The 67,678-nt window shown below is 43.2% G+C and overlaps 2 protein-coding genes across 4 annotated transcripts; one reads left to right on the top strand and one right to left on the bottom strand.

Moving 5' to 3' along the window:
* Positions 1-11,610: 11,610 nt before the first annotated feature.
* Positions 11,611-33,425, bottom strand: LOC106605449 (ankyrin repeat domain-containing protein 34A-like). The gene is made up of 2 exons (XM_014201119.1): positions 33,147-33,425; positions 11,611-15,001 (listed from the first exon to the last, which is right to left on the bottom strand). The coding sequence occupies exon 2, from the start codon at positions 14,905-14,907 to the stop codon at positions 13,309-13,311; it is 1,599 nt and encodes a 532-aa protein (XP_014056594.1). The 5' UTR covers positions 14,908-15,001; positions 33,147-33,425; the 3' UTR covers positions 11,611-13,308.
* A 5,180-nt stretch (positions 33,426-38,605) lies between these two features.
* Positions 38,606-48,438, top strand: polr3gl (polymerase (RNA) III (DNA directed) polypeptide G like). 3 transcript variants are annotated; one of them, XM_014200932.3, is made up of 8 exons: positions 38,606-38,964; positions 44,849-45,010; positions 45,311-45,440; positions 45,797-45,865; positions 46,323-46,379; positions 46,940-47,028; positions 47,262-47,378; positions 47,741-48,435. In XM_014200932.3, exons 2-8 carry the CDS (start codon positions 44,885-44,887, stop codon positions 47,825-47,827), a joined length of 675 nt encoding a protein of 224 aa, XP_014056407.1. In that variant the 5' UTR covers positions 38,606-38,964; positions 44,849-44,884; the 3' UTR covers positions 47,828-48,435. The 3 variants fall into 3 exon arrangements, with proteins under 3 accessions (XP_014056407.1, NP_001133073.1, XP_014056406.1); NM_001139601.1 differs by having other exon boundaries at positions 38,648-38,964; positions 46,940-47,037; positions 47,741-48,438; XM_014200931.3 differs by having other exon boundaries at positions 38,831-39,103; positions 46,940-47,037.
* The last annotated feature ends 19,240 nt before the right edge of the window (positions 48,439-67,678 follow it).

The following is a 67,678-nucleotide window of genomic DNA, read 5'->3' on the forward strand; positions in this document are numbered from 1 at the left end:
AATTGCCCATTAAAGTCTAATAGCGTTTTTGTCATTCTCTTACAGACAATACTGCTTGGTGACCTATAGATTATTTTGGGAATTTGTTCTAGGTGTGTCACAACTGTCGTCATGGAGAGAAGAAGTGGACCAAAATGCAGCAGAGTTAGTGTTCAGCATCATTTAATTTAAAAAAAAGATCACTGGAACACTACAAAACAAGAAAATACCGACAGCTCAACAGTACTGACAGCATAACACACTGAACAGAAACAATTACCCACAACCCCAAAGAAAAACACACACTCCTATATAGGACTCCCAATCAAAGGCAACTCAACACACCTGCCTTCAATTGGGAGTCCTAATCACCAACACAACCATTCACACACACAAAAACCCTGCCACATCCTGACCAAAACTAATCCAATTGCTCCCTCTGCTGGTCAGGATGTGACAGTACCCCCCCCTCAAGGTGCAGACCCCGTAATGCACCTTACAAAAAGAAAACACAACAAAAAATCCCCAACACCCCAACAAAACCAATAAACAATAACCCCTAAACAATAAGGGAGGGAAGGGAGGGTGGCTGCCGTCAACGACGGCACTGTGCTACACCCTCCCTCCCCAACCCACCTATCCTGGAGGTGGCTCAGGTGCGGGACGTGGACCTCTCTCCACCTTCGGCGTCGCCCACTTCGGTGGTGCCGATAGCTGCGCCGGGCAGACGGGCCACTCGGGCTGACCCTGGCAGACGGACCACTCAGGCTGGGCCGGAGGACAGGCGGGCCACTCGGGCTGGGCCGGAGGACAGGCGGGCCACTCGGGCTGGGCCGGAGGACAGGCGGGCCACTCGGGCTGGGCCGGAGGACAGGCGGGCCACTCGGGCTGGGCCGGAGGACAGGCGGGCCACTCGGGCTGGGCCGGAGGGCAGGCGGGCCACTCTGGTAGACCCGGAGGGCAGGCGGGCCACTCTGGTAGACCCGGAGGGCAGGCGGGCCACTCTGGTAGACCCGGAGGGCAGGCGGGCCACTCTGGTAGACCCGGAGGGCAGGCGGGCCACTCTGGTAGACCCGGAGGGCAGTCGGGCCACTCTGGTAGACCCGGAGGGCAGTCGGGCCACTCTGGCAGACCCGGAGGGCAGTCGGGCCACTCTGGCAGACCCGGAGGGCAGTCGGGCCGCTCTGGCAGACCCGGAGGGCAGTCGGGCCGCTCTGGCAGACCCGGAGGGCAGTCGGGCCGCTCTGGCAGACCCGGAGGGCAGTCGGGCCGCTCTGGCAGACCCGGGCAGTCGGGCCGCTCTGGCAGACCCGGGCAGTCGGGCCGCTCTGGCTGATCCGGGCAGTCGGGCCGCTCTGGCTGATCCGGGCAGTCGGGCCGCTCTGGCGACTCCAGGCAGTCGGGCAGCTCTGGCGAGTCCTGACTGGCAGGCAGCTCTGGCGACTCCTGACTGGCAGGCAGCTCTGGCGACTCCTGACTGGCAGGCAGCTCTGGCGACTCCTGACTGGCAGGCAGCTCTGGCGACTCCTGACTGGCAAGGCTGGGCTGACACACTAGACGCCTGATGCGTGGGGCTGGTACTGGACGTGCCAGCCTGGAGACACGCACCTCCGTGCTAGTGCGGGGAGCTGGCCTGGGGCTCCATTCTTGCCCCGCAAAACTGCCCTTGTGCCCCCCCCAAAAAAAATACTTGGGGCTGCCTCTCGAGTTTACTAAACTCTTCCATCGCCCTGGAAACGCTCCTCCTTAGCTCTGCCCACGTCCATCCTTCCTCCTCGTTCCTCTGCTGCTTGGTCCTGGTTTGGTGGGTAATTCTGTCACAACTGTCATCATGGAGAGAAGAAGTGGACCAAAATGCAGCAGAGTTAGTGGGAGTCCTAATCACCAACACAACCATTCACACACACAAAAACCCTGCCACATCCTGACCAAAACTAATCCAATTGCCCCCTCTGCTGGTCAGGATGTGACAAGGTGGGGAGAAGCTAGGCACAGGACACTGAATTCCCCTTGCCTGTGTGTTATGGCCATTCAAGAAGTTTATCCCTCACACGATGTTGGATATAAATAAGTTTATGTGAAAGGTCCATAACAATCTCCCCTTGTATCAAAGTGACTCTGAACACCTCACTGCACCCACCAAACACTCCCTTTCTAGAACTGTAGTATTTATTATAGACGTCAGTAATATAGCTGTCTACTGCATATGTCATACATTGCCATAACTGTCTGTTGCCAGTTCGTCTTGTTTGTCAAGTCAACCAGCGTGTTTTTCCGTGCTCCTGCTTTTTCTCATCACTGTTTTTGCTAGTCCTTCTGGTTTTGACCCTTGCCTGCCTTGACTCAACCCGCTTGCCTGACCATACTGCCTGCCCTGACCTCGTGCCTGCCTGCCACTCTGTGCCTCCTGGACTCTGACATTGGTCATGGACAGGCAAAATATCAATCATTCTCTTGCCTGCCCCTTGGATTATAATAAATATCAGAGACTCAAACAATCTGACTCCCGTGTCTGCATCTGGGTCTCACTCTGTGCCCTTATAGCATGGGACTGACTGCATGGGGCTGGCAAGAGCCAAAGTTTGAGTCCAAGGTCATGGAGCTCATGAAGTTCTGCCAGACCAGCTGCCATTGCCCAACACAAGACAAGATTCACCAGCAGAAGAACATTCTGGACCTTGCCTGGAACTTTCAGCCAACACAACATCCATATTCAGTTAGACCAGTGCTTGACTTGGACTGAAGTAGGCGCCGGAAATGTTTATATTTAGGCACAGGAGCTTCACAATAAAAGGTGCATGAATTCAAGCAGTAAAACATGGGAGGTGCCGGTACTCAGCTCTAGTGCGCTCCTACCCAAGTCAAGCACTGAGTTAGACTGATTTAGTATAATATAGAACGCATAATATGCTCACAACTGCATTGTAGTATAGATATTGCTAGCTCTTGTACATATGTATATAATGGGATTACAAGTGTACTGAATGATTCCAGCTGCATCAGAAACCAATAAATTGTTGACTTCAACTTCTGGATCAATTGATTGTGATATTCATGAAATGTATTTGGAAGGATCGAGCTAAAATCATACTGCTAAAACAAATGATGCAGGGAGTTGGTTATCATTTGAACTTGGCAAGTAAACATGTTTCTGTAAAACAGATTAGACTGTCAATGTAGACATGGATTGTATACAAGACTACGTTTATTTGTTCTGGAGACCAAGGTGAGTTTACACAGCATTATGCAGAGAACACCTGGAGGTGGGTGGAGACAATCACAAAGACAGGTAAAACAGATCAGGGCGTGACAGTACCCCCCCCTCCCCCCGGGACGCCACCTGGCGTCCTACCTGGCAGACAGGGGTGTTCGGAGATGAAGGCCGGGTCCAAGATGTCTTTAGCAGGAACCCAGCACCTCTCCTCCGGGCCATAACCCTCCCAAAAGTCTAATGCAGACACTTCGAATGCAGCAAGGGTACATAGGAAAACTATTTAACATAGAAATCACCACCTTACTGTCAATGTTGGTTGCAATTACACAACATACAGATGTAGGATCTTAATTTGAGCCACTTTGCTACAGCAGGAAAATAATCCTGCAGCAACAGAAAATGTAAACTATTATGTGGTTTATAATTAATGGACATTTTTGTCTGGGTTCATACATTTTTATTAGGGCAAATCAAGTCTGAAATGTCAAAATGGAAATGACAAACTTTAAAAGCCTTTTTAAAACTCCAAAACACCCCCAGAGCTAGCTAGCTTAAAAATTGCTTTCAAAATAACTTTACCTAATCGCTGCCTAGCCTTAAAAGAAAGACATTTAAACTTACCCGCCATGACAGCTAACAGCTGGGCTTGTGCAATCAGTCTCAGTGGTAGCCTGGTAACGCACGTAGTGATTGACAGGTGGTTGCGCCAGATAATACCAAGTGTGCTGGTCTATGAAAACCTCACCTGGTTGGTTAGAAGAAACAGGCCCCTCCTCCCAGAGCTCGTGCTCTCTCTCGCTCTTGCTCTCTCTCGCTCTCTCTCTCTCTCGCTCTCTCTCTCTATCGCTATAGCTCAGTGCTCTCTCTCCTTGTTTGCAAATTGCTGTTTGCACATCTACAAATTTTTATGTCACGGTAACGCACTAAAGCATTGCCAAAAGTCTGAGTTCGCTAAATTGACATGCGCAGGTGTACAGATGCAATTATTTCTGGCAAATATTAAGTTACAAGTTTGCAAATGCGATTACAACTCCAAATTAGTTTTTTTCATGTTCACAACTCATCAGTTACATGTTTGAGAATGTGTTTACAACTACAATTCAATTTTACACATTCAAATCATTATGTCAATGATTTACCTCCATAAAGTTACTTTTCAATGTGTTCACGAAAACCTGAAGTCGCCATCCACAAGTAAAAAGTAAGAAGGGGTGCGGATTGCACATGAAGCATCCAGGTAAAACAACAGAAGGCAACACCATGCTTGCTAACTTGAAGAGCATTTGGGTTCATTGGGCATCATTGAGTGGCAAGGTACAGGGAGTGTGACGTGTACTAGTATGCGCTTCTTGATACTACGGAAGAGAGAACGGTGGAGAGACCAGCTCTCAAACTCTACTCCCACCTGTTTCCAAATTTATACCGCCATTTATGGACAGTTGTGTACAGTATTACCAAGAACATTTTTAGATATAAACATATTGTAAATGTGTATTATTGTAGCATCATCGTTTGTATTGCAAAAATAAATACAAATACACTCAATTTGACAGAGGTAATGAACTGTCCATTGTTCAGCACAGAAATGTATAAAACAGGACCATGTTTGAAAAACAATTGTTTCTGATCTTATGTCAAAATTACACAGGCAAGCTAACGGTTATAGAAATCAGGAATGCAGACAGGCTCTATAGACCTCTATATCTACTGTGGCAAGAAAAAGTATGCAAACCCTTTGGAATACCTGGGTTTCTGCATAAATTTGTCATCAAATTTGATCTGATCTTCATCTAAGTCACAACAATAGGCAAACAGTGTGCTTAAACTAATAACACAGAAATTATGTTATGTCTATATTGAATACATCATTTAAACATTCACAGTGTAGGTTGGAAAAGTATGTGAACCCCTAGACTCCTATTGGAGTCAGGAGTCAGCGAACCTGGAGTCCAATCAATGAGACGAGATTGGAGATGTTGGTTAGAGCTGTCTTGCCCTATAAAAAACACTCACAAAATTTGAGTTTGCTATACACAAGAAGCATTGCCTGACGTGAACCATGCCTTGAACAAAAGAGATCTCAGAAGACCTAAGATGAAGAATTGTTGACTTGCATAAAGCTGGAAAGGGTTACAAAAGTATTACTAAAAGACTTGATGTTCATCAGTCCACGGTAAGACAAATTGTCTATAAATGGAGAAAGTTCAGCACTGTTGCTACTCTCCCTAGGAGTGGCCGTCCTGCAAAGATGACTGTAAGAGCACAGCGCAGAATGCTCAATGAGGTTAAGAAGAATCCTAGTGTCAGCTAAAGACTTACAGCAATCTCTGGAACATGCTAACATCTCTGTTGACGAGTCTACTATATGTAAAATACTAAACAAGAATGGTGTTCATGGGAGGACACCACGGAAGAAGCCACTGCTGTCCAAAAAAACATTGCTGCAGGTCTGAAGTTTGCGGAAGTGCACCTGGATGTTCCACAGCGCTACTGGCAGAACATTCTGTGGACAGATGAAACTACAGTTGAGTTGTTTGGAAGGAACACACAACACTATGTGTGGAGAAAAAAAGGCTCAGCACACCAACATCAAAACCTCATCCCAACTGTAAAGTATGGTGGAGGGAGCATCATGGTTTTGGGCTGCTTTGCTGCCTCAGGGCCTGGACAGCTTGCTATCATCGACGGAAAAATGAATTCCCAAGTTTACCAAGATATTTTGCAGGAGAATGTTAGGCTATCTGTCCGCCAATTGAAGCTCAACAGAAGTTGGGTGATGCAACAGGACAACGACCCCAAACACAGAAGTAAATCAACAACAGAATGGCTTCAACAAAAGAAAATACGCCTTCTGGAGTGGCCCAGTCAGTGTCCTGACTTCAACCCGATTGAGATGCTGTGACATGACCTCAAGAGAGCAGTTCACACCAGACATCCCAAGAATATTGCTGAACTTAAACAGTTTTGTTAAGAGGAATGGTCCAAAATTCCTCCTGACCGTTGTGCAGGTCTGATCCGCAAGTACAAAAAACCTTTGAATGAGGGTCAACCAGTTATTAAATCCAAGGGTTCACATACTTTTCCCACCCTGCACTGTGAATGTTTACACGGTGTGTTCAATTAAGACATGAAAATGTATAATTGTTTGTGTTATTAGTTTAAGCGGACTGTGTTTGTCTATTGTTGTGACCAAATTGAATGACCAATTTATGCAGGAATCCAGGTATTTCCAAAGGGTTCACATACTTTTTCTTGCCACTGTATATGAGTGACTGAGTCGAACACACCACCTCCTGTTGCTATGTTGGTATCTACTCAACAAAAAATAGGTGAGGTGAGGACGGCTCATAATAATGGCTGAAACAGAGCGAATGGAATGGCATCAAACACCTGGAAACCATGTGTTTGATGTAGTTGATACCATTCCACTGATTCTGCTCCAGCCATTACCACGAGCCCGTCCTCCCCAATTAAGGTGCCACCAACCTCCTGTGTTTGAATCCTAAGCAATCTGCCTACACATTGTTGGAGGTACAATAAACCAACATAGATATTGTAGTAGTTTAAAGCTGTGTGCTGGAAAACCTTGGTAGAGCATGGCTGAAGTATGCACTGTGGTGCTCATGTGAATTTCCTTAATTTTTTCATCTTAAGACCAATGCCTACTTCTCACGCACCCTCCAGTTTCACCGGAAGTTCACCCGCTAGCGGACACCGATCCTTAAGAAGTTTTAAAACATTGTTTTTTGTTTTTAATATCAATATGACAAAGGCCTGTTCTATATGTGCTCTGTGACACACAACAAGAAGTGCACTCAAATAGGCTACAAACCGTATTATGTGAGATCCACAACTATTGAACAGCCCATGGGAGCCTCAGCTTGCTATAGTATTTTCTGTATACAGAAGCAGTAAATGTACTTTGGCTGCAGCACACAGCCCCTTTGTATCAGCATTCAGCAGTCAGGTCGCTCCCTGGAGCTCACGCCACAATCAAAGAAATGCAGGGGTCACACCGTCTGGTTTCAAATGAAACTGGGATGAGCTGGCCTCTACACTGATAGAATTCCTAATGGGATTTTCCTGAGATGAATGCAGTCTATGGACACATGCCACATGGTCAGTTGTACAGTGGAAAAACTTAAATTATTACAATTTCTTTGTCTTTGTTATGTTTGAATGTCACTAAAAATAACAGAAAGGCTGTTTATGTCACCCTGATTTACATACATAGAGGTTTGTGACAGTGAAAAAAATTATGATTAAAAAAAGCATTGCAGCTTTGCACTGTCAGTGTAAATTTGGAAATAATAACCAACGGGAAAGCCCTATTCCCTCGTCTGTCTCCTTTGGCAGATTATTGCATTCTATGGTGTCACAGTGCAAATTGCTGCCCAATTGATTTTCATCATAACACTTATTCATCAGGGCTGCAAGGAGTATTCTCAGTCCCAAAGGCAATGCATAGAGTAGAGTGTAAATGAGTGTTACACTGCAATGCCAGGGAAAACGTATACTACCATGATGGGATACATACTTTCACGTACGCTATATAGGCATATAAACAGCAGATCCTTATACAGGGCGGGAGTAATGTAGGGGCTTACAGGGGCTGCATAATAATACATATATGAAATATACAGTTGCAAAAAAAACTATGTGAACCCTTTGGAATTACCTGGATTTCTACATAAATTGGTCAAAAAATGTGATCTGATCTTCCTCTAAGTCACAACAATAGACAAATACAGTGTGCTTAAACTAATAACACACAAATTATCGTATTTTCTTGTCTATATTGAAAACATAATTTAAACATTCACAGTGTAGGTTGGAAAAAGTATGTGAACCTCTAGGCTAATGACTTCTCCAAAAGATCATTGGAGTCAGGAGTCAACTAACCTGGAGTCCAATCAATGAGACGAGATTGGAGATGTTGGTTAGAGCTGCCCTGCAATATAAAAAACACTCACAAAATGTGAGTTTGCTATTCACAAGATGCATTGCCTGATGTGAACCATGCCTCGAACAAAAGAGATCTCAGAAGACCTAAGATTAAGAATTGTTGACTTGCATAAAGCTGGAAAGGGTTTTAGAAGTATCTCTAAAAGCCTTGATGTTCATCAGTCCACGGTAAGACAAATTGTCTATAAATGGAGAAAGTTCAGCACTGTTGCTACTCCCCCTAGGAGTGGCCGTCCTGCAAAGATGACTGCAAGAGCACAGCGCAGAATGCTCAATGAGGTTAAGAAGAATCTTAGACTGAATCTTAGCTAACAAATATTTGGGGCGGCAGGATAGCCTAGTGGTTAGAGTGTTGGGCTAGTAACTGAAAGGTTGCAAGTTTGAATCCCCAAGCTGACAAAGTACAAATCTGTTGTTCTGCTCCTGAACAAGACAGTTAACCCACTGTTCCTAGGCTGTCCAAAAAAAACATTGCTACATGTCTAAAGTTTGCAAAAGAGCACCTGAATTTTATGTGGACAGATTAAACTACAGTTGAGTTGTTTGGAAGGAACACACAACACTATGTGTGGAGAAAAAAAGCACACCAACATCAAAACCTCATCCCAACTATAAAGTATGGTGGAGGGAGCATCATGGTTTGTGCTGCTTTGCTGCCTCAGGGCCTGGACAGCTTGCTATCATCAACGGAAAAATGAATTCCCATGTTTATCAAGACATTTTGCAGGAGAATGTAAGGCTATCTGTCAGCCAAATGAAGCCCAAAACACAGTAGTAAATCAACAACAGAATGGCTTCAACAAAAGAAAATACACCTTCTGGAGTGGCCCAGTCAGAGTCCTGACCTCAACCCGATTGAGATGCTTTGGCATGACCTCGAGAGCAGTTCACACCAGACATCCCAAGAATATTGTTGAACAGAAACAGTTTTGTAAAGAGGAATGGTCCAAAATTCTTTCTGACCATTGTGCAGGTCTGATCCGCAACTACAGAAAACATTTGGTTGAGGTTATTGCTGCCAAAGGAGCGTCAACCAGTTTTTAAATCCAAGGGTTCACATACTTTTCCCACTCTGCACTGTGTGTCACGCCCTGACCTGAGAGAGCCGTTTTTCTCTGTTTGGTTAGGTCAGGGTGTGACATGGGGTGGGCATTCTATGTGTTGTATGTCTATGTTGGTTGTTTTCTTTGATTGGCCGAGTATGGTTTCCAATCAGAGGCAGCTGTCATTCGTTGCCTCTGATTGGGAATCATACTTAAGCAGCCCTTTTTCCCACAGTCAGGTGTGGGATCTTGTCTTTGTGTTGCATGTGTTTGCACGCCTAGCTTTTCGGTCATTGTATTGTTTTTGCTGGTTCACATTGAAAATAAAATATGATGAACCCAACCCACGCTGCGCCTTGGTCTCCTCCTAACGACGAACGTCACACTGTGAATGTTTACACGGTGTGTTCAATAAAGACATAAAAATGTATAATTGTTTGTGTGTTATTAGATTAAGCAGACTGTGTTTATGTATTGTTGCGACTTAGATGAAGATCAGATAAAATGTTATGGCCAATTTATGCAGAATCCCAGGTAATTCCAAAGGGTTCACATTTTTTCTTGCAACTGTATATTAAATATGTATTATGTTTTTTATTGTTTTACTGCAACCTTCAACCACAGAAGGATTCAGGAGCCCACTCTCAACGAGTGTAGACAGCCTGCTGCTGCCTGCTGCCGCTCTGCTAATCGTCAGATGGAGGAGGAGAGGTGGTAGGGAGCCCACGTGGGTAAGTGATTGCTTGGGATTAATAAAATAAAAGGCATAATTAATACATGTGGCCGGTCAATTCTGTGAGTCAGGGGCTGGGCCCAAGAGGGAAAAAAATATATATATTTTTTTGTATTTTATAAATGTAAAAAAAATATCCTACCACAGGAGCCTGCTCTCAATGTTCAAAATACACTAGAGAGCACAATTAACCAAAAAGGATCAATAGTAAAAAAACATTTAATCACAAGCACATACAGGTAGCTTCCAAAATAAAGAAAACACCAACATATAGTGTCTTAAGTCTCAATAGGGTGTTGGGCCACCACGAGCTGCCAGAGCAATGCGCCTTGGCATAGATTCTACAAGTGGACTTAAACCATGCCAGGAAAATGCACCCCACACCATAACATCAACTTTGTATCCCTCATTTACTCAAGTGTTTCCTTTATTTTGGCAGTTACTGGTTGCCTACAGTCGGGAAGGCTGCAATTTGGGCAGCATGTGCACCAAATAAACTATGATTTCTTAATCCGGCCATGTCCTTAAAGATGCAGCCTGATAAATAGTGATGTTGTTTGAATAAGTCCCGAATTGTTATTTATTTATATCAAACTCACATCCCTGATCTATGTGTATGTGGGCTAGTCTAGTCATATACTATGGTGTCCAAAATGATTGGATCCCTTGATAAAGATTAGCATATAAGACTTGGTGAACACATTGGGAGGGATCATAGACCATTCCTCCATACAGAATCCTTACAGATCCCTGATATCCTTTGTCTGCACATATGGACTAACCTCTTCAATTCAAACCACAGGTTTTCAATGGGATTCAAGTCCGGAGACAGAGATGGCCAAAACAGGGGATCCAAAAATGTTGACCACTTTCTTTTTAGATTTTTTTAAATTACTTGTTAAACAAAATCGCTTTCTTTCTCTGAGCAATTGTATTAGTATAAAATAATATACTTTTGCCATTTATATGAGCATACAATATAACTCAGTATTGTATTATTATTATTTTTGTATTTTTTTGCTATTCTTTATCAAGGGATCCATTGACTTTGGACCCCACTGTAGTAGAACGTTTGTCACTTTCACAAAACATACTTTATTAATCTATTAACCATGTCCAAAGTTATGCTTTTATGGAGATTAAGTCTACCTCACCAAATGACTCCTTCTTTATCCATTGCAGTGTTAGTGTATGTTATCTCATGCTTAGCCTATGATGACGCAATCTAAAGTCCCTTCTCCAAGCCTTTGCCAAAGAAGACATCTTCCACCTGTGCTGCATCTTGTTTAACAGATGAATGTGTGGTGGTCCCTTCTGGCTAAAATAAATACTTTGTCTTCCCGCAATAGGCAGCAGAGTCAGGCAGGCTTCTAATCAATATTGGTCGTGGTGGATATTTTACTAAATTAAGAGATGATTTTGTCATTCAGGCTGGCTAATAATCTCAAACCTGTACTGAACACCCAATACCTAAGACTAGTATGGAAAATATGTTGCACCCTGTGGTTCTTGCCATCACAGAAAATTAAGCATATCATTTTTTTGAACAAATATGCAAATTAATGGAGATTGGTTGATTCTTGATACTGAAAGTACAGTATTATCAATTTTATGAATACATTTCTTATATCAAATTGACATGACAAATCTCATATTAAAGACACATGACAAATAAAGGTTGTTATAATTCACTTACGAACATTTAACAAATATTTATTTCACAATCAAATTACAATCCAGTTCAAACGTGAAAATAGATTACATATTAGAATTGACTTTGCTATTTCCTAACAGGCATACAAAAATATGTATTTTTTGTTTGTATTTCTCTTAAACTTCAAGTAACCTACATACAGTTCAATCAACAGGAGGTCAATATTAAACCTTGTAGCACATAAACATTATTTCTTTAAAGACAGAAATATTTCAAATGGAAGCGGGACAAGCGGTCACATTGTAAGCTTGGTAAACATTTTTTTCTCTTAAATCTCACAATATACAAATGGGAATTATTTATAAGTGACAATCTAAATGTGTAAGTAACTGTAAATGTTAGTTCTGTGAGCGTTAAAGTCTCCCTTTCGGCAAATCTGTGTACAGTAAATGTTAAGAAGTGCTTCAGATTGCTTTCAATGTACAATTTGTAAAGACAACTTCACATCCACCATAGATGAAGGAAATCCATTGACATTACAGTACAACATATTTCACATGGACATATTTCATAAGCAAATTAGGTTTGTCTTATCTTTACATTATTTACAGTTAATATGTGCTAGGAGCTCTTTCCATATGGAAAGGCATAGCACCAATGTACAATTATTTTAGGTTAATTCTTCTAAAAGCCATCTTACAGTATTCACACACTCTAATGTAAACAAACATGCATTCATGGGATTTCTTTGGAATTTTGTATGAAATTAATTGCACTTCAATTGACTTTTTTTTAAATCAATTGATAATAACATTATTACAGTGTGATACTCATAAAGGGTCCCACATGTTGATAGTTGTCAGGGTAAGTCAGGCGTGTGGTTAGACCATATAGCCAAATAGCTCTCGAAAACACAAAATCTCAAGTGATTAAAAGGTAAAGGCAAATAAATACAGTGAAAGTAGATAACAGCAACAATACAATGACAGTGAAATCTTCAAGAAATATGTCTTGAAAGCTATTTCATGGAATGCAGCATCATTCTCCCCCAAACAAACCCATCAACATGAGAGCATTTTAGGGTTGAAGTTTGACGTTTTAAAGCAGCTAACGCAATAATTGAAAATCGGGAAGACAGGGCATTCAGAATGACAATTCAGGGTAAGCTGTTGCTAGCATCTCTACTGTAAGTCGCTCTGGATAAGAGCGTCTGCTAAATGACTTAAATGTAATGTAAATGTACTGTTGATTTCTTCTTTCGACTTAAAGTGTCATAGATAGATAGGGTGACTGATTTCAGAGGGGACAAAAATGTATTCAGCACACTTAACAATAGTCATGACATTGGTGCACATTTTGCAGTGTGTAAACATCTAAAAACACAGAAACACGTTTCTATTTCTGTTGACTGCAAATAGTATATTAATAAATCATTTGAGGAGAAATGAAAAGAACATCTGCTGTAAACCATATTACTCAATCAACCAGCTTTCTGTGACAGCACAGAAAGGAAACAACAAATTAAAATAGGTCACCTAAAAATAAAAATAACCATCTGCACTCGACACAGAACAAGGATGGGACTGAGGTCTCACTCTGAATGAGCCAAATTCCTGTTAGTAGTCCTGGTTTAAGCACTGGTTGAGGATAATGATGGACTAATTAGATAGATGTGATCCACCACTGTACCCCAACTTGCCCTCATATGTCCTTTTAAGTCTCAGTCCCCATTGGACTCAATGACCTTCTCTGTCAGGATCTCCTGGAAGGTGGAGAGCTGCTTCATCTGTTCCGTCTGCATGGAGTGCCTCCTCATCAGTTTCTTCTTCATCTTGAAGTCTGGGCCTCTCTTGGGTGAGGCAGGGGCAACTGGAACCAGGATCTTGGGACCAGAGTGGACAGGGGAAGTGGGCTTGCCATTGGCCCGGATATCTGGGATGGGCCGGTGGGGGTTGACATTGAGTGGGGGCAAGAACCCGGGGCGGGTGTGGGAGATGTGGTCCAAGAGGAGGGTGCCTGAGCCTCTGCGCTCCAGGAGGCCGGGGGGCCGTCTGCGCATGGTGATGGGGGAGACAGAATTGGGGATGCTCTCAAGGGACTCCCGGGAGGAGGTGGTGAGCAGAGAGAGGGGCGAGGCGTTGTACTTCCTCCGCTCCACCGACATGCGCCCCGAGTCTGGAGATCCAGGGATGGACTCAGGACACAGGTGTGTGTCTGACTCATAGTGCTCCATACGTGTAAGTTTGGGGTGAGCCAGGGTGTGTGAAGCCACCGCCCCTGGTCCGCCTGTATTTTCCTGAGACTCCGGCGCGGTGTTCCTGCGGTACAGGATCTGGTGCTGTTGGACCTTGTCGGCCCAGGAGGAGCTACAAAGGGCTGCGCAGTCCTCTGAGCAGGATCGGTCAATGAGTTTGGGCGAGCAGGGGTCATGTGTTTCGATGCTGTGCCGACGAGACAGGAGAGGCCTGCCAGGACCCGAGATTGACAGACCATTCATCTCAGTGATGATCCTACCCCCACCTTCCTCTTCCAGTCCACCATCAACCCCCTCCTGTGGGACCCTGCTGAGCACTGAGGGTGCTACCAGCCCCCAAGGCTCAGAGTTGAGCCTCTTCAGGAGTTTGCGGGGAGGCGGCCTTTTCTCCCCTAGGGTTCTAGTGGAGGGTAGGGGTAAGGCTGATGTCAGCGCAAAGCTGAAGATACTGTCCTCCTCCTCAACCTTCTCTGCTGCTGGGGAATTGGAGGTCCGGATTGCCACCTCTGAGGGCGACATGCAGGCCACGGGCGAGAGCTTGTCCACCACCCCTGGTGATGGGGGGGAGTTGAGGTACTGCTTGGTCTTCTTGGTGCCCGAGGGTGACGTGTCGGTGGTGATGATGATCACCTCCTTGCCCTTGGCCTTGCAGGCATCCAGCAGGACCTGGAGGGTGTCTCGGTCACCTCTGTTGATGGCATGGACCAGGGCGGAGGAGCCTGTGTAGTCCTTGAGGCTGGGGTCAGCTCCATTCTCTAGGAGCAGGGACACCACCTCTTTGCCCGCCTGCTCGAGACAGGCATGCATCAGGGCGGTCCGCCCAGACTTGTCTGGGATGTTGGGATCGGCTCCTTTCTCCAGGAGGTAGCGCACCATCCTCTGGCGGCTCTGGGGGTCCTCGTAGCCAGCCAGGCAGGCAGCAGAGATGGGGGTCTCGCCCCGCTCGTTGCCTTCGTTGATGTAGGCACCCCCTTCCAGGAGGAGCCGGGTCAGTCGCAGCTTGCCCTGGAAGACGGCTTTGAGGAGGGCGTTCCCCTCCGTATGGAGGGCTCCTCCATCTCCCATGGTGCCTCTGGCACCTCTTCCTCCAGTCAAATCTGGTACACCCAGCTAGTTAGCTTAGCGCTGACTGGCCATCTTGAAGAGGAAGCTGGTGAACCTGTGATGAAAAAGAAAGTGATGTCATAGAATTCTAAACGTACAGTACAGACAGGCAGTGCTAAAAGGTGGTTAAGATGGTTAGTTTGGTTGGTCTACGCATCTAATGCCTAGTATGCAGCGGTACAACAGTTATACTGCATTACCAATGCAATCTCAGAGTGACTGCAATTGAAGCCTTTGATATGAAGTGTGGCTGTAAGAGCAAGACAGGGAGTGTCTGGATAGCCATCTCATGAGGTGAAATGACAAAAAGATGCAGGTCCCATCTGGTGTAACAAAAAACATTTTAGACAGTCTTTTTCAAAGGGAAAGCGTTTTTTCTCCTTCAAGATTGACAAGATCTCTGCCATGATTGGTGAATGCATGGTACTGGTCCTTGACCACACTATGCTAAAATTGGATTATTTTACTAACTTTCCTAGTATTCCTAAACTATAACTATGCAGAGTTGAATAAAGTTTGACTTTGCAGAGAATTAACTATGCATGACTTGGACTTTTTTGCCTTCCCATCAGCAAAAGAGCAACTTCCTGCTGCAGTAATATGGTAATATGTTAAACATAGTGAATAATTAATAATTTGGTGCTTGAAAGTGAGATTATCTCAAAATCTGCAAGTGTGAGATACAGAAAGATGAGGCAATGACTCAAAAATGTTTTTGCTGATATCCAACAGGATGTGATAAGGTGAATTGACTTGTCTAAACTTTTAAATGACTACTCATACTGATTTAATTATTATTATATTTTTTTCTGTGACTGAAAATCAACATAATGATGTTCATGGAATATTAATTCTACCAAACCTTCCTCTAAGTAATCTATTTGAATGATCTCAAACAATTGATTATTATCCATCAAATAGACAACAACAACAAAAAATCCATCCACAGCTTTCACCGTGACCCAAGAGGAGGAGGGACTGGCTGCCTGTGGCTCACCAGTGGGTCCCGACCCACCTTATGGGATCTAGTGATCTATTTGGATGGAGAGAAGGAGATGCATCTTGTGCAGAGAGAAATAAACAGCTGTCTTGCTATGAATGAGCTTCCCCCATATGTCAACTGGGATATTTACTTCTATGCTAAGGTGATTCAACGTGCCCTGTTCAGGGTAATAAACAACTGTATTTCATAACACAGGTGAACAACGAGCATGGGGACAGACAGTGGCTATACAAACTGAAACACAGAGTGTAATCATCTAGGTATAGTAGAGAAGTAGTTAGTGGTGGTTGTGGGGAAGGGAGTTGGGGAGCCAGAATGAAGAGGGAAGATATTATTTGTCTATTTCTGTTCTTCATTCCCCCTGAGTGTAGCAATATATCCAACAACCTCACATGAAATAGGTTGAGAGACTCGTGACTTCTGTTACAACAATATTATAAGCCAGAGTCTTTCTTTGGCTGTGTTGAAACACATATTGAGATTTCTAACTAACCATCCCTAAGCATGCATATTATAATACACACTGTAAAAATAGAATGTCTCAAAACACCATGATTGTGTAATGAAACCATGAAAAGTAATGCACCTAAGCTGAGATCAGGTGTTTGAAAGGGTGTTTGAATGTAAACCCAATGTAAGTGTTTCAATACACAGAATGTGTTTGACACATTGTTTTAGAGAGAGGAAACGGCACCAAAAGAGAAGGTATCTAATTCTGCACTAAACAGGACTCGAAACAAAAAAATAGTGTTTTCAATCTTTTCTGTTAGGGCTCCCAGTCCCTGGCAAAGTGTTGCACAACACTTGATTAAGTGGTGTTACAACACACCATGTTATGTTTCAAAACATCTCAGGATGATGTGTTTCAATACTCCTGCAAAGTTAAGGTTTCGTGTCCTTCAAGTTGGTGGCAGCTCAGTTGCCACTAGTTTTGGTGTTACAAAGCACTTCATTTTAATAGTGCTGCATTTACAAACACAGCTTAATTTGAGTGAGTCGGAGGAAGTCCTTACAATGGCTATGGCTCTGTCTTTCTTTCATTTAGACTGTGATCAATACACTCAATTACATTTAATCCATCCACCCCTTTTTATTATTGCCTATTTGCATAAATAATTCTGTTGGGAATCAATGGCAGTTTAATAACAGTTGTTACTTTGTCATTACTGGCTCGCTGCCAGGGGACTCCGTGGGTGGAGTGGGAAGCAGTTGACAGGTGCTGAGTTGAGATGGGCTGAGGGAGAGGCTCTCTATCCTGAGAATGTGGCTACGAGGCTGCCACGTACAGCTCTCTCTCTCTCTGTGTGTGTGTGTGTGTGTGTGTGTGTGTGTGTGTGTGTGTGTGTGTGTGTGTGTGTGTGTGTGTGTGTGCGTGCGCACGTGCGCACGTGCGTGGGCATCGGTGGGTCTGACACTAGTCTGCCCATGCTAAAGACCCAATCTGTCGACTGGGGCAGAAGGCAACTTTACGATCCACAATGATCTGCATCAAAGTGGATGACGATCCACAATGATCTGCATCAAAGTGGATGACGATCCACAATGATCTGCATCAAAGTGGATTGATGCCTTTGAAACAATGTAGTAAAGTATTATTACAGTTACTGGATTAACCACCATTATAGATTATTAGTGTTTCAGAATTACAGAGAGAGAGACTCTCCTTTCTCTATATATTGTTCCTTTACAATACCAAATAAATACATCAATAAATTGCTGAAGACTCCAGCCACCCAGGTCATAGACTGTTCTCTCGGCTATCGCATGGCAAGCGGTACCGACGCACCAAGTCTGGAACCAACAGAACCCTGAACAGCTTCTACCTCCAAGCCATAATACTGATTAATAGTTAGTCTATCACATACGCTGCTGCTACTGTTTACTATCTGTCACTTTAGTCTTTGTTATATGTGCATATCTACCTCAATTACCTCGTACCCCTGCACATTAACGGGTACTGGTAGTCCTTGTACAGCCAAGTTATTATTACTCATTATGTATATATCTACCTCAATTACCTCATACCCCTGCACATTAACTGGTACTGGTAGTCCTTGTACAGCCAAGTTATTATTACTCATTGTGTATATATTATTACTTTTATTATTACATGTTTTACTTTTCTAGTATTTAGCTATTTTCTTTCTCTCTGCTTTGTTGGGAAGTAAGCATTTTACTGTTAGTCCACCCCTGTTGTTTACAAAGCATGTGACGAGTAAAATGTGATTTGATTTGATACTACTGTATACATACAGATGTAGGATGTTAATTTGAGCCAGTTTGCTACCGCAGTAAAATAATCCTGCAGCAATAGGAAATGTTAATTATTATGCAGATTATAATTAATGGACATTTTTGTGGGGGTTGATACATTTTTCGTTAAGGCAAATCACGTTTGAAATTTCAAAGTGGAAATTACAAACGTTAGAAGCCTTTTTAATACTCAAATACATTACAAGTTTGCATATTTTCTGAGTAACCTAAATATTGAGTGGCTTTCGTCAAGCTGTCCACTCAAGAAAATGCTTCAAACTGTAACCAGTGTCTGCAACCTGGTTCAGGTTATCAGTCAACCTATCAGAGTATTCACAAACAGAACAGGAACTAAATCATCCACTTGTATTGATCACATCTAATGCTGCAGAAATCTGCTCGAAGGCAGTATCCACACCCATCGGATGTAATGATCATAATATAATAGCCATATCTAGGAAAAACAAAGTTTCAAAGATCACCTAAAATAGTGTATAAGTGATCATACAAGAGGTTTTGCAATGATTCCTATGTTGAAAATGTGAAATATATTTGTTGGTCTGATGTGTGTAATGAGGAACATCCTGATTCAGCACATAAATAATTTACGAAATTGCTTATTCCAGTTACTAATAAGCAAGCACTCATTAAGAAAATTATTGTAAAAACTGTTAAATACCTGTGAATTGATGAGGAATTGTGGTTGAGGGGGATGAGGCAAAAGGAATGGCAAAATGTCTGGCTGCACAGACGAGTGGCAAACGTACTGTAAATTGGGAAATCACGTGACTGAACTTAACAAAAAGAAGAAAAAATTACTATGAAACAAAAATAAATTATATAAAGAATGATACCAAAAAGCACCTTAAATAAAATGTTGGGCAAAAAGGCAAACTCAGCTTCATCATTCATTGAATCAGATGGCTCATTCCTCAAAAAACCCATTGATATTGCCAACTACTTGAAAGATTTTTTCATTGAAAATTCAGAAATGACATAACAACAACAAATTATGAACCTACACCTCCATGCACCTCCTGACCAGATTATGAAAGGCAAGTATTATCATTTTGAATTCTGTAAAGTAAGTGTGGAAGAGGTGAAATAAATATTGTTTTCTATCAACAATGGCAAGCACCCTGGGTCTGAAAACTTGGATGGAAAATTACTGAGGATGATAGTGACTATATTGCCACTCCTATCTGCCATCTATTCAATCTAAGCCTACAGGAACATTTGTGCCCTCAGGCCTGGAGGGAAGCAAAAGTAATTTCGCTACCCAAGAATAGCAAAGCACCTTTTACTGGCTCAAACAGCCGACCAGAGTAAGTCTGTTAACATCCCGTAGTAAACTTTTAGAAAAAAATGTGTTTGACCAGATACAATGCTATTTACCAGAAAAAAAACAACAACAGACTTGAAGCATGCTTACAGGGAAGGGCATTCAACATGTACAGACGGCACTTACACAAATGACTGATGATTGGCTGAGAGAAATTGTTAATAAGAATCTGCTGCTGGAAAAACGTATATGTTATGGCTTTACATCCCCTGCTATATTGTGGATCGAGACTTACCTGTCTACTCTCTCCTCTTCCATCCTATCATCTCTTCCCTCTGCTCAAACCTTCTCCAACCTATCTCCTGATTCTGCCTCCTCAACCCTCCTCTCCTCCCTTTCTGCATCCTTTGATTTTCTCTGTCCCCTATCCTCCAGGCCGGCTCGGTCCTCCCCTCCTGCTCCGTGGCTCGACGACTCACTACGAGCTCACAGAACAAGGCTCCGGGCAGCCGAGCGGAAATGGAGGAAAACTCGCCTCCCTGCGGACCTGGCATCCTTTCACTCACTCCTCTCTACATTCTCCTCTTCTGTCTCTGCTGCTAAAGCCACTTTCTACCACTCTAAATTCCAAGCATCTGCCTCTAACCCTAGGAAGCTCTTTGCTACCTTCTCCTCCCTCCTGAATCCTCCTTCCCCTCCCCCCCCCCTCCTCCCTCTCTGCGGATGACTTCGTCAACCATTTTGAAAAGAAGGTTGACGATATCCGATCCTCGTTTGCTAAGTCAAACGACACCGCTGGTCCTGCTCACACTGCCCTACCCTGTGCTTTGACCTCTTTCTCCCCTCTCTCTCCAGATGAAATCTCGCGTCTTGTGACGGCCGGCCGCCCAACAACCTGCCCACTTGACCCTATCCCCTCCTCTCTTCTCCAGACCATTTCCGGAGACCTTCTCCCCTTCCTCACCTCGCTCATCAACTCATCCTTGACCGCTGGCTACGTCCCTTCCGTCTTCAAGAGAGCGAGAGTTGCACCCCTTCTGAAAAAACCTACACTCGATCCCTCCGATGTCAACAACTACAGACCAGTATCCCTTCTTTCTTTTCTCTCCAAAACTCTTGAACGTGCCGTGCTTGGCCAGCTCTCCTGCTATCTCTCTCAGAATGACCTTCTTGATCCTAATCAGTCAGGTTTCAAGACTGGGCATTCAACTGAGACTGCTCTTCTCTGTGTCACGGAGGCTCTCCGCACTGCTAAAGCTAACTCTCTCTCCTCTGCTCTCATCCTTCTAGACCTATCTGCTGCCTTTGATACTGTGAACCATCAGATCCTCCTCTCCACCCTCTCCGAGTTGGGCATCTCCGGCGCGGCCCACGCTTGGATTGCGTCCTACCTGACAGGTCGCTCCTACCAGGTGGCGTGGCGAGAATCTGTCTCCGCACCATGCGCTCTCACCACTGGTGTCCCCCAGGGCTCTGTTCTAGGCCCTCTCCTATTCTCGCTATACACCAAGTCACTTGGCTCTGTCATATCCTCACATGCTCTCTCCTATCATTGCTATGCAGACGACACACAATTAATCTTCTCCTTTCCCCCTTCTGATAACCAGGCGGCGAATCGCATCTCTGCATGTCTGTCAGACATATCAGTGTGGATGACGGATCACCAGCTCAAGCTGAACCTCGGCAAGACGGAGCTGCTCTTCCTCCCGGGGAAGGACTGCCCGTTCCATGATCTCGCCATCATGGTTGACAACTCCCTTGTGTCCTCCTCCCAGAGTGCTAAGAACCTTGGCGTGATCCTGGACAACACCCTGTCGTTCTCCACTAACATCAAGGCGGTGACCCGATCCTGTAGGTTCATGCTCTACAACATTCGCAGAGTACGACCCTGCCTCACACAGGAAGCGGCGCAGGTCCTAATCCAGGCACTTGTCATCTCCCGTCTGGATTACTGCAACTCGCTGTTGGCTGGGCTCCCTGCCTGTGCCATTAAACCCCTACAACTCATCCAGAACGCCGCAGCCCGTCTGGTGTTCAACCTTCCCAAGTTCTCTCACGTCACCCCGCTCCTCCGCTCTCTCCACTGGCTTCCAGTTGAAGCTCGCATCCGCTACAAGACCATGGTGATTGCCTACGGAGCTGTGAAGGGAACGGCACCTCCATACCTTCAGGCTCTGATCAGGCCCTACACCCAAACAAGGGCACTGCGTTCATCCACCACTGGCCTGCTGGCCCCCCTACCTCTGAGGAAGCACAGTTCCCGCTCAGCCCAGTCAAAACTGTTCGCTGCTCTGGCACCCCAATGGTGGAACAAGCTCTCTCACGACGCCAGGACAGCGGAGTCAATCACCACCTTCCGGAGACACCTGAAACCCCACCTCTTTAAGGAATACCTAGGATAGGATAAAGTAATCCTTCTAACCCCCCCCCCCCCCCTTAAAAGATTTAGATGCACTATTGTAAAGTGGTTGTTCCACTGGATATCATAAGGTGAATGCGCCATTTTGTAAGTCGCTCTGGATAAGAGCGTCTGCTAAATGACTTAAATGTAATGTAATGTAACAGAACACATAGGGTGTTCTTTAATGGAAGCATCTCCAACATAATCCAGGTAGAGTCAGGCATTCCCCAGGGCAGCTGTCTAGGCACATACTTTTTAAAATCTTTACCAATGACCTGCCACTGGCACTAAGTAAAGCCTGTGTGTCAGCTACCACAGCAAGTGAAATCACTGCAACACTTAACAAAGAGCTGCAGTCAGTTTCAGAATGGGTGTCAAGAAATAAGCTGGTCCTAAATATTTCAAAAACTAAAAGCATTGTATTTAGGACAAATCATTCACTAAATCCTAAACCTCAACATAATCTTGTAATGAATAATGTGGATATTGAGCAAGTTAAGGAGACTAAACTGCTTGGTGTGACCATGGATTGTAAACTGTCATGGTCAAAACATATTGATGCAACGGTAGCTAAGATGGGGAGAGGTCTGTCCATAAAGCACTGCTATGATTTCTTGACATCGCTATCAACAAAATAACTACTATAGGCCCTTGTTTTGTCGCACCTGGACCACTGGCCAGTCATATGGTCAAGTGCCACAAAGAGAGACATAGGCAAATTACAATTGGCCCAGAACAGAGCAGCACGGCTGGCCCTTAGAGGTACACGGAGGGCCAGCATGGCAATCTCTCCTGGTTCAGGGTGGAGGATAGATTGACTGCATTACTGCATGTCTTTGTGAGAGGTATTGACATGTTGAAATCACAGAGCTATCTGTTTAAGCAACTAGCGCACAGCTCAGACACCTACGCATACCTCACAAGACATGCCACCAGAGGTCTCTTCACTGTCCCCAAGTCCAGAACAGACTACGGGAAATGCACAGTACTACATAGAGCCATTACTACATGGAACTCTATTCCACATCATGTAACTCAGTCAAGTCGTAAAATCTGATTTAGAAAACTGATAAAACTACACTTTATGGAACAGTGTGGACTGTGCAGGCACACACACAGCATTCACAAACATGTGCTAACACACGCACTCTACACACACATACATTTTAATATTGTTATTTTGCTGTATTATTAAATCAAATCAAATGTTATCTGTCACATGCGCCAAATACAGCATGTGTAGACCTTACAGTGAAATGCTTACTTACAAGCCCTTAACCAACAATGCAGTTTTAAGGAAAAATAAGTGTTAAGTAAAAAATAGATAAGTAAAATTTTTTAATAACAAATAATTAAAGAGCAGCAATAAAATAACAGTAGCGAGGCTATATACAGGGGGTACCGGTACAGAGTCAATGTGCAGGGGGAACAGGTTAGTCGAGGTAATTGAGGTAATATGTACATGTAGATAGAGTTAAAGTGACTATGGATAGATAATAAACAGACAGTAGCAGCAGCGTAAAAGAAGGGTTGCGGGGGTGGACAATGCAAATAGTCTGGGTAGCCATTTGATTAGCTGTTCAGGAGTCTTATGGCTTGGGGGTAGAAGCTGTTAAGAAGCCTTTTGGACCTAGACTTGTCACTCCGGTACCGCTTGCCGTGCGGTAGCAGAGAGAACAGTTTATGACTGGGGTGGCTGTAGTCTTTGACAATTTTTAGGGCCTTCCTCTGACACCGCCTGGTATAGAGGTCCTGGATGGCAGGATGCTTGCCCCCAGTGATGTACGTTCGCACTACCCTCTGTAATGCCTTGCGGTCGTATTGTAGATATGTTATGGTAGAGTAGTGTGTAATAATGTGTTGTGTTATGTAATTGTGATTGAACTCCCGGAAGAGTACCTGCTGCCTTGGCAAATTAAGATCCTACATCTGAATGCAACCTGCGGCTCTACTCAGTATTTCTCCAGTGAATTTATCTGTCAAGCACCTCTGAAGAAGTAATGTGTGACCATAAACATCTCTGTAGTGCTGAAGAAAAGAGGCAGACAGTATGTATCTCCTGGTCCTTGACAGTATGGATTCACTACAACAGGAGATGAGGCAGAGCAGACATGGCCTTTTCCATTTACATCTGGGATACTCTTGACAACTCAAGGATACAATCGTAGAGGTACTGTTGATGATCCGTCGTCATTATTGTGAAATAATTATAATGTTATTAAGGTGAGATTTTAATAGAGAAAGCTGACCCGAGAGCAGAGCTCACTTTCTTTCGATCTTATCAGTGTCGACACATGCTCCAACGACACACTCTGCGTGGTGTTTTGGGAAACGCATGTTACATATTTGGCTGCATCATTAAAACACTCATAAAACTAAATTCCATCGCTGTTGGTAAACTGGGCCCAGGTGTATTGTGTGGGTCTGAGCAGAGTTTTTCCCACAGCAGATGAGGGAGAGAGAGCTGTCTTGTCTAAGATCTATGGAGTCCAGCTCAGAGGCACTAGTCATTTCTGCCAAGATGGACCAGGAAAACAGGCGCAGTGTGAGTGCTCCAGTCCAGTGTTGGCAACTTAGCGACTTTGTCGCTATATTTAGCGAGTATTCAGACCCCTCTAGCGACACATTTTTTTTAAAGCGACTAGCGACAAAACTAGCAACTTTTTCTGGTGTTATTGGAGACTTTTGGTGACTCTGACGTGAAAGCACGTATCGTTCTTACTCTTCTCAACGAGCAGCGGGTGCTGCCGTGGGCCCCACCCCGTCCCAAAGCACTCACAGGAGGCTCAGTCCTCTCGCAGCAGTCCCTCCCAGCTGCAGTCAGAGCAGGAGATGTTCACCCTTCCGCGTCCAGACTGCAAATGAATCGCGCATGTGGGAAGCCGCTGGCTGATCCCGCCCTGGCTTACATAAAAAAAGCAATTAACCTGAATTAGGGCCAGACTAGTTACCATAATTTTCTCACATTGCCATTGACAGTTTTTTCTATTGTCTCTTTTTGGTCCATTTAGATTGTTAATGTAGATTGTATACTACATTTTTGTGGACCATAAGGTTAAAAACCAAACCAAATTAAGAAAACTAAACTAAAAAACAAAAAACAAAAAAATAACAAATAATAAAATAAAAAACGAAGTAACTTCGCCAGAGTGTCTCTTTTGGGTCACTTTTGCAGGACCCAAGCCCGGATAAAGGAGGTGGGTTGGAAAAGTGAAATAAAAAAAAAACAAGAATCGACAGAAGAAAGTTAATTTATAGTTCTAAACATATTTAGGGTGTTTTTTTACTCACTTTTTGTCTCTCCCACGACATTATTCCTCTCTCCTACAGCATCCATCACAATTACATGCACATGGCCAATTATGCAAATTAGGTGATGACGTCATTTAGCAACTTTTAGGACAGCCAATAGCTACTTTCCTTACTGAGGAGTTGACAACACTGCTCCAGTCAGATAACGATGCTCAGCGGCCTTCATGGAGCTGCTAATCCAATATAGTTGCAGCATACGAATCCCGACACAGATTCCTTCCCTGAGATCTCTCAATGATTCACACCAAATGTTTTCTTCCCTGTCATACTGTGTTTATCTAGCCATGTCAAATGAGAAGTTTTCATTTTTCCAACCAAATCAACAACAAAAAATTGTGTAAATGATATATTGCAGAAGGATCCAGACAATTTTTTCTTGATTTCATATGTTTTAGAGTCATTTACCCCAAACAGCAAATCACTTCCTCATCCTTGATGTGTAGTATTGGGCCCCCCCAAAAAAACATGAATGGCTCCAAAAACGCCCAAATACGTCAAACTGCAAAGCGCTCAGTCTAGTGATGCAGGTCTTTAGATGTCATACACATGAAATTGTGTCATTTCGAATTTTATCCGCAACGTTAGGCTATATTCCATTTTGTTGCGACTCGAGCAATACCTCCAAAGTCAATTTGGCCTAACTGCCTAAATAAAGTAAACACTTGAGTAAATGAGGGATACAATTTATATTGAAAGCATGGGGTGGTCGCCCAAAAATTAAGACACTATATGTTAGTACAGTAGTACAGTATTTCCTTTTTTTGGAAGTTACCTGTAGCAGCAGGCTACACGGAAAATGGAACTGCTTGAGAAGGCTTGAGTCACAAAAAACGGAATATAACATTGCGGATACATTTCGGAATGACACAACTTCAGGTGTACAACATCTAAAGACTTGCATTACTATACTGAGAGCTTTGCTGTTTCTAAAATGATGTATTTGGGTGTTTTGATCATTTTTTCAGGGCCCCCAAAATACACGAGGATGAGAAAGTGATTTGCAGTTTGGGTTAAATTCCTCTAAAACATGTGAAATCACAAAAGAAATTGTATGGACCCTTCCATAACATTCCATTTTCCTAAAATATAGAGATTTGGTTGTGAAAAAATTATTCAGGTAGTACCTGCTGCAGCTGCAAACACACAAACGCCAACTCACACAGTGGTGTCATGATTGTCGCCGCCTCTGAGCGTCCCAGTTTGACCCCTTGCTCTGGGCTGTGGAAAGGACAGGAGCGACAGAGGGGTTGACATCGATCCACCCGCAATTTTCCAACCAGACTCCCACTCTGATAAGGGAGGCAGTAGAAGCTATTTCTGGCTGGGTAGTTTCAGCTATAGAATGACATTTATCATCCTAGCTGCTATCTATCACTGCAGTTTCAACTGACATAATGACTTAATCTAGGTAGATAGCGCATCCACTAATCCACTAAAACCTCATATTGTTAGCGCGTTAAATCTTGATCATCTATTGGCAAAAACAACATATTTCATGCATAGCACAACAGCAAAAGGTAATTGATAAGCAGTTGATTTATTTTTTATTTCATACTGTTGTTGTATTGAGTACCAACAATAGGTCTGCAGTAACTGTTTATTGATATCCCTCTTAAAACATATTTCAGGCTACTCAGTCTGTTGAGTAGATTGCTATCCTTTGTGTCCAAGGACAAGTCTTTAGTCCCTAATATATCAGAGTCTGTGCTTTTCCATACCAATTTCTTTCCCCATCTCTCGACAGGTCTCTTCATTATTGCTCTTCCTCTCTGACTTTCCGTTTATAACATCTCTGTTGTTTGGTTTACACACATTATCTGTGTGACTCTGGAAAAAAGGTAACCTCTCAAGGCTGGGTCTGTCTGGGTTTCTAAAACAGAGTGTGCATCTGACTGCCTTTGGAAAGTATTCAGATCACTTGACTTTTTCCACATTTTGTTACGTTACAGCCTTATTCTAAAATTGATTAAATAGTTTTTTTCCCCTCATCAATCTACACACAAAACCCCATAATGACAAAGCAAAAACCTTTTTTTTTTTTAAATGTTTGCCAATTTATAAAACATTAAATATCACATTTACATAAGTATTCAGACCCTTTAGACAGTACTTTGTTGAATCACCTTTGGCAGTGAATACAGCCTTGATTCTTCTTGGGTATGATGCTTGGCATACCTGTATTTGGGGAGTTGTTTCTATTCTTCACTGCAGATTCTCTCAAGCTCTGTTAGGTTGAATGGGGAGTGTCACTGCACAGCTATTTCCAGGTCTCTCCAGAGATGTTTGATTGGGTTGAAGTCCAGGCTCTGGCTGGGCCACTCAAGGACATTCAAAGACTTGTCCCAAAGCCACTACTGCGTTGTCTTGGATGTGTGCTTAGTGTTGTTGTCCTGTTGTAAGGTGAACCTTCGCCCCAGTCTGAGGACCTGAGCTCTCATTCATCTTTCCCTCGATCCTGACTAGTCTCACAGTCCCTGCCGGTGAAAAACATCCCCATAGCATGATGCTGCCACCACCATGCTTCACCGTAGGGATGCTGCTAGGTTTCCTCCAGACGTTACGCTTGGCATTCAGACCAAATAGCTCAGTCTTGGTTTCATCAGACCAGAAATGTTGTTTCTCATGGTCTGACAGTCTTTAGATGCCTTTTGGCAAACTCCACGCAGGCTGTCATGTGCCTTTTACTGAAGAGTGGCTTCCATCTGGCCATTCTACCATAAAGGCCTGATTGGTGGAGTGCTGCAGAGATGGTTGTCCTTCTGGAAGGTTCTCCCATCGCCACAGAGGAACTCTAGAGCTCTGTCAGAGTGACCATCGGAATCTTGGTCACCTCCCTGACCAAGGCCCTTCTCCTCCGATTGCTCAGTTTGGCCGCGCGGCCAGCTCTAGGAAGAGTCTTGGTGGTTCCAAACTTCTTCCATTTAAGAATGATGGAGGCCACTGTGTTCTTGGGGACCTTCAGTGCTGCAGAAATGTTTTCGTACCCTTCCCCAGATCTGCGCCTCAACACAATTGTCACGTCCTGGCCAGTATAAGGGTTAATTGGTATTGTAGTTTGGTCAGGACGTGGCAGAGGGTATTTGTTTTATGTGGTTCAGGGTGGTGTTTTGGGAGAAGGGCGTTTGATTTAGTATTTCCCGGGTTTTTGGGTTATGATCTATGTTTAGGTAATTCTATGTCTAGTCTAGGTAGTCTGTGTTTCTATGTTTGATTAATTGGGGTTGGGACTCTCAATTGAAGGCAGGTGTTTTCTCTTTGCCTTTGATTGAGAGTCCCATATATTAGGGTGTGTTTGTGTTTGGGATTGGTGGGAGATTGTTTTTGCATTGCGTGTTTTGTAGCCTGTAAAACTGTTGCACTATCGTTGTTTATTGTTTTTTTGTATCGTGTTCACGTTAGAGATTTATTAAATTCAAAGATGAACACGACCTCCGCTGCGTATTGGTCTACCTTTTCTGACGAGGACTTTTCCATTTCTTCTGAAGACGATGAATGCTGTGACAGAATCTCCCACCACTCCAGGACCAAGCAGCAGAGGAAGGAGCAGAGGGACTTCGAGTTGGACTGGCGGGAGAAGTGGACCTGGGAGGAAGTGCTGGACGGGGCCGGACCTTGGCACCAGGCTGGGGATTATCGCCGCCCGCAGTGGGAAATTGAGGCAGCCAAGGCAGAGAGGCGGAGGTACAAGGCCATGGACGTGCTGAGGGTGAAGCACGAGAGGCACCCCCAAGAATTTTTTTTTTGGGGGGGGCACACGGGTAGTTTGGCTAGGCATAGGAAGAGCCGGAATCCAGCTACCCGTGGTTATATGGAGGAGCGTATGGGGTGGAGAGCGCCATGTTTCGCTGAGGAGCGCACTATCTCACCCATACGCACGCACAGTCCGGTGCGCGTTGTTCCAGCCCCTCGCAGGTGCCGTGCTAGAGCGGGCATCCAGCCTGGTAGGAGGATGCCTGCGCAGCGCATCTGGTCGCCGGTACGCCTCCGAGAACCAGGCTACCCAACTCCCGCTCTACGCACGGCTACCATCAGGCCCCTGCACAGCCCAGTCTGCCCTGTACCAGCACCCCGCTCGTACAGGGCTACTAGTTCCATCCAGCCAAGACGGGTTGTGCAGGAGGTAAAATCAAGACCGACTGTGCGCCTCCATAGCCCTGGGTTTCCAGCTGTCTCTCGTGCGGACCCGGAGGTGCGTCAACCCAGTCCGACTCGTCCTGTTCCCGCTCCCCGCACTAGCCTTCAAGTGCGTAAACCCAGCCACGCCAGTCAACAGTCGTCGGAGCTGCCCGCCAGTCAACAGTCGTCGGAGCTGCCCGCCAGTCAACAGTCGTCGGGGCTGCCCGCCAGTCAACAGTCGTCGGAGCTGCCCGCCAGTCAACAGTCGTCGGGGCTGCCCGCCAGTCAACAATCGTCGGGGCTGCCCGCCAGTCAACAGTCGTCGGAGCTGCCCGCCAGTCAACAGTCGTCGGAGCTGCCCGCCAGTCAACAGTCGTCAGAGCTGCCCGCCAGTCAACAGTCGTCGGAACTGCCGGAGTGGCCAGACTGCTCTGAACTGCCGGAGTGGCCAGACTGCCCTGAACTGCCAGAGTGGCCAGACTGCCCTGAACTGCCGGAGTGGCCAGACTGCCCTGAACTGCCGGAGTGGCCAGACTGCCCTGAACTGCCGGAGTGGCCAGACTGCCCTGAACTGCCGGAGTGGCCAAACTGCCGGAGTGGCCAGACTGCCCTGAACTGCCGGAGTGGCCAGACTGCCCTGAACTGCCGGAGTGGCCAGACTGCCCCGAACTGCCGGAGTGGCCAGACTGCCCCGAACTCCGAACTGCCGGAGTGGCCAGACTGCCCCGAACTGCCGGAGTGGCCAGACTGCCCCGAACTGCCAGAGTGGCCAGACTGCCCCAAACTGCCAGAGTGGCCAGACTGCCCCGAACTGCCGGAGTGGCCAGACTGCCCCGAACTGCCGGAGTGGCCAGACTGCCCCGAGTTGCCAGACTGATTTAGTATTTCCGGGTTTTTGGGTTATGATCTATGTTTAGGTAATTCTATGTCTAGTCTAGGTAGTCTGTGTTTCTATGTTTGATTAATTGGGGTTGGGACTCTCAATTAAAGGCAGGTGTTTTCTCTTTGCCTTTGATTGAGAGTCCCATATATTAGGGTGTGTTTGTGTTTGGGATTGGTGGGAGATTGTTTTTGCATTGCGTGTTTTGTAGCCTGTAAAACTGTTGCACTATCGTTGTTTGTTGTTTTTTTGTATCGTGTTCACGTTAGAGATTTATTAAAAAAGATGAACACGACCTCCGCTGCGTATTGGTCTACCTTTTCTGACGAGGACTTTTCCATTTCTTCTGAAGACGATGAATGCTGTGACAACAATCCTGTCTCGGAGCTTTCTGCACAATTCTTTCGACCTCATGGCTTGGTTTCTTCTCTGACATGCACTGTCAACTGTGGGACCTTATATAGACAGATGTTTTCCTTTCCAAATCATGTCCAATCAATTGAATTTACCACAGGTGGACTCCAATCAAGTTGTAGAAACATCTCAAGGATGATCAATGGAAACAAGATGCACCTAAGCTCAACTTTGAGTCTCATAGCAAAGGGTCTGAATACTTATGTAAATAAGGTATTTCAAAATTTCTAACAACCTGTTTTCGCTTTGTCATTATAGGGCATTGTGTGTAGATTGCTGAGGATGTTTTTTTTCATCCATTGTAGAATAAGGCTGTAATGTAACAAAATGTGGAAAAGGTCTTGGGGTCTGAATACTTTCCAAATGCACTGTATGAGTGTCTTAGTTAGTGTGTAAAAGCTTGTGTGAGTACATGTACATCAATCTGTGTGTGTGTGTGTATTTGTACGTGTAGGCGGGCAACATTATTAAAATCCCCCCACCCCCATCCCAAAGAGCTTATCGTTCATCATCAGACCTCTTTCTCACACTCTCTCTTTCCCTCTCTTTCTCTTTCTCTTTCTCTCTCGCTCTCTTTCTCTCTCTCTCTCTCTCTCTCTCTTTCTCTCTCTCTCTCTCTCTCTCTTTCCTTCACTATCAGCTCACTGACTCCTTATCAGCTAAAGTCATGCATTTCCATCTGCTCTCTAGAGTGGAATAGAATATTCCTTCTATGACATGTCTGTCCCCTGGTGTACAGCTGCACCGTGTCAAGAACTGACATCACCCCAACACCCATTACTATAATTGGCCCTGTTGTACCCCCTGATCTGCCATCCTGGTATTCCACCTCGGGTGAGCTGTGCACGTCAGAGTGTGCCACACTTCCTGTTGGAAAGATGGATGTGATGGCACACAGCACTGACAGTGCCCTCCATTGGCCCTCTAGACAGATTATTCATAATTCCAGGTCTGTGGGGGTGGATGTGACCTACACCTAACCTTTCCTCCATAGGATGCCTGTGAGAAGCTATCCACGTGTCATAGTTGTCTTATGCCCTTGACCCTTAGTGAACCTGTTGTTTCTGAGTAGAAACTGCTGTGCTCTCTTTAACATTTACAAAACCCATAGTTCAGTACCTATACATCTAATTGCTACAGTACATATGCTATTAATCAATATCTCTATGTGAAATAGATTTAAAGATATACATATAATGCAGAAGTATAATGATTATTCTCGGGAACATGAATTACAAGGGAAGTTTCTGCATATAATGTAAATTCGTAATACAAGCAAACATCGTTCCCAAACGTTTCATATTATTGTTTCAAAGAAACTTAATCAAGTGTATATATGTATACAATTCTACAATATCATGCAGGCCTAATAGCAAAAGATTCAGCGAAACTATTATGTGAAATGTTGCAAGAAATGTTGCAAGAAAATGAAATCCATTCCAAACTACGGTCGCTATCCACGGTGCTGATTTGGTCGTTCTGCCGGACGCCAACCTTCCGAGAACTGAGAAAAGCAATGTAAAGGAATTCATGCTTTCAATTCAAATTCGTGATGGGGTGTTGGTAATATTGAATGAAACCGAGACGCAGCATCAGTGTTATCATATCGGCTCCAAGAAAATCTAATTCAAAACCTGTTTCGGTGACCAATCACTACGTCAATTGGTTTTCTGACGTACTACTTCTAATATTAAACTAGCAGGGAAGTTATACTATTCCAGGTTATTGGGACAAAAACAGTAACTGCGCCAGTAAAAAGAAACAGCCGTTTCAACAGTCGGTTGATAGAAAACATGTTCCTCCACACTGAATGTAGCCTAGCCTATGCATTAGCAGAGATAATAAAATACGACCTAAGTTACATCCCTGCATGTATTGCCTTTCTCACACACATAAAATGTAACTGACTGTTTGCTTCTCTTTTTGCCACATTCCATCATACGGCTGCATCTGATCTTATTGGACCGCAATAAGCCAAGTGACAGAATTTCATGACAATGCAGATTGGTTCATGATTTAGGTTACAGGGGTTGCCTCTCAGGCAAGAAATGTGCTGCTTATAAGATGGGAAAATTTGTGACAGCAAATCTGAATCAGCTGAATCTATTTGCTTTTTGTAGCAGTTTATTGATTAGTCTTTGCATATAGCAAGGCTCAACAAATCTGATTACAACTGCCAAACGAATCGCGTTCGTTGGTCTGCGGGATTTTAGGCTATAGAGCATCTTTTACCTCTTACACAAATATGGTAAGAAACAATGAATTGGAAAATCTGAATAAGTTCAGTTGAATTGCATTTTTTTTAAATTGTTGGTCTTTCATCAAATTCAACTTGTTTTATTTTTTTCACATGGACTACCTAAACACTGTTCTCAGTTCATGTCGATATTGCTTTGTCAAGCCATTTGGCCATTACATTAACCACTCATAAGGAATAATTTAATGGCAACAAATATTTATGTAATCTACAATATACAAATGTAGCCTTCTATTACCATGCGCTGCAAACACGATTTAATGAGGAAACATAAATCCTTACCATGGATGAAACGCGTTTAATTCAGATCCATTTGGCATATGTTTTTTTTTCTGATATAAAAGCCAGACTTCAGTCTCTGTAATATTCCCCAGATATTGTGATAACGTCGAGCCTATCTCCCCCTCCCCCTCTTCACCCGTATCTCCCCCGCAACCACTAGTTTAGAAGACGCGGAGCGTCGCAGCGGGGGTGGGGAGTGGGTCGCGTGGTGGGAGTGAATACGAACGCCGTGGATATGTTGCGCGCAGACGATGCGCTATGATGATCCCTGCGCTTGACAGACAGGTAAAGAAACACGGAGAGAGAGAGAGAGAGAGAGAGAGAGAGAGAGAGAGAGACCTGCTGTGTATAGACATCATGTGCAGGAACGATATGACTGTTCTTCATTAAAACAGTAGCCTATACAATGTCTTTGGTGTCTTGATAGGCATACAAGTTTCCACACAGCCTGTTATAAGAAATATCAACAAAGGATAGGTTATATTTAAACCTGATTGAGCTGTAAGTATGGGCCCAATATTGTCTGTTCTGTGCGTATGACACTATTCCCGTCCTGTAACCTCAAGGGAAAATAAAGAATGTATACACGGCTCAATGGCTTGGTTGGTATAGATGTCGCTACACCCGCAATAACATCTGCTAAATCTATGTATGTGACCAATAACATGTGATTTGATTTAGATGTATATAGACTGATTCTGTAGTCCTCTATGTCTTTTCGCACCTCTGTAGTAAGGGATTTTACACCTCTGCAGTAAGCACATCTAATTTTTCCACTTCTGATCACAGCTAAGACTAATCTGCACCAGTGCCACATCTCGTTGCCATATGAGTTCCTGGTTCTTAAATAAGGTCATAAGAATTCAGTCATTGCAAATTTGCAGAGGAAGGAAGTGGCCCACATATCCTTGGTGGTAGCCCATAATTAGTCACCTGCTGTATAGATTAGATATTGTTTCAATGCAAAGTCAGATGTATACAACAGGTAGGCCTACCTAATGTTGAATGTGAGAGCGTTGTGAACATATAGCCTCATACACACAATTGAAGAAGTAGCCTAACTGTTCTGCTTCAACTGAATTTTTTTTCACAAGTCTGGTCCCACTTGGTGTTATAAATAGTATATTAAACTGAAACACACATTAAAAGCTCAAAATAAATGAGAAACTTGCATTACTAAAGATGGAGAGGAGGAAATACGTGTACTCCCCCGAATGCATAAAATACTTATTCAGCGACTGTTGCTATTATGGAACACAGTTGCTATGGCAACTGATTTGCTGGATTCCTACAGAAATGTTCCCACGGTGACACACTCACCGAGGCAGGCACGCACACATCCATGCTCGCAAGTACACAGACACACGCCGCATGCACGCAGGCACACAGATATAGACACACAGACAGACAGACTGACACACGCACACACACGCACACGCCCCCCCACACACACACACACACACACACACACACACACACACACACACACACACACACACACCACACACACACACACACACACAGCTGTAAGGTTCTATGAAAGTGATGGTGTTCCTATCCAACAATCCCCCAGATGGGAGGGGAATCATCACCAAGTGCTTTGAGATTGTCACTCTCTGACCTAGGAGAGCTGTGCTTTCTCTGTTTAGTTAGGTCAGGGTGTGATAGGTGGGTGGGCATTTTTGTTTTTCTATGTTTTGGCCGGGTATGGTTTCCAATCAGAGGCAGCTGTCTATTGTTGTCTCTGATTGGAAGCCATACTTAGGCAGCCTGTTTTTCCCTTTGTTTTCGTGGGTAGTTGCTTTCTGTTTAGTTTGTATAACCTGACGGAACTGTTGGCTGTCATTTTGTTTAGTGTTCGTTTTCATTAAAATAATAACGATGAGCACTCAACACGCTGCGCCTTGGTCTCCTCTATATGACGCCCGTTACAGAGATTGTAGTTGGCTTAGGGTGACTTGGCCAAAAGCTTATTTATCCTCCTTAAGTTGAGGATAGACGTTCCGCTAGCGGAACGCCTAGCCAACATCCAATGGAACAGCAGGGTGCGAAATACAAAACATCAAAAATCTAATAATTTCAATTTCTCAAACATACGACTATTTTACACCATTTTAAAGATACACTTCTCCTTAATGTAACCACATTGTCCAATTTCAAAAAGGCTTTACAGCGAAAGCAAAACATTAGATTATGTTAGGAGAGTACATAGACAAAAATAACCACACAGCCATTTTCCAAGCAAGGAGATATGTCACAAAAACCCAAAACACAGCTAAATGAAGCACTAACCTTTGACGATCTTCATCAGATGACACTTCTAGGACATCATGTTACACAATACATGTATGTTTTGTTCGATAAAGTTCATATTTATATCAAAAACAGCATTTTACATTGGCGCGTGATGTTCAGAAAATGTATTCCCACCAAAACTTCCCGTGAATGAGCACATCAATTTACAAAAATACTCATCATAAACGTTGACAAAATACATAACAATTATTTTAAGAATTATAGATACAGTACTCCTTTATGCAACCGCTGTGTCAGATTTTAAAATAGCTTTTCAGCGAAAGCACAATTTTCAATATTCTGAGTACATAGCTCGCCATCAAAGCAAACTATACAGACACCCGCCAAGTTCTGGGGTCACTTAAACTCAGAATTAGTATTATAAATATTCTCTTACCTTTGCTGATCTTCGTCAGAATGCACTCCCAGGACTGCTACTTCCATAAGAAATGTTGTTATTGTTCAAAATAATCCATATTTATGTCCAAATACCTCCGTTTTGTTCGTGCGTTCAGGTCACTATCCAAAGGCATAATGCGCGAGTGCAATTCAAGACACAAAAAGTCAAAATGTTCCCTTACCGTTCTTAGAAGCATGTCAAACGTTGTTTACGATCAAGCTTTATGGTATTTTTAATGTAAAAATGCGATAATATTCCAACCGGACAATAGCATATTCATTCAAGAAGAAAAAGAAGGAACAGCGGGATCGCGCATCATCAATCCCTTTGTCCCCAGGCAGTCCACTCATTGACTGAGCTCCTTTTCTCTGCCCGGTTAAAAGGAGACGGATGAAAAAACTTTCTGAAGGATTTTGACAGCCAATTGAAGCCTTAGGAAGTGCAACGTGACCCCACAGACACTGTAGTTTCGATAGGGATTAGAAAGAAGAACTACAATTCTCAGATCTCCCACTTCCTGGTTGAATTTTTCTCAGGTTTTTGCCTGCCATATGAGTTCTGTTATACTCACAGACACCATTCAGACACCAACAGTTTTAGAAACTTCAGAGTGTTTTCTATCCAAATCTACTAATAATATGCATATTCTAGTTTCTGGGCTAGAGTAGTAACCAGTTTAATTTGGGTACGTTTTTCATCCGGCCGTGAAAATACTGCCCCCTACACCTATACAGTTGAAGTTGGAAATTTACATACACTTAGGTTGGAGTCATTAAAACTCGTTTTTCAACCACTCCACAAATTTCTTGTTAACAAATTATAGTTTTTGCAAGTTGGTTAGGACATCTATTTTGTGCATGACACAAGTAATTTTTCAAACAATTGTTTCCAGACAGATTATTTCACTTATAATTCACTATATCACAATTCCAGTGGGTCAGAAGTTTACATACACTAAGTTGACTGTGCCTTTAAACAGCTCTGGAAAATTCCAGAAAATGATGTCATGGCTTTAGAGGTTTCTGATAGGCTAATTGACATCATTTGAGTCATTTGGAGGTGTACCTGTGGATATATTTCGAAGACCTACCTTCAAACTCAGTGCCTCTTTGCTTGACATCATGGGAAAATCTAAAGAAATCAGCCAAGACCTCAGAAAATAAATTGTAGACCTCCACAAGTCTGGTTCATCCTTGGGAGCAATTTCCAAACGCCTGAAGGTACCACGTTCATCTGTACAAACAATAGTACGCAAGTATAAACACCATGGGACCACGCAGCCGTCATACCGCTCAGGAAGGAGACGCATTCTGTCTCCTAGAGATGAACATACTTTGGTGCGAAAAGTTCAAATCAATCCCAGAACAACAGCAAAAGACCTTGTGAAGATGTTGGAAGAAACCGGTACAAAAGTATCTATATCCACAGTAAAAGGAGTCCTATATATCGACATAACCTGAAAGGCTGCTCAGCAAGGAAGAAGCCACTGCTCCAAAACAGCTATAAAAAAGCCAGACTATGGTATGCAACTGCACATGGGGACAAAGATTGTACTTTTTGGAGAAATGTCCTCTGGTCTGATGAAACAAAAATTGCCATAATGGCCATCAAGACCATCGTTATGTTTGGAGGAAAAAGGGGGAGGCTTGCAAGCTGAAAATCACCATCCCAACCGTGAAGCACGGGTGTGGCAGCATCATGTTGTGGGGGTGCTTTGCTGCAGGAGGGACTGGTGCACTTCACAAAATAGATGGCATCATGAGGGAGGAAAATGATGTGGATATATTGAAGCAACATCTCAAGACATCAGTCAGGAAGTTAAAGCTTGGTTGCAAATGGGTCTTCCAAATGGACAATGACCCCAAGCATTCCAAAGTTGTGGCAAAATGGCTTAAGGACAACATAGTCAAGGTATTTCAGTGGCCATCACAAAGCCCTGACCTCAATCCTATAGAAAATGTCTGGGCAGAACTGAAAAAGCGTGTGCGAGCAAGGAGGCCTACAAACCTGACTCAGTTACACCAGCTCTGTCAGGAGGAATGGTCCAAAATTCCCCCAAGTTATTGTGAGAAGCTTCTGGAAGGCTACCTAAAACGTTTGTCCCAACTTAAACAATTTAAAGGCAATACTACCAAATACTAATTGAGTGTATGTAAATTTCTGACACACTGGGAATGTGATGAAAGAAATAAAAGCTGAAATAAATCCTTCTCTCTACTATTATTCAGACATTTCACATTGATCCTAACTGACCTAAGACTGAGAATTTTTACTAGGATTAAACGTCAGGAATTGTGAAAAACTGAGTTTAAATGTATTTGGCTAAGGTGTATGTACACTTCTGACTTCAACTGTAGAAACAAGAACAGCGATTAATAATAAACATCACCAGGATGTGGTAATATCCAGACCAAGAGAAACCACCTTTACAATGTCAGCAAAATGAAGTATTTTTAGCTTATGCATGCCAACCCAGCTCACACACCAGGGAACAAATCTATCTACTTTATGTTGTATCACACTCACTCCCCTTGGAGGTTCCTACTTGCTGGCTCAAAACTTAATGCTCATTAGATAACATTTCAGCCATGACATTCAGCTAATCGAAATGAATGTATGGTATAGACATATTGATCTCTCAGATGGGAAAAAAAAGTATGTGACCATACTTTTTTGGGGAGATACTGCATCTCTTTTTCGAGGTTCTTGAATGTATTCAACTCCAATACAGCAGGGGGCAGTGTAGCGCAGGGTAGTCGACCCCAAGTCGCCAGAGTTCCGCTAAATGTAAACAACATAGTGTTTGGTAAACAATAACGTATCCCGCGGATTTGTAAACTAGCTAACGTTAACTTGATAATGTTTTAATATTTTTTATATTTGAAGATCAGTAGCTAGCTATGGCTCAGAAGGTGGGAGGTCGTGAATAAGTTGATATGGTTAGTTAGTAAGCACGTTGTCTTGGTGAACGATATTTTGTCGTGATAAATCTGACAGCACTAGCTAACGTCGTTATCTAGGTAGTAACGTTAGGCGCTAGTCGTTTTGCTACAGCTGTCATGTAGCTACTGTGCAACCAAGTTATCTGAGCAAGCAAGTTCATATCACTGAAATCACTAGAAGGTAAGATGGAACAAGTTAGCAAGCCGCACACAACTAGATAGGTAGCTGTTACAGGGGCGATATGCGATTCAAGCAACAACAAAGCTTTGGGGTCCCTGATGATCTTCTTGGCCTTCCTGCAACACCTGGCGTTGATTTGGTACGCAGCTGGAGGATGGTAGTTTGGTTACCAGAGAGCCCTATTTCTGCCCAAAATCTGTCCACTTAAGCATATCCTTAATTATTAAGCAGGCGAGGAGTTTTTGAATTGGGGCGAAATTATAATGTTGAATTTAGTCAAGATAAATATGAATTGTTATTTTGATACGTGAGGCTTGTTTAATCTAATATACATTTTGTAATGTGTAGGTTGTTATGAGTGTACTGATAAAAGTGTGATACACTTCCCTGTTGAAATTCGACAAGGTCTATGCATATTTATGAAGCTAGCATAGCATCTCAAGCTCCATTGAATACTAGTGGTTGATGTCAACGCCCTTAATCGAATATATTTTTTAAAAATATTCAAATAACAAAATGTATCCACCAATCCAAAGAGTTGACAGCCCACCGTTCCACTCTGGACAACTAATCCTATTGTTAGGTGGAGACAAGCATCTCATTATATCCATATCTGGCGATATTCCACTCTTTTTACTCCGTGTCACATGCCAAAGAAAAGAAAGTGCTAGAGTTCCAGACTGGTACCCAGACCATCCATGAGACTAAAATTATAGTTTTAACCATGTTTTTTGTTTTAAGTCTATACAGTGTTTGTTTACTATTACATTGTTTACAAACAATGGAGTAAAAAAGCTTATAATTTGGATTGGATTGTGATGGGGTATGACAGTTGAATTTAGCTCAGGAGGCATTTATAAGTTACATTCTTCAAGAATCAATGGGTATATATGACTAATTTTACAGTCTGAAATGGATGTAGCAATCACAGATTGCCCCTTTAATGCTCCTCACGCCTCTCTGATTCAGAGGGGTTGTGTTAAATGTGGAAGACACATTTCAGTTGAATGCATTCAGTTGTGCAACTGACTAGGTGTCCCCTTTCCTCTTTCCCTAACACATTACCCATTGCTCCCCTTCACAACGTTTTTTTGTCCTTTTGTTGTGTTGTAGCTATACCTGTTCTTATTTAGCCCTGGCTATGTGACCTCTGTTATTCACTGTTCGTTAGCTAGAGCTAATAGTGTTAGGGTTATTGTCATATTACAGTGAACAGCAATCATAGGTGATCATACAGTGACTTGCGAAAGTATTCACTCCCCTTGGCATTTTTCCTATTTTGTTGCTTTACAACCTGGAATTAAAATAGATTTTTAGGGGATTTGTATCATTTGATTTACACAACATGTCTACCACTTTGAAGATGCAAAATATTTTTTATTGTGAACAAACAAGAAATAAGACAAAAAACAGAACTTGAGCATGCATAACTATTTACCCCCCAAAGTCAATACTTTGTTGAGTCACCTTGTGCAGCAATTACAGCTGCAAGTCTCTTGGGGTATGTCTCTATAAGCTTGGCACATCTAACCACTGGGATTTTTGCCCATTCTTCAAGGCAAAACTGCTCCAGCTCTTTCAAGTTGGATGGGTTCTGCTGTTGTACAGCAATCTTTAAGTTATGCCACAGATTCTCAATTGGATTGAGGTCTGGGCTTTGACTAGGTCATTCCAAGACATTTAATTGTTTCCCTTTAAACCACTCGAGTCTTGCTTTAGCAGTATGCTTAGGATCATTGTCCTGCTGGAAGGTGAACCTCTGTCCCAGTCTCAAATCTCTGGAAGACAAACAGGTTTCCCTCAAGAATTTCCTTGTATTTAGCGCCATCCATCTTTCCTTCAATTCTGACCAGTTTCCCAGTCCCTGCCGATGGAAAAACATCCCCACAGCATGATGCTGCCACCACCATGCTTCACTGTGGGGATGGTGGGCTCGGGGTGATAAGAGGAGTTGGGTTTGCGCCAGACATAGCGCTTTCCTTGATGGCCAAAAAGCTCAATTTTAGTCTCATCTGACCAGAGTACCTTCTTCCATATGTTTGGGGAGTCTCCCACATGCCTTTTTGCGAACACCAAACACGTTTGCAAATGTTTTTCTTTAAGCATTGGCTTTTTTCTGGCCACTCTTCCATAAAACCCAGCTCTGTGGAGTGTACGGCTTAAAGTGGTCCTATGGACAGATACTACAATCTCCGCTGTGGAGCTTTGCAGTTCCTTCAGGGTTATCTTTGGTATCTTTGTTGCCTCTCTGATTAACGCCCTCCTTGCCTGGTCTGTGAGTTTTGGTGGGCGGTCCTCTCTTGGCAGGTTTGTTGTTGTGCCATATTCTTTCCATTTTTAATAATGGATTTAATGGTGCTCTGTGGGATGTTCAAAGTTTCAGATATTTTTTTATAACCCAACCTTGATCTGTACTTCTCCACAACTTTGTCCCTGACCTGTTTGGAGAGCTCCTTCGTCTTCATAGTGCCGCTTGGTTGTGTCCCTTGCTTAGGGGTGTTGCAGACTCTGGGGCCTTTCAGAACAGGTGTATATTTTCTGAGATCATGTGACATTTAGATTGCACGCATGTGGGCTTTATTTAACTAATTATGTGACTTATGAAGATAATTGGTTGCACCAGATCTTATTTAGGGTGCTTCATAGCAAATGGGGTGAATACGTATGCACGCACCACTTTACTGTGTTTTTTTTTTTTTTTTTTTAAACAGTCATTATTTTCATTTCACTTCACCAACTTGGACTATTTTGTGTATGTCCATTACATGAAATCCAAATAAAAATCAATTTAAATTACAGGTTGTGATAAACTCAGCAAAAAATGAAACGCCCCTTTTTCAGGACCCTGTCTTTCAAAGATAATTCGTAAAAATCCAAATAACTTCACAGTTCTCCATTGTAAAGAGTTTAAACACTGTTTCTCATGCTTGTTCAATGAACCATAAACAATTCAGGAACATGCACCTTTGGAACGGTCGTTAAGACACTAACAGCTTGCAGAAGATAGGCAATTAAGGTCACAGTTATGAAAACTTAAGACACTAAAGAGGCCTTTCGACGGACTCTGAAAAACACCAAAAGAAAGATGCCCAGGGTCCCTGCTCGTCTGCGTGAACGTGCCTTAGGCATGCTGCAAGGAGGCATGAGGACTGCAGATGTGGCCGAGGCAATAAATTGCAATGTCTGTACTGTGAGACCCCTAAGACAGCGCTACAAGGAGACAGGACGGACAACTGATCGTCCAGACCACGTGTAACAACACCTGCACAGGATCGGTACATCCAAACATCACACCTGCGGGACAGGTACAGAATGGCAATAGCAACTTCCCGAGTTACACCAGGAATGCACAATCCCTCCATCAGTGCTCAGACTGTCCGCAACAGGCTGAGAGACGCTGGACTGAGGGCTTGTAGGCCTGTTGTAAGGCAGGTCCTCACCAGACATCGCTGGCAACAACGTCGCCTATGGGCACAAACCCACCGTCGCTGGACAAGACAGGACTTGCAAAAAGTGCTCTTCACTGATGAGTTGCGGTTTTGTCTCACCAGGGGTGATGGTCGGATTCGCGGTTATCGTCGAAGGAATGAGCGTTACACAGAGGCCTGTACTCTGGAGCGGGATCGATTTGGAGGTGGAGGGTCCGTCATGGTCTGGGGCGGTGTGTCACATCATCATCGGACTGAGCTTGTTGTCATTGCAGGCAATCTCAATGCAGTGCGTTACAGGGAAGACATCCCCCTCCCTCATGTGGTACCCTTCCTGCAGGCCCATCCTGACATGACCCTCCAGCATGACAATGTCACCAGCCATACTGCTCGTTCTGTGCGTGATTTCCTGCAAGACAGGAATGTCAGTGTTCTGCCATGGCCAGTGAAGAGCCCGGATCTCAATCCCATTGAGCACGGATGGGACCTATTGGATCGGAGGGTGTGGGCTAGGGCCATTCCCCCCAGAATAGTCCGGGAACTTGAAGGTGCCTTGGTGGTAGAGTGGGGTAACATCTCACAGCAAGAACTGGCAAATCTGGTGCAGTCCATTAGGAGGAGATGCACTGCCGTACTTAATGCAGCTGGTGGCCACACCAGATACTGACTGTTACTTTTGATTTTGACCCCCCCTTTGTTCAGGGACACATCATTCCATTTCTGTTAGTCACATGTCTGTGGAACTTGTTCAGTTTATGTCTCAGTTGTTGAATTTTATGTTCATACAAATATTTACATGTTAAGTTTGATGAAAATAAACGCAGATGACAGTGAGACGACGTTTCAACAGTTTACAACAAAATAGGAAAAATGCCAAGGAGGGTGAATACTTTTGCAAGGCACTGTATACTGGCCAGGATAAAAAATAAGCTTATATACAGTTGAAGTCGGAAGTTTACATACCCCTTAGCCAAATACATTTAAACTCAGTTTTTCACAATTCCTGACGTTTAATCCTAGTAAAACTTCCTTGTCTTAGGTCAGTTAGGATCACCACTTTATTTTAAGAATGTGAAATGTCAGAATAATAGTAGAGAGAATGATTTATTTCAGCTTTTATTTCTTTCACGTTCCCAGTGGGTCAGACGTTTACATACACTCAATTAGTATTTGGTAGTATTGCCTTTTAAATTGTTTAACTTGGGAAAAACATTTCGGATAGCCTTCCAGAAGCTTCCCACAATAAGTTGGGAGTCATTGGAGTCATTGTCCATTTGGAAGAAGCATTTGCGACCAAGCTTTAACTTCCTGACTGATGTCTTGAGATGTTGCTTCAATATATCCACAACATTTTCCTTCTTCATGATGCCATCTATTTGTGAAGTGCAACAGTCCCTCCTGCAGCAAAGCACCCCCCAAGATGATACTGCCACCCCCGTGCTTCACGGTTGGGATGGTGTTCTTTGGCTTGCAAGCCTCCCCTTTTTCCTCCAAACATAACGATGGTCATTATGGCCAAACAGTTCTATTTTTGTTTCATCAGACCAGAGGACCAAAAAGTACGATCTTTGTCCCCATGTGCAGTTGCAAACCGTAGTCTGGCTTTTTTATGGCTGTTTTGGAGCAGTGGCTTCTTCTTTGCTGAGCGGCCTTTCAGGTTATGTCGATATAGGACTCGTTTTACTGTGGATATAGATACTTTTGTACCGGTGTTCTCCAGCATCTTCACAAGGTCCTTTGCTGTTGTTCTGGGATTGATTTGCACCAAAGTACGTTAATCTCTAGGAGACAAAACGCCTCTCCTTCCTGAGCAGTACGACAGCTGCGTGGTCCCATGGTGTTTATGCTTGCGTACTATTGTTTGTACAGATGAAGGTGGTACCTTCAGGCGTTTGGAAATTGCTCCCAAGGAGGAACCAGACTTGTGGAGGTCTACAATTTCATCTTTCTGAGGTCTTGGCTGATTTCTTTTGATTTTCCCATAATGTCAAGCAAAGAGGCTCTGAGTTTGAAGGTAGGCCTTGAAATACATCCACAGGTACACCTCCTTATTGTCTCAAATGATGTCAATTAGCCTATCAGAAGCTTCTAAAGCCATGACATAATTTTCTGGAATTTTCCAAGCTGTTTAAAGGCACAGTCAACTTAGTGTATGTAATCTTCTGACCCACTGGAATTGTGATGCAGTGGATTAAAAGTGAAATAATCTGTCTGTAAACAATTGTTGGAAAAATGACTCGTGTCATGCACGAAGTAGATGTCCTAACCGACTTGCCAAAACTATAGTTTGTTAACAAGAAATTGTGGAGTGGTTGAAAACAAGTTTTAATGATTCCAACCTAAGTGTATGTAAACTTCCGACTTCAACTGTAGCTTTACACAGATAGTTTGGGAAAATAGAGGTGCTATTACTCAGTACTCTTTTAGTGCCCATTGCATTCTTCCTCCCTTGACAGATTTACATGTGAACCCCCCCGCGGTGTGCTCGCTCAATGGCTGGCCTGGGCCGCGGCAGAGGTCGCGGCAAGGGGTACATGAGCTTCAGTATCGAGGCAGTCGGGATTGGGAAAGGGGAGAACCTGCCCCCTTCAATTCTCCAGCCTACACCTCTGTTCCCTGTGAGTAAGGGGTGATGTGACTGACCCTGTAGCTGTCATTTTTCATTTTGGATGCACCTCATTGTTGTCAAATATTGGCTTTATTTAGAGGCTATTGTCAGTCTTTTCTCCTGATTTTTCTATTTGTCTAAGCAACATCCAGGGCTGACATAAAAAAAAAAAAAATGTATTGAGACCGTAAGATATGTGTTTGGTTGGGAGCAAATAAGAGCATGCTATTTTGGGAAAGCATGTATTGAGCCTTTTGTTGTTGTTTTAAGGACTAGCCTAATATGTGTTATGTTTTTTGTGCACATGTAGCCCATGGAACACAAGCCTGTCCCCTTGGTGATGGGAGAGGAAGCAGAGTACATGTTGGCACTGAAGCAGGAGTTCAGGGGAAACATGAAGACCCTACCATTTTATGTCCGCCCAGCCGTCTCCAAGAAAGGTACTTAAGCCTGGGAAGACACCATTTATGTGTGTTAGCGATGAAAAGAGTAATTACAGACATCCAAACGTAGCAGAAATTAGACAGTCAATGTCTTGCCACTGTCAGCAGCTCCCAATGGTGTTATTTTATTAAAATGATACAAGGTTTTAGGTGATACAAGGTTTGGCTGACATTACCTAAATCAGGGGTGGAAATATTTTTCAATTATTCAATCAAGCAATTATGCTTCGATAAGAACATTTGCGAGCAGCAAACGAGGTAGACATGATAATACACAGAGGCTTTCTTTTCAAAGACATGTTTGTTCTTGTACCATGTTTAAGAAATGAATGAGCTTCTTGTCTGACTTCCAGATGTGGAGCGGTATTCTGATAAATATCAGAACAGTGAGCCGTCAGACAACACCATTGAGTGGAATCCAGGTGAGTCAGCTGCATCATACCTCCAGTTCAAATAATGTTACTGAAAGGAGATAGAAACTACGGAACATGTATTAGAAGGAGCGCATTGTACGATCTGATTACCAGCATAACACTGTTAAACAGGGATTAATAGAATCAATGATCTAATCCTGAAGCAGTATGAAATCACTCGCTACGCAGCCCCAGAGATGTCAGCCACAATGGAGTGTGAACGGTCCTGATTGAAACTGTCAGGTGACCCAAAGCGTTTCAAATGGGAGAAATTGAGCTGTCGCTCACAATTAGGGTCTGCTGAATAGAGGCTGATTAGGAAAACAATTTGAGGTTTTAGTCCCTCAGCTTTACCAGATGTGAACCAACATTCCATAATTTTGACAAGGTCATTGCTGTGTAAAAACATTATTGTAGCACCTGTGTCTGCTGATTGATTTTGTTTGATTTTTGTTTTTAACGTCAGACTGGAAAAGGCTACCAAAAGAGCTTCGAATCCGTGTCAAGAAGCCCCTAAAAGAGAGTAAGTGGATGATACAGTGTTGTTTTATACCTCACATTTACTGACTGGACATTTTTGTGAGTGATACAGATTCACTATGAAAGCCCACCCACCATGTGATCACAGAAGGCTATTGTAATACAAAAATCCATTCATTTTGCAGTTCTGTTTAGTTTGCTTCCTGCAGGACTTGATGACATGTACGTTGCTGGCGAATGACCTGTCTCTTTCATAGCATATTGCGCCCACGTGATTTTTTTCCTTCCTATTTCCTGGGCGCAGTGCTGAAGAGAGAGGTGTCTTCAGAAGAACATTGTGTCTGACTGCTTATGTCTCCCTAGAGACATGAATGCATCAATTTGCCCTTCTGCTTTGAACAGAAGGATAAGACAAAGTCACTGCTGGTTACTGACAATGACAGTACTGCCTGACTTATACATAAATGATCTGCCATTTTCTATTATGGGATAAATATAGCTTTTGGTTGAATGGCCTTTTAAATGAAAGGAGAGGAGGGGGAATAGATAGAGGGAGTTGGTTTTCACTAATGATTGGCTTTTGTCCCTTTTCGTCTGTTACAGACACCTCTCTTAGTGTGGAGACACCAGTGGACCCCAAACCCAGCAAAAAGACCCGGGTGGATAAAGAGGAGATCATCCATAAACTAGAGGTGCGAATAGTAGGTACTCAGCCAGTACATCAGACATTAACTCCATAGTCTGCATTCTATTGACCTCTTTATCACATCTATAGGCATGTAACACAACTCAATCTCAGCACACTAGATGAGGGAAATGTTTCTTGCTGTTAAACCTCAAACTTAATGTAAGCCTGGTGTATTATTTTACTATCAATGTTCTTTTTCTTTTAGTTTCTTTTGTATTCATTTGTGTCATATTTCAGACATTGGAGAAAAAAGAGGAGGAAGTGACTTCAGATGAAGAGGAAGGGGAGAAGAAGAAGCAGGAGGAAGAGCAGCAAGATGGGGAGGAGCAGTATGATGAAGAAGAGTTTGAAGAGGTAAGCAACGGTAGCCAATGTTAAATGGCTAGCTAGTAAGCGGTGTGCGCTAGTAGCGTTCAATCGGTGACGTCACCCACTCTGAGACCTGAAGTAGTTGTTTCCATTGCTCCGCAGTGACAGGTAACGATGCTTCCTGGGTGACAGTTGTCGTTTCATTCAGATGGTCCCAGGTTAGGGCAAGGAGAGGGACGGATGCAAAACTGTTACACATCCAAGCTCTTTCTTACTTTTTTCCCCCATACATTTTCCATTGACACCAATGCATGATTTAACAGAAAGTGAGCATTGCAAACACAGTTCACAAGGTCGGAATGAGCTCATATGTAGCATTTTTTCCCACTCTGATTGTGTTCCAACAGGAGACAGACTATATCATGTCGTACTTTGACAACGGAGAGGAGTTCGGAGGGGACAGTGATGACAACATGGATGAGGCCATTTACTGATACTTTGAAAAAGAACAACAACAGAGCATTGAGCATGCCTAGGACCCAAGAGTCCTGGGAAAATATATGTGACACTCCAGAACTAAGAGAGACTCCAAAGCTGAAAGAATGTGCTGTTGTTCTTTTGTCCATCTTGTATACATGGCCTGAAATGACCTTAACTCGACACATGAATCTTCAAAATAACCCAGGATTCAGTCAGTTCCTGACTTAAAAAAGAATCTCAAATTGAGAAGCAGGTTGCACAGTTCAAACCTGCAATAGTTTTAAAAGGCTCTTAAGTGTGGTGGTGTTATGGAGAGAGAAGTATGTCATTCTTAGGCCGACATCTTTTCTCCTAACACCAATTATAGTATCATTTCTTAGAGGGTTTTTATCCCATTTTAGAAATGTTAAAGAACTTTGAAAATATAAAATGAAGGTGTTTAATACACCAATTTTAATGTTATGCTGTTGTTTTATGTAGTTTATATGTAGTTCTAAAAAGTTATGTTTTGTAAAACTTTTATATCCATGTAATATCCCAATGTTCTCTGTTAAGTTTGTTATGAAAGAGGATTTTACTTAACTTGAAATTCTGAAAGAATAAATGGCAGCTAATTTGTAAACCAGGTAGTTTTATTTTCTATGCTACACAAACCGTTTTCCTACTAGAAGCTGTACTAGTTCACCAGATGTCGCATGATAATACTTATTTCACACCAATAGGTGGCGTAGTGCTGAAAGTTGAAGCAGCACACACAAAGTTATCAGCAATACACCATGCTTGGTCAATACACATATTTACATAACTGATATTTTCTGACCTTCATTTTCTATTTTCTGACCGATATTTGCTGACCTGTAATCAAAGCTTGTATATTGTACATTCTACATTTTAGTACATCATCTTGCACAGTGATATATGAAAATGTGTCTGAACCAATCAGATTAGCAAGGTGCTCTCTTGCTGCAGACACTGCTACATTCATTTGACTGTTTCCAAGCCTGCTGACATGAAATCCAAAGCTTTCTCATACCATAACAATCTATCACATGCATCTGTCTCTGGCCATCTGCCATTCCTGAATAAAAGAACACTGCATATTTATTGGAACACCAGGCTGGGGGAATGTACTGTATATATTTTGTGTACTAAGTATATATACACTGCTCAAAAAAATAAAGGGAACACTTAAACAACACATCCTAGATCTGAATGAAAGAAATAATCTTATTAAATACTTTTTTCTTTACATAGTTGAATGTGCTGACAACAAAATCACACAAAAATAATCAATGGAAATCCAATTTATCAACCCATGGAGGTCTGGATTTGGAGTCACACTCAAAATTAAAGTGGAAAACCACGCTACAGGCGGATCCAACTTTGATGTAATGTCCTTAAAACAAGTCAAAATGAGGCTCAGTAGTGTGTGTGGCCTCCACGTGCCTGTATGACCTCCCTACAACGCCTGGGCATGCTCCTGATGAGGTGACGGATAGTCTCCTGAGGGATCTCCTCCCAGACCTGGACTAAAGCATCCGCCAACTGGCCTGTCTCCTGGTAGCGCCTCCATGCTCTGGACACTACGCTGACAGACACAGCAAACCTTCTTGCCACAGCTCGCATTGATGTGCCATCCTGGATGAGCCACTTGTGTGGGTTGTAGACTCCGTCTCATGCTACCACTAGAGTGAAAGCACCGCCAGCATTCAAAAGTGACCAAAACATCAGCCAGGAAGCATAGGAACTGAGAAGTGGTCTGTGGTCTCCACCTGCAGAACCACTCCTTTATTGGGGGGTGTCTTGCTTATTGCCTTTAATTTCCACCTGTTGTCTATTCCATTTGCACAACAGCATGTGAAATTTATTGTCAATCAGTGTTGCTTCCTAAGTGGACAGTTTGATTTCACAGAAGTGTGATTGACTTGGAGTTACATTGTGTTGTTTAAGTGTTCCCTTTATTTTTTTGAGCAGGATATATATATACTTCTCAGTTCCGATGCTTCCTGGCTGATGTTTTGGTCACTTTTGAATGCTGGCGGTGCTTTCACTCTAGTGGTAGCATGAGACGGAGTCTACAACCCATACAGGTGGCTCAGGTAGTGCAGCTCATCCAGGATGGCACATCAATGCGAGCTGTGGCAAGAAGATTTGCTGTGTCTGTCAGCGTAGTGTCCAGAGCATGGAGGCGCTACCAGGAGACAGGCCAGTACATCAGGAGACGTGGAGGAAGCCATAGGAGGGCAACAACCCAGCAGCAGGACCGCTACCTCCGCCTTTGTGCAAGGAGGAGCAGAAGGAGCACTCCCAGAGCCCTGCAAAATGACCTTCAGCAGGCCACAAATGTGCATGTGTCTGCTCAAACAGTCAGAAACAGACTCCATGAGGGTGGTATGAGGGCCCGACGTCCACAGGTGGGGGTTGTGCTTACAGCCCAACACCGTGCAGGACGTTTGGCATTTGCCAAAGAACACCAAGATTGGCAAATTCGCCACTGGCGCCCTGTGCTCTTCACAGATGAAAGCAGGTTCACACTGAGCACATGTGACAGACGTGACAGAGTCTGGAGACGCCGTGGAGAACGTTCTGCTGCCTGCAACATCCTCCAGCATGACCGGTTTGGCAGTGGGTCAGTCATGGTGTGGGGTGGCATTTCTTTGGGGGGCCGCACAGCCCTCCATGTGCTCGCCAGAGGTAGCCTGACTGCCATTAGGTACAGAGATGAGATCCTCAGACCCCTTGTGAGACCATATGCTGGTGCGGTTGGCCCTGGGTTCCTCCTAATGCAAGACAATGCTAGACCTCATGTGGCTGGAGTGTGTCAGCAGTTCCTGCAAGAGGAAGGCATTGATGCTATGGACTGGCCCGCCCGTTCCCCAGACCTGAATCCAATTGAGCACATCTGGGACATCATGTCTCGCTCCATCCACCAACGCCACGTTGCACCACAGACTGTCCAGAAGTTGGCGGATGCTTTAGTCCAGGTCTGGGAGGAGATCCCTCAGGAGACCATCCGCCACCTCATCAGGAGCATGCCCAGGCGTTGTAGGGAGGTCATACAGGCACGTGGAGGCCACACACACTACTGAGCCTCATTTTGACTTGTTTTAAGGACATTACATCAAAGTTGGATCAGCCTGTAGTGTGGTTTTCCACTTTAATTTTGAGTGTGACTCCAAATCCAGACCTCCATGGGTTGATAAATTGGATTTCCATTGATTATTTTTGTGTGATTTTGTTGTCAGCACATTCAACTATGTAAAGAAAAAAGTATTTAATAAGATTATTTCTTTCATTCAGATCTAGGATGTGTTGTTTAAGTGTTCCCTTTATTTTTTTGAGCAGTGTATATATACTTAGTACACAAAATATATACAGTACATTCCCCCAGCCTGGTGTTCCAATAAATATGCAGTGTTCTTTTATTCAGGAATGGCAGATGGCCAGAGACAGATGCATGTGATAGATTGTTATGGTATGAGAAAGCTTTGGATTTCATGTCAGCAGGCTTGGAAACAGTCAAATGAATGTAGCAGTGTCTGCAGCAAGAGAGCACCTTGCTAATCTGATTGGTTCAGACACATTTTCATATATCACTGTGCAAGATGATGTACTAAAATGTAGAATTAGCATAAGGCTATAAATGCTCAAAAAAGGGTGCATTTTATTAATTCAATACGATGTAATTTAGAAGGCATGTGGAAGTGAAGAGGACACACACACACATTGCTAAGGTTTGCACTGACCCAGTAGTTTCTAAGGGTTTCACTTTAAAGCCACAGCTATCCTTACTGTAAGTGTACTGTAGTTATACACTCGCCGGACAGTTTATTAGGTACATCCATCTAGTTCCGGGCGGACCCCCCTTTGCCTACAGAACAGCCTGAATTCTTTGGGGCATTCTACAAGGTGTCAGAAATGCAGTTGCTACAGATTGGACGGTGGTACATTCATGCTGGGAACAGGCTTGTTCCATCTCACCCCAAAGATGCTCTATTGGATTGACAATGGGGACTGTGCAGGCCACTCAAGTAAACTGAACTCGCTGTCATGTTCCAGCAGATGTTTTTCCACTCCTCAATTGTCCAGTGTTGGTGATTGCGTGCCCACTGGAACCGCTTCTTGTTTTCATCTGTGGAACCTGGTGTGGTCGTCTGCTGCAATAGCCCATCCATGACAAGGATCGACGAGTTGTGCGTTCTGAGATGCCGTCCTGCACACCACTGTTGTACTGTGTCATTATTTGTCTGTGGCCCGCCTGTTAGCTTGCACGATTCTTGCCATTCTTCTCTGACCTTTCTCCTCAATGAGCTGTTTTTGCCCACAGGACTGCTGCTGCCTGGATGTTTTTTGTTTGTTGTACCATTCTCGGTAAACCCTAGACACTGTCGTGCGTGAAAAGTCCAGGAGGATGGCCGTTTTCAGCGATAATGGGTCCGGCGCGCCTTCCAACGACAATCATGCCACGTTGAAAGTTGATTAGGTCACTTGTTTTGCCCATTCTAATGTTCAATCGAACAGTAACTGAATGCCTCGATGCCTGTGTGCCTGCTTATATAACAGGCCACGGCCACTTGACTCACTGTCTGTAGGAGCAATCCATTTTCATGAACGGGGTGGTCTACCTAATAAACTGTCCGGTGAGTGTATATCTTAGCATTTGCTTTGTAAGTCTATCTTAAGCTTTATTGGTCTGGGTGGCTATACTTGGAGTTTGGGGTAGATACTTCTTTGCTGTGCTACTGTTAGTTGGTTTGTATGTAATTTCACAGGGGCATGGAAATGTTGTGCTTCTGAGGTTGATTGCATCTGTGGCTTTTTTGTGTAAAATACTTAGTATGGAGTCTCCCTGCTGTAGAAACGCCTGAAGTACGTTGTCGTCCCTGTGCAGTAAATCTCTCTCTCTCACACACACACAAAGCTATACAGCAAATGTTCTGGCAAACAAGCAGAGACCTGAAAACACCATCCAACCTGGAGCTGAGTGAGTAATGCTTAGTCTGAAGCTATTTTTTACTTTCAAAAGCCAAGAAGAAAAATACATCACAATGATATATTTCACTTTATAAGGACTGCATGCTCAGGCTACCAAGCTTTCTAGGACAAAGAGATACAACTTCAATTAGCACTGACATGTGAAGCGAGAGGTGTCAAAGCCTTTGAGCCCAACAAATGGCTGGCTACCCCATCCAGATCCAGAGGCCTTGAAGCCCCCTCCTGCTGTTCAGTCCATCCAATGGCATTTTCTACAAGAAATCTGCCTCCAGAAATATAAGCTTCTCCCAAGTGTGACACCTACTCCCGTTGCCTGCTGCACTGCTGCACTGCTGCTTGGATTCCGCCTGGCGATCTGTTCACCGTCTGCCCTTGGTTGTCTCCCCCTGTTTCACTCGCCTCCAGCACACAGGCACTGTTGGAGCGAGTGACTCTGAACTTACAGTGGCTAGCCCCAAGTCGTTATTTATTTGAAAAAATTATTGTGCATTTTCCTATTTGCCTCATGACTCCTGCATGCTTTGTTGACTACGAACTTTCCTTACCCAACCGTGGGACAGACTATGTTTGTTGACTCTGACTCTCTATTGGTTACACAGACTTTTGGCCTCCCATCCCATTCTAACCACCTCTCGCAGGCTTTGTATTCATGTTACCTGATGAAATTGCTGTACAATATGATCTTGTTGCCATCTGATGCACATTCAGATGTCATAAATCAGCACTGCAGAGCTCTCCCTGTCCTATGTCGTGCATTGATTGTATTACTGTTGATGATATCTGGAAATGTGCATGTACACCCTGGCCCATCTACTGTTGCTAGCCCCAATTCTGACTTGTGCTCCAATATCTTCTTCACTGATTTCTGCTCCCGTAAAAGCCTGGGTTTTCTGCACGTTAATACTAGAAGCTTATTACCTAAAATGGATCAATTGAAAGTGTGGGTTCACAGCTCCAATCCAGTTGTGTTGGTCATTACTGAGACGTGGCTAAGGAAGAGTGTTTTGAATACTGATGTTAACCTTTCAGGTTATAACCTTTTTTCGGCAAGACAGATCTTCCAAAGGTGGGGGAGTGGCATTCTTTACCAAGGTTCACCTTCAGTGCTCAGTTGTCTCCACTAAGTCTGTCCCCAAACAATTTGATTTGCTGGTTTTAAGTATTAAACCTTCAAATAGCTTTTTGTTGACTGTTGCTGGGTGCTATCATCCTCCATCAGCACTGGCCTGTACCCTACCTGCCCTAAGCTCTCTCCTGGCCCCTTACACCAAGTCTGAATTTGTCCTGCTGTGACCTAAACTGGGACATGCTTAAACCACCTGACCAAGTCCTAAAGCAATGGGACTACCTAAATATTTCTTAGATTATTACCAATCCCACAAGATATGACTCCAAACACCCAGAAAAGGCTACTCTTCTTGATGTTATCCTCACAAAGAATCCTGATAGATCAGTCTCGTCTTTTCTGTAATTACAGCTTATGTTCGTAATGGCTGCTCAGTGAAACGACTTGTCCTGATTTGTCACAGACGCTTGCTAAAAAGCTTTAATGAGCAGGCCTTCCTTCATGAACTGGCCTCTGTAAAATGGTATAGAATCAGCTTGATCCCCTCTGTCGAAGACGCTTGGACCTTCTTTTTTTATATTTTCAGTGGTATTTTTAACAAACACGCCCCCATAAAGGAAATGAGAATTAAAAACAGGTTCAGCCCCTGGTTCAACAGTGATCTTGCAGAGTTACTCCACCTCAAGAATTGTATTTGGCGAAAGGCTCGGCACACACATACTCAGGCTGACTGGCTCTCATTCAGGCAAATGAGAAATAAGTGCACTCAGGCTATCCGGAAGGCCAAAGATAGTTACTTTAAGAAGCAGTTCTCTCTCTGTGGGTCTAACCCCAAGAAGTTCTTGAAAACGGTTAAAGACCTGGAGAATAAACCCTCCTCCTCACAGCTGCCCATGTCCCTTAAAGTTGATGATGTTTTTGTTACTGACAAGAAGCACATGGCTGAGCTTTTTAATCACCACCTCATTAAGTCAGGATTCCTATTTGACTCAGCTATGCCTCCTTGCCCATCCAACATTTCCTCATCTCCCAGCCCTTCTAATGCGACTATCCCTGATGCTTCTCCCTCTTTTTCCAACTGCCTCGCTACAAAGTTTCACCCTGCAGGCAGTCACTGAATCCGAGGTGCTAAAGGAGCTCCTGAAACTTGACCCCATAAAACCATCTGGGGCAGATGGTTTAGACCCTTTCTTCTTTAAGGTTGCTTCCCCTATCACCGCCAAGACTATCTCCAACCTTTTTAACCCGTCTCTCCTTTCTGGGGAGGTTCCCATTGCTCGGAAGGCAGCCACGGTTCGTCCTTTATTTAAAGGGGGAGTTCAAGCTGATCCTAACTGTTATAGGCCTATTTCTATTTTGCCCTGTTTATCAAAAGTGTTGGAAAAACTTGTCAATAATCAACTGACTGGCTTTCTTGATGTCTATAGTATTCTCTCTGGCATGCAATCTGGTTTCCGCTCAGGTTATGGATGTGTCACTGCAACCTTAAAGGTCCTCAATGATGTCACCATTGCCCTTGATTCTAAGCAATGTTGACTTGGCCAAAGCTTTTGATACGGGTAGACCATTCCATTCTTGTGGGCCGGCTAAGGAGTATTGGTGTCTCTGAAGGGTCTTTGGCATGGTTTGCTAACTACCTCTCTCAAAGAGTGCAGTGTATAAAGCCAGAAAATCTGCTGTCTCAGCCTCTGCCTGTCACCAAGGGGGTACCCCAAGGCTCAATCCTAGGCCCCAAGCTCTTCTCAACAACAACATAGTTCAGGCAGTAGGAAACTCTCACATCCATTTATATGCAGATGATACAGTCTTATACTCAGCTGGCCCCTCCCCAGATTTTGTGTTAAATGCTCTACAACAAAGCTTTCTTAGTGTCCAACAAGATTTCTCTACCCTTAACCTTGTTCTGATCACTTCCAAAACAAAGGTCATGTGGTTTGGTAAGAAGAATGCCTCTCTCCTCACAGGTGTGAATACTACCTCTGCGGGTTCAGAGCTTGAGGTAGTCACCTCATACAAGTACTTGGGAGTATGGCTAGACTGTACACTGTCCTTCTCTCAGCACATATCAAAGCTGCAGGCTAAAGTTAAATCTAGACTTGGTTTCCTCTATCGTGATCGCTCCTCTTTCACCCCAGCTGCCAAACTAACCCTGATTCAGATGACCATCCTACCCATGCTAGATTACGGAGACATAATGTATAGATCGGCAGGTAAGGGTGCTCTCGAGCGGCTAGATGTTCTTTACCATTCAGCCATCAGATTTGCCACCAATGCTCCTCATAGGACACATCACTGCACTCTATACTCCTCTGTAAACTGGTCATCTCTGTATACCCGTCACAAGACCCAGTAGTTGATGCTTATTTATAAAACCCTCTTAGGCCTCACTCCCCCCTATCTGAGATATCTACTGCAGCCCTCATCCTCCATATACAACACCCGTTCTGCCAGTCACATTCTGTTAAAGGTCATCAAAGCACACACATCCCAGAGTCGCTCATCTTTTCAGTTCGCTGCAGACAGCGACTGGAACGAGCTGCAACAAATACTCTAACTGGACAGTTTTATCTCAATCTCTTCATTCAAAGACTCAATCATGGACACTCTTAATTACAGTTGTGGCTACTTTGCGTGATGTATTGTTGTCTCTACCTTCTTGCCCTTTGTGCTGTTGTCTGTGCCCAATAATGTTTGTACCATGTTTTGTGCCGCTACCATGTTGTGTTGCTACCATGTTGTTGTCATGTTGTGTTGCTGCCATGCTGTGTTGTCATATGTTGCTGACTTGACATGTTGTTGTCTTAGGTCTCTCTTTATGTAGTGTTGTCTCTCTTGTTGTGATGTGTGTTTTGTCCTATATTTATATATTTTTTTATTTTTAATCCCTGACCCCGTCCCCGCAGGAGGCCTTTGCCTTTTGGTAGGCCGTCATTGTAAATAAGAATTTGTTCTTAACTGACTTGCCTAGTTAAATAATGGTTAAATAAAAAATAAACCCAAATAAAAATGATTCTGTGTACTGTGCTCAGCTTTCCAAAAGTCAAATGTCTGTTTACCGACTGGTTACTGCACTCTATCTTAAGCTTTGGACAGTGATGAACTTGCTTCACTATGTCTGAACAGAGGCTCAATGTGCAGTAAGAGTATTATTCCTCTTTCATGACTCGCAATTTGTCAGCATCATAACATTTGAGGTTTTATGCCTTCACTGTAAATCTACTGGACCTTGGACATCATCCAGTGGTTAAGGCAGTGCCTCGTCTCCCTATTTGACCTTTACTGTTACACGGCAGGACCAGGTGGTGGGCTTTTCCAGTAGCTTCCTGCCGCTGTGCTCAACAAACATCTAAATTCTGTCTCTCTCATGGCATATGCTATTTTATAGTAATTTCAGGTACTCCTCTATGAATAGTGTGCATCACTGTACAGGCCTTCTTTCTGTGTTCATTTCACAACCAATAATGTTCATATCAAGTTTGTTACACAGAAGCTTAGGTCCCCTGTCTCTTGCTCAGTGCCAATATCAAGGCATTGAAATAAGAAAGATATTCCAATGGCATTTGCATGACATTACAGTGGCACAATTTACTTATCAAGTTTGATGTATTATGATTATTCAAGTCAAATGTTTTGTGTCTAGGGTGCAACTCTAGAATGTTGAGCCCAGGCAAGGTGTAATCTAATCTGCTGTTGAACGTCTCACTCACCCAATCCAGCCTATTCCATAGAGGGGCAAAATGATAAGTGATGTGTGGCGACTGTGCTGCCTATCCTCCAAGGAGCTGGGACTAATATAATCCTTCTCTACAGGAGTACTCATTCAGAAGCACAAATCAATATGATTGTGACCTAGGGAGCTGTCTATCCAATGAAAGATAATTGAGAGTTGTGTTGGTGGATTCCCATCTGAGCAAAGGATATGTAATCAGTCTCTTTCTCTATCGACCCGTTTGAGATTTGGGTCGTGCCATTTGGCCTTTAGCATGCGTCTAGTATTTTATGATTCAGGTTCTTGAAATCTGACAGGAGCTACTTGGTGATGACAGTCATGATACCCTATTCAAAGAGGCCTTTGTCCTGCAGACTGCTTCCTCAAATGGGTTTGGGACATGTTGTAACCTACTTGACTGGGCTCAAGGAGTCAGCACTCGGCAGAAACAGTGCGATCACTCTGCCGTTGGAGTGGGTTCTGAGAAAGGACTGTTGCTTTGATGTGAAGGCTGAAGGATGCTTCTGATGAAAGCGCTATTGTAACAGCACAATGCCATTCAGACAGGGGTGTTCAGATCAAGTTATGGCTTGAATGGGTTTACGTCACTAACGGCTAAGGGAGGGCTATTTGAGAACCCTTACAAAAAACATTCCAAGTACCAAGTAGGTCAACAGAAATGGAGAGCAGGAGGAGTGTGAAGTAAAACATCCCAAATGATGGTTACAGCAACCCCTGTTGTCAAAGCTACTTACTTCTGAGAGTTCTGCCTGGAATAGATAGTCAGTAGAATTCATTCCAAGAAACCAAGCTGAGGCTAAGTATTGTGGCAGATTACTCACTGCCACTGAACATGGGCTGAAACCAGAGCTGATGAGAGGGTCCAGGGAAGAGGGGGGATACAAAGGTTACTGTATACATACATCTGGGGGGGTTAACAGTACCCTTGACTTTTAGACACTTATCAGGACTTTCCAGAAGCCATTTCAAAGGTTCTCTGTGGCTCTTCCTGGAAAGTGAACTGACATTTTACTCAATCATTCTCATATTTTTTAAACCTGACCATAGTATCATCATGAGTCAAGTCAAACTAGATGATAGGTGATGCCTAGTCCATTTAACATATTTCATGGCTAGCATCATCCTTTTTAGAAACCAAACAAATGTTTCTTTACTAGGAAGAAAAAAGGCACTACAACTTTTTAAAACTTAGAGCTGATAACAATAGACAGATGGGTTTGACAACGTCCCGACAAAAGTTGCGCTCAACCCTGAGGCAAAAGGCTTTGTGTTGTCATTATCGTAGGTCAGATAGCTAGCAACAATGACTAGAAGCTGCTGTCCAGTGAATGTAGATGGCTTGTTTCAGTTAGTTGTATTTTCTTCTTGATACCATCTCTGGTTTGACGTGTTTTGACGCTTGTCACGTCTATGCTAATACGGCTAGGGTTAGCTAGATAACTAACAACTGTAACAATGTATTTGAAAAACAAACGTGCTTAATTGGGCTTTATTTTTTTTTTCAATAAACATTTGCAGATAAAAAAAACATGAGCTGGCGGACACCCAGAATAATAGTTAGTGTGGAGGTGCTGACTAACGGCGAATAAACTATAAATTATCAAAATAAAGAAAGTCGCACACTCCATGTGTTCCTGTTATTCATGTCGTCGTTCAGCCACGACATAATATTACAGTTTTTAATGTCCTGTTGGTAGGATATACGTGCTCATAGTTCGTCTATTGTATTATCCAATGATTGTCCATTGGCTAATAGGACCGATGGTAAAGGCACTCGCAGTCGGATCCTTACAAGGCACCCAGACCTACATCCCGATACCTCTGTCTCTTTCTCCTGCGAATAACGAGGATGAGGGCCTTGTCGTGTGTCTGAAGTAAATCTTCTTCCAGTACGGGGTGAGTAATCACTGTCCTGATATCTAGAAGCTCTTTTCCGTCATAAGAGACAGTGGCAAAAACATTATGTACAAAATAAGTTACAAATAACACGAAAAAACAAATGCAATAGCACAATTGGTTAGGGGACTGTAAAACGGCAGCCATCTCTACTGGCACTATTATCAAACACCTCACTTGTCTATTGAGGTATTCTTTCAATCCTTAGTGGTGATGGTGAATGTGCCGTGTTAAGAACGTGTTGCCCATATGAGACAGATGCTAGAGCCCCAGTTCCATGGCACGAACTGTGTGTTATATGAACTCATGACTAGTACATTTGGGACTTAAATATGGCATATAGACGGAGTGTCTCAGTTTCACTGCTTATAAGAGGTCAGACTCAAGTATTGTTTTCACCGTTTGGCTTTTCCAGACAAAGTCACTTCTCAACAACCCCACAAAGGACAAAAACTCCACTATTTCCTGATATCTCTGACTTACCAACTGCCCAATATAATTTCACCACTATCAGCAAAACTGCTGTTGACATAATAACCCTGTTGACATTAGCAGGATAATAGAAATACCATGTACAACAGGATAAGCTGAAGAGTATGTTTAACAAATAGTTTTTTTTGTCATGGATTTTAATTAAACCAGACTAACTTTATGAGGATATAATGTTGTGGATGGTGTAAATTGCAATAAATGTTCACATAGTCAAGTAACAACATTGTAAATGTGTACACGTAGATTGAGCACATCTTGCATTCTGTCTATCCTGACCTTGCAAGTCTGCAATTTGTTCTGGTCTTGGCACTCACAATTCAGTGTTTATTCCAGACTTCAAGGCTTCCCTGATGTCCTCAGTGTGTTATGTGTGTCATTCTTGATATCCTGTTTTGACTGAGATTGTACAAAACCAGTTAGTTTCTTGCAATGTGTTGTCATTTCAGGGGGAGGGGGGGGAGTTGGTTATTAACTTTGTCTCATAAAATGTTCTAAAAGGAGTATACAGCAGAGAGGGTCACTGCCATCTGTCACTGTCAAATGTGTACAGCATGCAGCAGTGTGAAGAGTAGCCAGGATGTAGAGAATGTACGGAATACACCCTCAACCATACAAAAATCAACACACATGTCCCAATGACTGTACTAATGAACACTATGGCACATCCAATGGCAGTAGAGGTCAACTTGTGAAGAATCTTGACTGAGTGGTTGTAATATTCCTGAAAACATGAGATGAGTGCATGTTCAGTCATGGGTGAAAATGAAAAGTGGGCCAACTTGAAGACAGGAGGGGGGGGTGTTTATCCCTAGTTGAGTAGCTTTGTATCCTTTATCACTATTACTGCATTGTAGTTATTGTTTTACTGAACTCAGTATTATGACATATTTCAGTGCTGTTCACAAATATCACCTAGGTCATAGCCATTCTGAGGTACCACCAATCATCATACAACATGTTTTTCCTCTGGTGTTGAATTCAAGCTGAATAAATCTGGGCTCAGGAAGGACTGGTGGGGCGGGATAGTCAGCGACCCCCAACATGGATAGGTAGATAATACTGAATTGCAAAGCAAGAGTGACTATGTCATTCAGTGGTGATTGCGTCACTTCATTATAAGTGATATTGCAAATCTATTATAGTTGACAGTATATAGCTCCATTGATTATGTTGTGACTTGCAATGATTGTGGTAAGTGGTTGTTTCATTGTCCATTCTGTTAAATTATTTCAATGTCAAATTTTTTAAAGAGAAACCTGGGGCTGTGTAATATTTGCTAATGGTACATACATATCTTGCTCTTATCAAAATGAATGCTAAAAAAAACGACCAGGTACATTATTACATTAATATCTGTGAATATATATATATATATATATATATATATATATATCGTTGAAGTCGGAAGTTTACATACACCTTAGCCAAATACATTTAAACTCAGTTTTTCACAATTCCTGACATTTAATCCTAGTAAAGATTCCCTGTCTTAGGTCAGTTAGGCTCACCACTTTACTTTAAGAATGTTAAATGTCAGAATAATAGTAGAGAGAATGATTTATTTCAGCTTTTATTTCTTCCATCACATTCCCAGTGGGTCAGAAGTTTACATACACTCAATTAGTATTTGGTAGCATTGCCTTTAAATAGTTTAACTTGTGTCAAACTTTTCGGGTAGCCTTCCAACAAGCTTCCCACAATATGTCTCATCCATGGCCAGAAGGAGGGTGGCACTCTCATGGGGAAAGCGATCGTACACCTTTATGCTGAAAATAATCCTCAATAGGGTTGAGGAAAGGAGAGTATGGGGGCAGATATCGGGTAATGAATCGGGGATGGGCCCAAAACCATGCCTGAACCACCTCTGCATGGTGGAATCTGACATTGTCCCACACAATGACATAGGTGACCCCTTCACCTTGACAGGCCTGCTCAATTTCAGTGAAAACACAATGAGGTGTGCAGCGTTGTAGGATCCAAGTAATGACCTACGTCCTACCACACCATCTTCAGAGATAACTGTGCACATGTTGTCAAGGTACTTGGACGGTTGCCAGTTGGCCGATGAGGTTCCGCCCACGGCGTCGAGTTTTGGCCAGGTTGAAGCCCACTTCATCAATAAAGATATACTTGTGATGGTTCACAGCAGCATCAAGCACCATCACCCTGTAAAAATATATTTTGGTTAGTTATTTTTACAGTATAGTTTCAATATGATATTGTGAACTAGCATGTGCAACAAATAATAACAGTAATACAGTATATAGTGCTGTACCTGAACACTCGGCCCGCAGTTGTTTCCCCCGGTCATTGTTTCTCTCAAGAGGCACCAGGTAAATGTGTTTCATAAAGACCTGGTGCCTCAGGCGATTGTCGGTAGGCTGATGGATGCCACATTGGCAAAGGTGTCACCGTTCTTCTCAGTGGCCTGCTTTATTTCAGACAGCCGTATGTCATTCCTGGTCCTCACCATTTCCACCACTGCCCAATCCTGCTGGTCGGGCAGCACACGGCCACCACCATGGGGTCTTCTGTCAATTCTGACGGTAGAACAGAGTAACATGTTTTGTGAATTCACATGCATTACAATATGTAATTTACTGTAAATAATGGTAAAGCATAGTGCATATCCTGCAGACTTAACAGTTTTCTTGGCTAAATGTTCTCATGATCAAATTGACAGTTGATCTTTTCAGATTGTGGTGAACTAATCTGGCAGCCTCTGCCATGGTAAGGCCTCTGTTTACCACATGGTCAACAACGATGGCCCGGACTTCATTAGACACAACAGTTCCCAGCCGGCTGCCTCCTTCTCTCTGATGTCCACCTCTATGACGGGGCCCATGTCCACCTCTTTGACCTCTCTGATGGGCCCCTTGTCCACGTGCTCTTTAATTTCTTCCTCTCCCTTCCTGTCTATCATGCTCTATGTTGAAAGAAATGGCATGTTTTCACACCCTTTTATATGGTGACCAACTGTGGTTACCACTATGTGAAATCAAGTAGCAATAACGAGTAGTCATTATGTATGGTTATCATGCATCATACATATCATTTAGATCTTTATACATTACAAACACACATTTTTTTCTGTAGTTCTCAAAATCCATATATAGTAGACAAACCAGTTTAAAGTCTATAGGTTTACCAAACGGTTAAGTGATTAGCCATTAAACGCAGTTGGATTAAGTGATGGTCAAATGTATTTAAACAAATGAGAAGAGAATCATATGAGAAGTATTGTGAGCATTGCATTGTGAAAGGCAATTACCTTATATGAAAGGTATATCAGCGTAGATGAAACACTGATTCAGGTTTGGTGAAAAAGTTACTGTGTGATTGTGTGTTGTACTTAGTCAATTGATGTGCTTAAAGTTTAGAAAAAAACTGCCTTTTTGATGATCTGTTTTGAGTTTTGTACTTTGAGTTGTGAAATGTTACCACATACTTGTGATAACATTTCATGACCTCTAGCACACATGTCATCCTCATCATCCCACGCATGTCATCATCATCATCCCACGCATGTCATCATCATCCCACACTGAATTAATGTAAATTAGACATCCATCAGTCATAGACTACGTGACTGGAACTAATGGCTGAAAGGTGATAGAAAGGTGATATCATGGGTGGGGGGGAAATAGAGTGCACTTGAAAAGAGTGGGGAGGGGCATTGTACAAAGGCAAAGCCAGGTCAAAGAAAATCAACCCAGCTCTCTCAAAGGGACCCTGAATGAAATGGTTGGCCTTTGAAGAGCTGTTGCTTTTCTCGAAGTTCATGTTAAACCTTTGGACGAAGCTGCAGAAGTTAGCCTATATTTAGCGGGTTTGTTGACCATTTCTTTCTCTTTGCTTTCAGGGTAGCTGAAATAGAAGTACGCTAGAGTGCATGCATACTGTCCTATATCTGTAACAAGCCAAAACCTTTAAATCATATAGGGCAGATGTTAAGTGTGAGTGAATAAGTCAAACCCACTTAAAATACAAAATGGATGGAAGGTTGATTTTCGGCCATATAGACTGCAACAGTACTGAATGACAATTGATACAAGATATATGTGAGATTAAAAGCACACGAACTAAAGCGTTTCAACAAATTGTCTTTGTCAGAGCAACTGATTTTTATTGTGTTGCACAGTACAGCTATGATTGAGCAGTGGTTCAAGTGGGCAACATGGACGAGCCGGGAGACCTGTCACAATTATGAGGCAAGTTAGGGTGCTGTTCGAAGCTTACCTGGTTATATAAACACACTGTCCAACGGACCCCAGAGGACTTTTTCACCATGGGAGCAAAAGTTAAATAGATATTAGTTAGATATTATTAGACCCCAACTAAGTTTGATCTTCTGTGCTTGTGCTATATCGAGAGGTGTCAGCTTATCATTTTATCACAGTGGGACGTACTTGTTGATATGAGAAGTGTGTCATTATGCTGCAACTCATACTAACAGTTCAAGGGAAATTTAATTACATTTTTTAGTACGTATGTGTGTCTCTCTGTGTGTAATATAATTGTTGTGATGCATTCAGGTTTCCAAAAATAATGTAGTTCCATATTTGGTCAAAAGGCAGCTGGTGCCAAATCATGCGTTGCGATTCAAACACAAACACTCAAACTGGACAGTTTTATCTCAATCTCTTCATTCAAAGACTCAATCATGGTCACCCTTACTGACAGTTGTGGCTGCTTTGTATGATGTTTTGTTGTCTCTACCTTCTTTGTGCTGTTGACTTTGCCCAATAATGTTTGTACCATGTTTTTGTGCTGCTACCATGTTGTGTTGCTACCATGTTGTTGTCATGTTGTGTTGCTGCCATGCTGTTTTGTCATGTTTTGCTGCCTTGTGATGTTGTTGTCTTAGGTCTCTCTTTATGTAGTGTTGTGTCTCTCTTGTTGTGATGTGTGTTCTGTCCTATATTTATATTGTATAAAAATAAAAAAATGGAATCCCAGGCCCCCGTCCCCGCAGGAGGCCTTTTGGTAGGCCATCATTGTAAATAAGAATTTGTTCTTAACTGACTTGCCTAGTTAAATAAAGGGTAAATAAAAAATCCTAGTTGGGTATGGTTTAGGTTGGCATCAGCCATGTTCTAGAGGTAGATGGGGGTTGTGACAACAACCTACTTGGCAAGATCCTTTGGGATAGCATTGAGTTGGTGGGCCCTCAACAGACAGATAGCAGGGCACCTAGGAAATAGAGAGAGAGAGAGAGAGAGAGAGAGAGACACAGATGCTTTTTTGAGAGGGGTTGCTCTTTGCGAACAGCTGTAGAAGTAAGTAAACAGCATAGGGTTTCTTGTGGCTTGCTGCCAGCTACCCAACTTGGTGTGGTTGTCATTAACCACCACCCCAGCCCTCTGCTCTGCAGTCTAACGCATGCATAGAGTGCTACATGAATGCCACTTTACAATCCTGTATGTAATGGGAGCAGCGGTAGCCTCAATTGGAGGGGGGAGTGAGCCGGGCAACCTAATGCTGATATTCCCTTGAGCAAGGAACCCCCTAAACTGCTCATTGGGAACTGCACTGCGGCTGTCCTCTCCTCAAGCCTCTCCAACCTAATGTGTGTTTCGGGGGGTGTGTGTGTGTGTGTGTGTGTGTGTGTGTGTGTGTGTGTGTGTGTGTGTGTGTGTGTGTGTGTATCGGGGGTTGGATAAAAGCAGAAGACAAATGTCCATCTCATGTGGACTAATAAACTATCTTATGTTAGGACTACTGAGTGTTGTTTCCAGATGACCCATAAGTATCCATATGTTTTCCCCGCTTATCATAACCCTGGTTTATAGTGTACAGAGCCTGTCACGTTTGTCCTGTCCAGTTAGAGTGTGTTACATCACCTCAATGCCATCCACAACCTAGCTAATACCTAAGAGTAACACTGGATCTTCTGTGCCACATGAAGTCAACTCACATAGGGTTGGTCCCAAATTGTTTCCAGCTAATCAGAAACTGTGTGTGTGTCTGTGTGAGTAACAGCGAGAGTGAGAGAGACAGATTGATGCACTGGGTTATTTTGGTCAGGCTATCTGTTCATTTCCATCACTCTCCTTTATATACAGTATCTGCTGATCAACCTTTCCCCTAATTCTTCTTGAGATCTTTATTTTCAAACACTATACATACAAAAGTATTTCAGCCACACCCGTTGCTGACAGGTGTATAAAATCGAGCACACAGCCATGCAATCTCCATAGACAAACATTGGCAGTAGAATGGCCTTACTGAAGAGCTCAGTGACTTTCAATGTGGCACAGTCATAGGATGCCACCTTTCCAACAAGTCAGTTCGTCAAATTTCTGCCCTGCTAGAGCTGCCCTGGTCAACTGTAAGTGCTGTTATTGTGAAGTGAAAACGTCTAGGAGCAAAAACGGCTCAGCCGCAAAGTGGTAGGCCACACAAGCTCACAGAACAGGACCATCAAGTGCTGAAGCGCACAGCGTGTAAAAATTGTCTGTCCTCAGTTGCAACACTCACTTCCAAGTTCCAAACTTCCAAGTTCCAAAATGGTCTGGGGCTGTTTTTCCTGGTTTGGGCCAGGCCCCTTAGTTCCAGTGAAGGGAAATCTTAATGCTACAGCATACTGGAAGCTGGAGACTCATATCTCCCTCACTAGCTTTTAGCACTAGCTCACAGATCACTGCACCTGTACATAGCCATGGGCTGTTTACAGCCCATTTGGCTATCTACCTACCTCATCCCCATACTGTATTTATTTCTCTTGCTCCTTTACACCCCAGTATCTCTCTTGCACATTCATCTTCTGCACATCTACCATTCCAGTGTTTAATTGCTATATTGTAATTACTTCGCCACCAAGGCCTATTTATTGCCTTAACTTACCTCATTTGCACTCACTGTATATAGACTTTTTGTTTTCTTTTGTTCTACTGTATTATTGACTGTATGTTCTGTTTATTCCATGTGTAACTCTGTGTTGTTGTATGTGTCGAATTGCTATGCTTTATCTTGGCCAGGTCGCAGTTGCAAATGAGAACTTGTTCTCAACTAGCTTACCTGGTCAAATAAAGGTGAAATAAATAAATAAAAATACAATGACATTCTAGACGATTCTGTGCTTCCAACTTTGTGGCAACAGTTTGGGAAAGGCCCGTTCCTGTTTCAGCATGACAATGCCCCTGTGCACAAAGCGACGTCCATACAGAAATGGTTTGTCGAGATCGGTGTTGAAGAACTTGACTGGCCTGCACAGAGCCCTGAACTCAACCCCATCGAACACCTTTGGGATGAATTGGAATGCCGACTGCGAGCCAGGCCTAATCGCCCAACATCAGTGACCAACCTCACTAACGCTCTTGCGGCCGAATGGATGTAAGTCCCCGCAGTAATGTTCCCACATCTAGTAAAAAGCCTTCTCAGAAGAGTGTAGGCTGTTATAGCAGCAAAAGAGGGACCAACTCCTTATTAATGCCTGTGATTTTGGAATGAGATGTTTGACAAACTGGTTTCCACATATTTTTGGTCATGTAGTGCACTTATACTTCCTTAATATATTCTGGGGTATTTGAATAAGCGTAATTTATATTCTCTAGCTCTTTGATATTTACAGAAACTGTGTTAACAACTTTATGGGAATAAAAAAGTGTTATATCATTTGAACATTTTTCTATGTAGTCAATAATAAAGCTATGTTTGTTTTCCATGTGAAAAATATCTGAGCAG

This window comes from Salmo salar, chromosome 05 (genome assembly GCF_965601325.2).
Source record: "Salmo salar chromosome 05, fSalSal1, whole genome shotgun sequence".
NCBI classification, from domain to species: domain Eukaryota; kingdom Metazoa; phylum Chordata; class Actinopteri; order Salmoniformes; family Salmonidae; genus Salmo; species Salmo salar.

Bases quoted from the DNA above. Each gene is read 5' to 3' on its own strand.
- LOC106605449 (XM_014201119.1), bottom strand. From the start codon at position 14,907: ATGGGAGATGGAGGAGCCCTCCATACGGAGGGGAACGCCCTCCTCAAA.
- polr3gl (NM_001139601.1), top strand. From the start codon at position 44,885: ATGGCTGGCCTGGGCCGCGGCAGAGGTCGCGGCAAGGGGTACATGAGC. The intron at 45,441-45,796 runs GTACTTAAGCCT...TCTGACTTCCAG, and splicing joins CCCAGCCGTCTCCAAGAAAG to ATGTGGAGCGGTATTCTGAT. The intron at 47,038-47,261 runs GTAGGTACTCAG...GTCATATTTCAG, and splicing joins ATAAACTAGAGGTGCGAATA to ACATTGGAGAAAAAAGAGGA.